At 42.5% G+C, this 72,089-nt stretch overlaps 2 protein-coding genes across 5 annotated transcripts; both read right to left on the bottom strand.

Moving 5' to 3' along the window:
* Nucleotides 1–7,223: 7,223 nt before the first annotated feature.
* On the bottom strand, nucleotides 7,224–26,421 carry AMBN (ameloblastin). The gene is made up of 9 exons (XM_078384082.1): nucleotides 26,368–26,421; nucleotides 22,014–22,064; nucleotides 19,565–19,612; nucleotides 17,620–17,739; nucleotides 15,926–16,168; nucleotides 13,066–13,251; nucleotides 12,323–12,367; nucleotides 9,886–9,930; nucleotides 7,224–8,185 (listed from the first exon to the last, which is right to left on the bottom strand). The coding sequence occupies exons 1-9, from the start codon at nucleotides 26,419–26,421 to the stop codon at nucleotides 7,715–7,717; spliced, it is 1,263 nt and encodes a 420-aa protein (XP_078240208.1). The 3' UTR covers nucleotides 7,224–7,714.
* Nucleotides 26,422–53,307: 26,886 nt separating this feature from the next.
* AMTN (amelotin) lies at nucleotides 53,308–68,389 on the bottom strand. Of its 4 annotated transcripts, none has more exons than XM_072991972.2 (11): nucleotides 68,255–68,389; nucleotides 67,728–67,796; nucleotides 64,350–64,394; nucleotides 63,699–63,755; nucleotides 63,052–63,132; nucleotides 61,707–61,775; nucleotides 61,023–61,082; nucleotides 59,753–59,833; nucleotides 57,772–57,807; nucleotides 56,993–57,019; nucleotides 53,308–55,369 (listed from the first exon to the last, which is right to left on the bottom strand). In XM_072991972.2, the coding sequence occupies exons 2-11, from the start codon at nucleotides 67,779–67,781 to the stop codon at nucleotides 54,911–54,913; spliced, it is 969 nt and encodes a 322-aa protein (XP_072848073.2). In that variant the 5' UTR covers nucleotides 67,782–67,796; nucleotides 68,255–68,389; the 3' UTR covers nucleotides 53,308–54,910. The 4 variants fall into 4 exon arrangements, with proteins under 4 accessions (XP_072848073.2, XP_072848071.2, XP_072848072.2 ...); XM_072991970.2 differs by having other exon boundaries at nucleotides 61,707–61,778; XM_072991971.2 differs by having other exon boundaries at nucleotides 63,052–63,135.
* Between the last annotated feature and the right edge of the window lie 3,700 nt (nucleotides 68,390–72,089).

Consider the following 72,089-nt stretch of genomic DNA (forward strand, 5'->3'; position numbering starts at 1 on the left):
TCTCAGACAGCCTTTATTCTCCTTGAGGCTGATATAGGCAGAGCCAGGGCTCATACTTTTCCTCAGTCATGCCTTCAAATTAACCTTTCTGAAAACTGTATGAGGCTCTTTTTTTGTCCATTATGCTAGACAGGACTATTATAGGTAACTCAGGTGAAGCATCTTTTTAAAATGTTCATTTCAACAGGAGGGTTAAACACATGGTGAGATTTTGCTTACCGAAAGAGGTGGCTGTAGAAATCCTTCACTTTTGTTGTTTCATGACAGGGTCACTCCCTTGTGAGGGTACCAGTTATCTGGAATATATGGGAGCCATTTCACCACATCTGAGATTTTGTTGGTAAGTTGTGCCAAAGCTTTATATGAAATTTTAATTCCATTTATGGCCATTTTAATGTATTCTTGGTAGATTTTTTAAAAATCAGATGGGCTCTTTTTCAAGGACAGGAATTCTGAATATTCATGTCCTTATGCTTTCAATCTTCCTCAGTATATGTTAGACTTTTTAGTTGCTTTAATAGGAAAATAGCTTTTCCTCAAGCTCTTGCCCTACTATCTTTTTCTCAGCACATCCTGAATGTTATCTAATGGTGTGTGATTGGTGGAGAGAAGAATGTTAGGTACCCTCTGCTCTTAAATAGGTAACAGACAGCTAATATGCTAGTGTGGTTACAGTGGGACCACAAGAAACCAGATTCAAGCCCTCACTCATCCACAAAACTCACTGAGGGTGTGACTACACTGTTGAAATGAATCAGGATATGACTTGGGGGTTTTGGACATTAATTAAAGTCATGTGCTTTTCATGTTGGTGTTGCTGTCCTCATGTGCCAACTCTTAGGCCATTTGAAAGGTGTGTGGTATATCGGTCCAAGGGACTACATGGATTTAAAATTTGTAACATTTATAAGCAAAACAGCACATTAGCAATCTGGGTCCCAGTTTTTCCAGTCTCTCTTTATGTCCCAAAGCCATGTTGTTCTTTTGTTGTGTTGTGTTTTGTATTTGTATAGAGAATTGTTTACCACTGGTCTAGTGGCTTTTCTATTTTAAGAAAAATAATTTTGTTTTGTATTTCAAGGTGATCTAGCACTAGATTGCTGTTACAAATTGTTTTTATTTTAAAACTTAAAAGTCCAAAATGATCCCCTCCTGTATGTAATAAAGGACTTGTGATTTAATTGTTGACTACTTACTATTCTTTCCTCTTCTCCTAAGTCCTTAACCTGCAATGTACTATCCTGACACAAGGGGGTGCCATCCTCTGACATACTGGCTTCTCCATGCCTGAAGAACTGTGGTGAGGAGGACACTTAAATTTCCCCCCACCACGGCTGAAGGTGGCAATCTTAAGCAGTGCTACCTTGTTTCCCCAAAAATAAGACCTAACCTGAAAATAAGCCCTAGTATGATTGTTCAGGATACTCGTAATATAAGCCCTACCCCCAAAATAAGCCCCAAATTAAGTGAAAACGCACCCTCCACCATTGTGCAGCAACCAGAAGAAGATCACATGACTATATTGGAATAAATGTAGATGGTTGTACATGAAAAAAAATAAAACATCCCGGGAAAATAAGCCCTTATTTGTTTTTTTTGGAGCAAAAAATAATATAAGACCCTGTCTTATTCTCAGGGAAACGGTATATCTGCATCTGCATCTGTTGCTGCTTTCCAGATAGTAGGGCAGCAAAGGAGAGGGAGGCTGAGACAAAGCACTGTGATGACGAAGCTGGAGGATTTCAATGACATTTCACTTTTCCTCTGCAACTTACATTTGAACCCATAAGCAAGTTCAAACATGTTTATTAGTAATCCGGCCTTTCTCACCAGATTCCTCATGAACATGTTCAAAACCACCCATGAGCTCAAACATAGGTTGCAGGGAAAAAAATGACATGTCATAAAAATCCTCCCCCTAATGATGACTAATTAATTTTATTCCCTTTTCTCTGCATACAGGTACATTCTGTATTACCTGATTCCTTAGCCTCCTTCCAATTATGGATGTTATGAAAATCTCTTCAACTGTATTTACAGTAGAGAACTGCCCATAGGATCGACCCTACTGTGTTGCAGGGGGTGGGGCAAGAGATTCTTATGTTGGAGTAGAGATAGGTATGATCCTCAAGGAGTACAACTTGTTATTATATAACCTTGGAAGGGATTCATGGGAATACCTTGCTTTGTGAACGTGTGAACTTGGTGAACTGGATCGCACCTTCTACAAATTGAATGCTAATAATGATGATGCACTTTTTCTAAAGACTCATTTTAATTACATTTCATTGTCCGTGCGCATTGGGAATAACACTTTTTCCTGTTTCTTTCTGGTTTACCACATGTCACCTTTTCCCTTAATGCTGGTTTTGTGGTACTGGGAATTTTGCCTATTTATATGATATATATTTCTATATTTACCCAGAAAAGGGATTCATTTTCTACTATAGCACTATTTCACATGAATTGGAAAAAATTCTTCTCTTCAGCAGTGACTCTTTTTTTATTTAATTTTTATTATATAACAAACAATCAAACAACAATCAAAGGGAAACAAACACACGGGGGGAGAAGAAAGAAAAGAAACACAACAGTACAAAGGCGCGGGGAAGTGTTTACAGTAATACAATATCTAATATAATCTTGGTTCCACGGCTGTGTTACTATACTAAAATCCCTAACATTTATTTATTTATTTATTTATTTATTTATTTATTTATTTATTTATTTATTTATTTATTTATTTATTTATTTATTTATTTATTTATTTATTTATTTAATATCCCCCCTATCTAGTCAATTAAGACAGGAGATGTTCCAATGATTATTGACTTCAGCTCTGCTCTCAGATACAGATAGCAGTGGACACAGGTAACATCAAGGGAATGTATGACGGTATCAAGCAGGCTTTAGGTCCAATACAGAAGAAATCTGCTCCCTTGAAGTCTACTACAGGTGTGATCATCCAGGACCGAGCACAGCAGATGGAACGCTGGGTGCAGCACTACTCTGAGCTATATTCTAAAGAAAATGTAGTAACGGAAGAGGCACTAAATAACATTGAGTGCCTGCCTCTCTTGGAAGAGCTGGACAGTGAACCAACTTTAGCAGAAATAAAAGCGGCCTTGGATTCCCTTGCCTCTGGCAAGGCACCTGGAAAGGACAACATCCCCGTTGAAGTTTTGAAGTGCTGTAAAGAGATCATCACCACTGAGCTGTATGAACTCTTTTGTCTTTGCTGGAGAGAAGGAGGAGTACCACAGGACATGAAGGACGCAAACATCATCACATTGTATAAGAACAAAGGCGACAGGGGTGACTGCAATAACTACCGTGGTATCTCTCTTCTCAGCGTTGTAGGGAAGCTGCTGGCCCGTGTTGTGCTGAAGAGACTTCAGGTGCTTGCAGACAGAGTGTATCCAGAATCACAGTGTGGTTTTCGAGCTAATAGATCCACCACCGACATGATATTTTCCCTCAGACAGTTGCAGGAGAAATGCAGGGAACAACAACAGCCACTCTTTGTGGCCTTCATAGATCTCACAAAGGCCTTTGACTTGGTTAGCAGGGATGGACTTTTTAAAATACTTCCCAAGATCAGATGTCCACCTCAACTCCTTAATATCATCAGGTCCTTTCATGAGGAAATGAAGGGCACTGTAGTTTTTGATGGCTCAACATCAGACCCCTTTGACATCTGAAGCGGAGTAAAACAAGGCTGTGTCCTTGCGCCGACCCTGTTTGGGATCTTCTTTGCTGTCATGCTGAAGCAGGCCTTTGGAACTGCAACAGAAGGTGTCTATCTGTGGACTAGATCAGATGGAAAGCTCTTTAATCTCACTAGATTGAGAGCGAAGACCAAAGTCCAACTGAAATGCATGCGGGACTTCCTCTTTGCTGATGATGCAGCCATTGTTGCCCACTCTGCTGAAGACCTCCAACAACTCATAAATCATTTTAGCAAGACTTTGGACTAACTATCAGCCTGAAGAAAGCACAAGTCATGTGCCAGGGCGTGGACTCACCTCCCTCTATTACTATCTCCATGCAAGAACTGGAGGTTGTTCATGAATTTGTGTACCTTGGCTCAACAATCTCTGACACTCTCTCCCCAGATGTCGAGCTGGATAAACGCATTGGGAAAGCAGCTACCATGTTCTCTAGACTCACAAAGAGAGTATGGCTTAATAAGAAGTTGACGGCATACACCAAAATACAGGCCTATAGAGCCTGTGTCCTGAGCACACTCCTATACTGCAGCGAGTCCTGGACCCTTTGTGCACGGCAGGAGAGGAAGCTGAACACCTTCCATATGCGTTGTCTCCGACGCATTCTTGGTATCACCTGGCAGGACAAAGTTCCAAATAGAGTAGTCCTAGAACGAGCTGGAATTTTCAGCATGTATACAATATTGAAACAGCGCCGTCTACGTTGGCTTGGGCATGTTGTGAGAATGGCTGATGGTCGGATTCCAAAAGATCTCCTGTATGGAGAATTAGTGAACGGAAGCCGCCCCCGAGGGAGACCACAACTGCGTTACAAGGACATCTGCAAGCGGGATCTGAAGGCCTTAGGAATGGACCTCAACAGATGGGAAACCTTGGCGTCTGAGCGTTCAGCCTGGAGGCAGGTGGTGCATCATGGCCTCTCCCAATTTGAAGAGACACTTGTACAGCAGACCGAGGCAAAGAGGCAGTCCTGAAACAAGCAAAACCAGGGAGCTGGACAGGGGACAGATTGGATTTGTCTCCAATGTGGAAGGGATTGTCACTCTCGAATTGGCCTTCTCAGCCACACAAGACACTGTTCCAAGACCTCCATACAGAGCACGATACCATAGTCTCTCGAGACTGAAGGATGCCTACATTCAATATTTATTTATTTATTTATTTATTTATTTATTTATTTATTTATTTATTTATTTATTTATTTTATTTATTTATTTATTTATTTATTTATTTATTTACTTACTTACTTACTTACTTATTTATTTATTTATTTAATATCCCCCCTATCTAGTCAATTAAGACCACTCTAGGCGGCTTATATAACATATGCTATATTCTCTATTCATGTTTGTTTCTGGGCCCAATCATAAAACATTTTCCAGCTTTCTTTAACATATATTCTTGGGTTTTCACATAAAGCTATCAATTTCTGCAATATCCAATAATTTTTTTATATTGCTCCTCCATCTTCAGATTTTCCTCATTTTTCCATTTTTATTTTTATTTTTTATTTTTTTGGGCCCAGCAGTGACTTGAAAGGCTTAGCTAAATGGAGATAAAAAATGCAAATGGATATATTTTCCAGGGGCCTGGAAGCAGCTTTTCCCAGACACCAAATAATTATTACATTTCTATGCTTGCTGCCTTTCTCTTGGCAAAGGGACCCAGTGATTCTATACACCCTGTAACAAAAAAAAAAACCCTTAAAAAATGTTGCATCTATATTACAAAAGGAATGTTATCTCTCACTACCTTACTATGGTCACTTAATAGTTACACCCAGTTATTGTAAAAATGAACAAGTTGACTGACTTTTTTTTTTCTTTGCCACTGATTATCTGGAAACAACCATTGAGGCAGGAACTTTGCCAGAGGTGTTCATAGATTGTAAAGAGATGTAAACTCAAGAAATTGTGATTCACTCCCTCTGAAGAAGTTTAATCGTCACTTTCCTCAGACACTGCATTCCAGCAACTCTTCAGCTCTGGAAATCCTACTCTTTTTTTTCCCTTTCATTTCAGCAGCCCAGCAGAAAGCATGATATGCGACCAGCACCCTGGAATGCACATTCCTGATTAAGCTCTTCCTGAGATTTGGGTTCTGGGACCAGCTCCCACCTTGCCAACATATTTCACCATTCAGTGGCCTTAAAATAGTATAACACTGCTGGCCATTGGCTTGTTTCTTGAGACCATACTGATACTTTTTTCTTCGACATGTGCTGGCAAGGTGCTGATTCTGGATTTCCATTGCCTGCTTAGGCAAAGCAGTATTTGTTCTCCACATTCTAAATACACTTATTTTATTTTATTTGCTTGGAATAGGTACTTCCTCTTCTCACACCAGAAGGCATGCAGAATAACTGTAGGTATTATGAATAGCAGGTGTGAGACGTGTGTCGTCCACAAATCACATTCCTCTATTCCAGTGCATAAAGATCATATGAACAAGGCCATGGGACCAAACGTGTTCAGTGCAAAGGTATGAATCAAGATTCATTTCAGGAATTACACTCACATTACTGTGCCCACAAAGCCAATTTAGAGTGAGGGTATGATGCAGTAGTCTCACACTTTGGGCTTGTGATGATACCACGGAGTCAAAGCTTACTTGCCACAAAATACATTTATTTTGAGTACGGAAGGTGCTTCTTTCCTTCTGAGTGGGCAAAAAATGTTCAGTCTTCCTTGCACAGCATGAAAGAACACCACATAAGAGGGTGATTTTCATATGGGACAAATATTTCATGAAAGGTTTCTGCCCCATTTTGGTACAAACTAGTATAAGCCAGCTTTTAATACACCTGTTTTTGTCTAAAACACATAGTTTTGTATCACATCAGCATTGGGTGTGCAGCTGGTTTGTCTTCTTCAAACTAGATGAAAAAAGGGCTTTCAGGACTTAAAGGATCAGTAACAAATGTTTTGACAGAATGTTGTGGATTGTGGATAAGACTTCTGTGATGACAGTGATAACAAACTCAGAGAACAATTTCTCCCATCCAGTTCTGTTTGACTCCTTTACCAGCTCCTGCAACTGCTAGGAAAAGGGCTGCAGATGTAAATCTCTACCCACTCTTCAGTTTTGGTGAGAACACACCCACCCACCCAATACACTATTTGCAGTAGGATGGAAGCTCTGAACCTTACTGTCCTAAAACTCTTCCACACTTTGACTATGCAATGCTAATAATGACTCAAGGTTGGGACTGGTTTTATTGCTATAAAATGATGAGAAAGAGGGGCTCTGGAGAACAAGAAACAGAAAAGATGCCTTCTTCCTTGTCTTCCCTCCTGAAACATCCTTCTGTTCTGCAGTAAGAATTTTTATATTTTATTTCATGGCATGCTCCACCCCCCTCTGTGAATTTAACTATTAGAATTATGAGTTTGAAAGCCTTCATTTGTAAAAACAGCTTTCCCATAGCTTTATCTCAGTTAATCGAAACTTTTAAAAAGCAGTGCACAAGAAACAATGTGTTGGTTAAATAGAAGTTTATTACATGCTGCCTAAATAAATCAATGCAATACGCTGAATCATCTAATGACAGACACACAACTGACCTTAAACTTCAGATTAGTGTAACCGCTTATACATCATGAGTGCATTTTTTGTTTCTAAAGTCAAAGGTTTCATAAATAGAAATCATTACTTAAACCACCCGTCAGGCAAGAGCCTAAAGCATCTGAAAGCTAAAGCAGCATAAACAAAAGAACAGAGAATCTCAGCCAACGGTTAGCAGTAGAGCCGAGTTTTACTTTGAGCCAGGAATTATTTGGCACCTCCAATGCCTTCCCAGATATGAAATGTAAAACGTGAAACAAAAGTTAGGCCAGCACTGCCACAAGCTGCATACATTAATTAGCACAATTAATGCTTTGGTGTTCACTGCAAAGAAAATTAATAGTCCTCCTAAGACAATGCATGAAGCAGAGGAAACCCTGAGGAGTACCTATGTGGCATGCCGTGTGTTCTTTGAAGAACACTCAGGGCTCTTGGAAATGCCACATGTCCTGGCCTATCGGGGACAGACCTGCCCCATTTCCCACATCAGTTGGGAACATCGTGTCAGGGAACGTGGTAGGGTCCAAAGGCATGGTTGTGCCAGCAGCATCCACAACTGGGAGCCCTTCTGGTGCTAGTGGCCCCCCTGTAGCTTGGGGTTCCCCTAATGGTCCTTTGCTCTGGCCAGCTGGATGCAGGAGATAGCTGTTGGCATTTGGTGAGGCACCAATAGCTGGATTGCCCTCTAGGGGGTTGATAGGGTTCCCCTTGCCTGCAGGATTGGCCCCAACATTAGCTCCGCCTTTTACATCAGGCTGTTCAGTGATGCCGAGTTGATCATCTTCAACCGTGTAATCGCCTGGCTGGTTCAGCGCCATGTGTCGTAACCTAGCATCTGTGGCAAAGAGATCAGGGCCCGGGGCCTGGTAGGCTGGGGGACCAAATCCACCACCCTGGGGAGGAAAAACACGTATTAACTGCAATGGCTTTACATTCCCCACATGCCCAAAGCTCATATGTTTTGCAATGAATATATTGCCAAAGTTAGAACCTCTGGGTCAGTTTGTAAAACTGGGTTCTCAGATGTTGAAGGACTACAGCTGCCAGAAACCGTAGGCAGGACTTCTGGGAGCGGAAGAACTAATCATGGGAGCCCCTGTTCTACATAACTCTAATTATTGTTAACGTTGTACTTACTACTGATACAGTATCACTGTCCTGGTGGCCAGGAGGGGACAGGAATACTTGCTTCATATGTTGCTGTTTTTGGAATGAGACGGGTGCCTTTGCTGCCTCCCTTTTCTCTGTAAAATAGCTTCCCCAAAGGGCCATCCTTCAGATAAACTGAACAAGGAAAGCCCATCATGTCCACCCAACACAGACAAATGGGATGATGGGAGTTGTCCTCTGATATTCTGGAGGATGCTGGCTTGGGGGGAAAATGATTTAACACCATGTAGCCATGTTAACAAAACCAAAGGCTTTCATGGCCAGGATCGGATGATTGTTGTGGGCTTTCTGGGCTGTTTGACCATGTTCTTAAGGTTTTTCTTCCTAACGTTTTGCCAGTCTCTGTGGCCGACATCTTCAGAGGACAGGAGTCAGGACTCTGTTCTGACAGAGCACAGACAGAGTTCTGACTCCTGTCCTCTGAAGATGCCGGCCACAGAGACTGGTGAAATGTTAGGAAGAAAAACCTTAAGAACACGGCCAAACAGCCTGGAAAACCCACATCACTGTATATATTTCCTTGATTCTGCTGCACATCATCATCATCTGTTACTAATAGGAGTTGTGATCTCAATGTTAGAACATCAAGGCCAAGACACATTTATTCCTGATGTTATGGAAGGAAATGGGAAAATTAACAAGAGAGACCTTCTACTCTTTTTGGCATGTGCTGATATGTGTTCTGCTCTTTGATGCAAGAAAAGCAGAAAATCAATTTCCTTCACTTAGTTGGCACTCCTGTATCCATTTACCTGGCTATAAGTCATGCCCAGTTCTTTCAACCTTTCCTCAGAGGGCTTGGTTTCTATTCCCACGACCATCCTTGCTGCCCTCCTCTGAACTTGTTCCAGTCTGTTGTCATCCTTATTAAAGTGCAGTGTCCAGAACTGGACACAGTACTAAAGATGAGGCCTAACCAGTGCCAAATAGAGGGGAACTAGTACTTTACAGAATAGGGGCACTATACTTCTGTTAATGCAACCTAAAATAGAATTTGCTATTTTTTGCAGCCACATTACACTGTTGGCTCATATTCAGCTTGTGGCCTACAAAAATTCCAAGATCCTTCTCGCTTATGGCATTACTGAGCCAAGTGTCCCCCATCTTCTAACTGTGCACTGGATTATTTTTCCTGTAGGTGTAGAACTTTGCACTCATCCTTATTAAATGTCATTCTGTTGTTTTCAGCCTAGTGCTTGAGCCTATCAAGTTCTTTTTGAACGTTGTTCCTGTCTTCCAGGGTATTAGCTATCCCACCCAATTTTGTGTCATTATCTCCAATTTATACCAGAGCACTGGTATTTTTGGCAAGGTGAGATGTAACATCAGAGGGGCTACAATTCTCCCACCCCTGATTTATAGCACAATGAGTTTTGGGGGAATGGAATTTCATAGTTCAAGGAATGTCATGTTCACCACCCACCTGCATTTCTTCTGAGCTTACTATTCCTAATCTGCCAGGAGCAGCCTAAGAACAACAGAAACAAACCATGTGTCATTAATGTATCATTCCAGACCAATACATTCCCAGTTGAATCCCTTCATTTTAGAGTGTCACAGACCCATTTTTTCATTGACTGTAGCAAAGTCACACACATAGCCATCGTTGTTCACGATGTGCCGATCACGGAAGTAGCCCAGCCAACACTTTGCCACTTCCCTGCATGGCCAACCACTCAGCAGCTAAGTGGGGAGACTCATCATCCCACACCCAGAGTGGTCAGCCATGCAGGGAAGCAACGGCTGAGCTACTTGCACAGTTGGCACATCGCTAATGACAGCCACGTGCACTGCGCAGCATGAGGTGGGTGGGCTGGCTGGTTCTGGGGGGAGGTTTCAGGTGGACCAGGCTCCTGCAGTGCTAATATTTGTATTCATTTCCATGGGAGACAAATGTGAACATTCCATGTCTATCTCAGATTAAAACAATCCAGGGTAGATCAATTGGCCCTGTGGAATTGGAGTTACCTGCCTCCATTGGCTTCTGGCTGCAAAAGTTGTCCATTGTCTGCCATCTTATGTCTCAGATGGATGATTTTTATGGGGGCGTAGGGTTTGTTTGTTTTCTTTTAATATGTTTTATATATTTTATATGGTTTTAATAATATTTTGTAAGCCGCCCAGAGTAGTGGTCAGTTCACTAAATGGGCGGGGGAATAAATCTAAATAAATAAATAATAATATAGGCTTCCCTGCTTTCTAAAACATTGCTGTATTGTGGAGAGAAATCATGTACTCTGGTGAGTTCTGCTTTCCTCCATTGCAAATGTTAGCCCTTTTAAAATTAAAAATCTGAAAACCATAGTATACAAGGGTAGATTCAATGATCACGCTAGTGCTTTTTCTCTGACATTTGAGTCGCTGCATTCATTTTAATGTAGACAGATAAATAGAGGCAAACTCTATATGGAAAAATTATTTCCTGCATTCTGTCACATTTTTGCATCCTAGTATAACTTAAAAGAGAAAGGGATTATACAAAATAAATGTTGGAATACCAATAACTCAAAATCATATCAGGTTGAAGTTTTAGAAAAGTCAGCTCATGAATTAGCAAAAGTCATCTAGGACAGAGAGCTACTTAACAGTCCTGGGTGGACACATAAGTTGTGTGTATGAGATGCAAAACTTTGTGAGCCCCGTGGTAAAGTGGTTAAAGTGCAGTACCACGGCCAAGCCTCCACTCAGGACTTGAGTTTGATCCTGGTGGGTAGAGACAGCTGATCAAGTCTGACTCAACCTTCCATCCTTTCCAGGTCAGTAAAATGAGTACCCAGCTTGCTGGAGGGACAAGGTGTTGTGTCTTGCAGTATATTCTTTCTGGCCTCTTAGCTATAACTTCTCTCATTCAGTTCTGTCATGGCATGTCCCTCATTTGGAATCAGTCATTCAGAAAGCTTTTGCGGGCAAAGAATGTGTAAACCAGCTGTAACTCTTTAACTAGGGGATAGGTGGTGCATGCCTTTAAGTCATATATCCAATATTTAAGGAGTGATTTTACCAGTGCCCACTCAAATTTCCATGGCCAAACAAGGGTTAATCCCTCAAGTCCCAGTCTCTGGGATAATTTTATGCTGGAGAAGTTATAGATGTGAAATCTCAAGATGTTTGCTTACTCAGTTTTCCAGATGTGTTCCTTTAATTGAGTAGTTGACATGCAAACTTAACTCAGTGGCTCCCACCAAGTTTCATGAACCAAATTGTGATCAGAAAAATGATGCAGGGAAGAGGAGAAGGAAGCACTGGGATTGGCAAGAGTAGAAAGGGATGCTATCCTTTATTGTGGGGTGTCCCCCTTCACGGGTGGCCCACTTGGTCCATAACTATGGATGAAAGTTAAGTGTTTCACTTGAGGACAGTTTTGTCGCAGAAATAAAGTTTATCTCTCAGACCAAGTACTGGGTAACCCTGCTCTCTCTCTCTCTCTCTCTCTCTCTCTCTCTCTCTCTCTGTGAGTGTGGGTGAGGGTGTGTGAGTGTAAGAGAAAGGCTTAGGCCCTGGGGCCAAATCTGGCCCTTTGGGGGCTCAGACAAACTCTCTGGAGTTCACCAAAGGGCCACAACCTCTTGATTCAATGGGACTACTTGGTAGTTTCCCAGCTTTTCTCTGTGGCTTTTTCTCATGTTCAAAAAGGTCCCTCTTTAAGGCTGAGTTACCAGCAGTAAAAACCTTAAACTGAAATGTGCTGGCATTTTAGGTACCCTTGGCCATTGCCTTGCCCACCACCAGAATATGGCACCCAAGAAATTCTCTGGGAGTTCCTTGTCTTACTGTAGACCGATCACCCAGGGATACACTGCTTTTCCACTCAACATTGCAATAAGGATTTCAGTAGTTGTAAATGAACAGAAGATACTTACTCCTTGGTTTGCTACATAGGGCATGTAATACAAGTTCGGATAAATCTAGACAAAGGAAACAAATAATTAACAAAAGAGGTTGGTTATAAAAAGCAATAGTTGTTTTTTGTGTGAGGTAAAGCAGTAAACAATTAAAAAGGGGGAAAGGATACTGACTTTTTAGACCAGACCAGTGGCTTGCCTGAGTCCACAAATTGCTCCCAATGGTAGTCATAGCAAACTGTTCAAAGCCAGGATAGGGCAACTTGTGACCCTCTAGATATGGTTGGACCTTTAACTTTCTTCAGCCGTAGCCAGCAGAGGTGAGGGAGAATGAGAGGTGATGTCCAAATAATATTAGTCCCTTTTCCCTCTCTCCCAGAGAGTGTGGCCCTCAGGCTTCCAACAAATCGGAAAAATGTTCCTTGACCATGGCGAGATTCCTCCCTCTTGCTGTAGGACACCCACCAGTGAATACTAACAATAGCAATAATTAAGAAATAGAGTTTCTCTTTACTGTTGCTGAGTACTCTACTGGGATACCAAGCAAGCATATGTGCATGTGTGCATTCATCTAATAGATAAAAGGAAGCCATCTGACTGCTATGTTTGTCCTTGTGTCATTTCAGTTCATTGAGGACGACAGAGAAAGAACTAGTACAGCGTTCTTGCATATTTCCTTGACTCATGTCCAGTTGACGAGTCAGTGTGGCAAAAGGGAAATCGATACTGGCAGTAGGACTCCATTTTGAGAATCAACTTACAGATTGCTGTGGTGGTGGTTGTGCTTGGTCTTGCTGGTTTCCATGCAAACCTAGGTAGATCTGGGAAAATGTGAAAAAAATCAAAATTGTGGATGGATTCCTAATTGGCGCTCCTATCATAAACAGAACATTAAAGGTCCAGGGACTTACATGAGTTATGAAAGCCCAGGCAAATGCTGTGTTGGGCTGCATTGCTAATAGAAAGCCAAGTTTAAGAGATATTGATTTTCACAACAGCAAATAAGTCCATTGCTTCCTAAGATTAGATTTGAAATTTAGTCTTTAGAGCACGTAGTCCATATTCTAACATTGTAGCTCCATAATAATGTTTTTATCCTCCTTTGGGAAATGATAAGGCCATAAACCTAAACTAGATTCTCTTAAACATGTGTGTGTGAGAAATTCACGTCTGAAGTGTTTTTAAGGTTTTACTTAAGCCATTCCTCCCAGAATGAATGCAGAAACAAATACAATTTCTTCTCCTACATCTGTATATTTCTGGGTTTGCAATGTATGACACAAAATAATTTACATATATTTGGATAATATATAAAAACAATGGCTGAAACTGTGTCATGTATCTACGTGAGCATAACTCAACCTTACAACCCACAGTAGCTACAATAGCACCAAGATGGGAATGCTATCCTCTAAGCACTTCCACCAGTGCATTGTCCAATTGGTCATGACGGAGAACATACAACTGATGGGGCAATTGAATTGTGCATGTAATACCCAACAAAGCTGTGCCTGTGTAATTATGTTATGCAGAGATGAACTGGATTCCAGCCACTTTGTACATTTCCTAGATGCGCACAAAGAAGTTTCAGGCTTGGAAAACCTGGATTAGAAACCTGGATAGATTTTTTTTAAGAAACCTGGACAGATTTTTTAATGATTTTTTTTTTCTAAAGGGAACCAATATGAGATGACGTTGAATTCAGAGAAGACAAAGACAGGACAAGAGATGAAAAGTGAGCAGCAGAAGAAAAAAAAAGGTCTAAAGAAATGGTCTACAAACCATCTGCCCTTCACAGTTGGAGATGGGCTGACATTTTCAGATGATTTCTCTACATCTTTACAAGAACTGGTTAGGTTATCCTAGGCTGGAAATCAGCCCAACATGCTTGCTGTGAACAGCTCAAGTTTCAAAAATTACATTGAAGAGATGAGCAGAAACAAACCTGTGGAGAGGGGTTCAAAATGAATGCCTCTTGGAAGCAATAAAAGGTCAGGCTTTTTGATGTTGGTCTTATTTAATTTGCGGTATTAATCAAATACTAGCAGGGATGTTGGTGCCAACCTGGGTCATCCTCATGTTGCCTCCATGGGTGGGCCCCCCAGCAGTGGAACCCTAGTTGGCATTGCCTTGGTAGTGACAGTTAGGTGCAGCAGTAGCACCTGAAAACTAGACCTTCTTTTTGCCTGTGCTGCTACTGGCACCGGCTATTTTAATCCATCCACAATGTTTCTGGAGCCCTGGCACTGTGTTGTTCTGCATGCCAGTATGCCTGTGTCCAAAGAGCATTATAGAGGAACTTGAACCATATGCACCAGCTGCAACCACTCAGGCTACAATGCTGATAGGAGCCACCGCTTGAGTTCCTCCCGAGGCCTCAAGCCCACAAGCACCTACCCCAGCAGTGTTGACCCTGATGCACTAAATACTGCAAGCAACCATGTCTGAGAATGTTCAGATGGACTCATCTGCCTAGAACAAAGCACACGTCAGTGTTTTCACCCAACTGTTTTTTTAAGTTGAAACTATAATTTCCAGCTAGGGCAGAAGCATGTCAAGAGAAGTTCCAGGAATCTCAAGGAGAAACATAGCATAACTGGGGTATACACAGGCCATGCTTAATCCACTTTTCCCTAGCCCAATGTACAATGATCTTTGTATGAGGCTAATGTCTTGCCTCTGTTCTCCATTGATTTGCTTTCTTGTTAAAAGGGTAATAACAGGTGCCTTCTAACATGATATACACACAGAAAAGGAAAGGTATTTTAAATCATTGGTGTCTGTTTGGGGTAACTGATCATGTTTTGGGTATTTATATCCAACTTGACCAAAGTCCATAGTACTGCCTGCCAGTGTTGCACATCCTCATATTCCTTTCTGCAACTGATGTTCTATGACTAGGTTTCCTGACCACCACATACCATCTAGGGCACTCCTGATTGGATCTGATATTGGAAGGAAAACAATGCTTGGCGAATACCAGGACTGTCCAAGGAAGAATGCTTCCTGAAACTCTGGAAAAATACTGCCAGTCAAAGTTGACAAGTCAAAGTTAGAAGGATCAGTACCAGGTACAGTGGTGCCTCACTTGATGATGTTAATCCATTCCAGCGAAATCGCTGTAGAGCAAAATCGTCATCAAGCGGGGGGGGAAAAACCCATTGAAACGCATTAAAAACCGGTTAATGCGTTCCAATGGGCTAAATACCTAATCATCCAACAAAGATCCTTCATAAGGCGACCATTTTCTGGTGCCTGTCTTGCGAAAATTAAGTCCTGAAAATAGCAGGGAGCCATTTTGCACAGCGGGTGGCCATTTTGAGAGCTGCCAATCAGCTGTTTTCAGATCATTGTAATGTGAAGAATCGGTTCCCGAAGCAGGGGACCGATTGTCGTAAAGCAATTTTTGCCCATTGAAACATTGTTTTGCGATCGCAAAAGCGGATTCGTCGTTTAATGAGGTAATTGTTAAGCGAGGCACCACTGTATTATAAAGATAGTTTCCTGTGCTTCAGGCTTTGGGTCCTGAGTTTCCAGATTCAAGAATCAAACTTGAAGGCCTCCCACCTCTACGAGTGGGCTTGGAAATGTATACTGTATACGGTCTGTGTAGAAACTGACCTGTTGAGTTTGTCGGTCCAAGGGTGGCCGCTTCTTCTGTGGAACGACAGGCTGATTCCCTTCTGGTAATGGCGTCTGCTGAAATGGTGGCTGCATCTCATACTGTTGGAGTTGGGCTTGCATGGTAGGAGTGAGATCAGTGAATTGGTAGTGAGGTTGCTCTGGTATTCCAGGCCGTTGAAGCAGAGTGGGTGTTTGCTGAGATGGCAGTGGAGGTGGATGCACTGGCATAGTGTATTCATACTGCAGGGCCAAGAGAAGACAAATAGCGAGGAGGGGGGGAAATGAAGGGCTTCGGGGCACACTGGAAAGTGGTACATTCATTTAAAACACACACACACACACACACATTGCATCTGATGAATTAGGTTCTTACCTACACAGTCTCAAGCTATAATTTGTTTGCTCATTCATTTCATAGCTGCCGTGCAATTTCAGTTTGGAGACAAGTGTAATTTAGGAAAAAATAAGTAATGACTAACATCTACTGTTCATTTATTTATTTGATTTATATGCTGCTTTTCTCCCAGAAAGTCTGAAATAAACGAGACATCTACTTGTGCTGCCTTCAGTGGGATTTACCTATGACTCATACTTTCACAGTCGTGACATTTGTCTGTTTGTAGCGCCTGACTAATCCTAGCCGTCTCCTGAATTATGTTCTCAAAAGCCATTTAAATCACAAAGGAATATACAACAGTCTGCAAGAGGTCACCTCCATAAAAAGGGCTAAGCTGCGGAGGACCAATGAAGGAAACCAACTGCCTGGAAACAATGGCCGGGATCCAATAGGATGCTACTGGAGCAAAACAACAACAACAACAAAACAAAAAAGAAAAAAAGCACCTCAACTAGCACAGGTTGCATGAACCAGTCCACAAACCTGCCCAGTTTGTGATTTTTTTTGTAGTTTGCAGTCCAATTCATGACCATCTCTATTAGCAGCTAGAAGCTCTGGCTTTAATCAGATCACAATTTGATTCTGCTACGTCTGAATAAACTTCAGCTTTAGAAAAAAAAGTTTCATGTCTTTGGAATTAGCACAATTGCACAAACTGCAATTGTTCCTTTCCTAATGTGCATGTAGCAGCTTTCACTTAACTTCTTTCATAGACTAAATAATGCATAGTTCCGAGTCTTACTAGATCTTCACTGCAGCTTTTTCACACCTAGTTACAACACTTTCCCCGAAACAGGTCCCCCTCTATATGTTTTGAGCATAGATCTGTGGCCATTAAACATGGATCAGTTCCAAGCCCGCCCACCCCTCAGATGCTGGAAAACACAGATTACAGTGAATGCTAAACATAGTGTGATCTTTGTCTCCCTCTAGTGGCCAGTTCTGGAAAGACAATCTTTAGAAAAATATATATTTCTAGGATTTTTCCTTTAACATTTTTAATATTTTCAGATTGTCGATAAATGAATCAGCAGATATTGTTGTGGACTTGATTGAACCTTGCTCTACAAAAGTTCCCTACAGTTGATCTGGAGACTAGTAACACACACCAAGATTTCAGTGAATAATTTCATATTTAGTGAACACAGGAATATTCACAAATACTTCCAAAGACACACAAAAATCAACTGAACAACTAATACTATTTCTGGAAAGGCTTGTCTTAATAATCCTAAATTAAGACATCATCCTAAACTGTACAGCATCTAGAAGAATAATGGCTTGGAACACTTACTCGTTGAGTTTCATGGTCTTGAGGTCTTTGCCTCAACCAGTAGAATGAAGAATGTGGTGGCAGGTGATTGTGCATCCATGGTGGAAAAAATAAATCACCATAGCTGTAAGGCATGGCATACTAAAGAAATGGTGAAAGTAGATACATTTACTCTGAGGTTGTAATTCCGATGTTAAGGTTCTCAAAGGCTCAATTTAGAATTCAAATTAAAATTCAAATCAAGACTTAGCAGACAAAATTAGCTCAGAAATAATACATATTTTCAATAAGGTTTTAAAATAATCCTGTTTATATTTATTTTAGATTTCCAATTATTTTCTGCTTAGTAATATATGCATAAATGTAGTTAAAGAGAAGGAGACAGAAGAGTAATACATCAATATTTATGACTTATTCTTCCTGCTGGCATCAAGGTGGGTTACAAACGAGGAAACAAACAAAATCAACATACACTACATTAATATATAAAACATGAAACTAGTGCAATAGACACAGTACGCAGGATTAAAGCCAGCATTGAATTAAGATCTCTCATTTCCTTTGTGAATATAAATACATTTGTGTGCATTTTTAAATAATATGGATGCAATCCAATGAGTATTAACTTAATGACAAGAACTACCGTCCTAAGCACAGTTGCTTTAAGTTAAGCCCCGTGGAATCCTTCATTAAAGGATTTTGACTCTTAAATAAACAGTGGCTAAAATCCTGTTGCTTAGCATAGTAAGTTACACTATAGTAGTCCCACTGAATCAGTAAACTCTTCCATAACTTCCATTGATTCAATGGACTTACTCTGGTTGCAACTTAAGTTGCAATTAGGGTAAGTCCATTGAATCAATGGACTGTTGGAGAAGTTGACTTATGAAATCCTCATTTAGTTGATGGGCTTACTCTAATGCAACTCATTATGCAAAGCAACAGGATTTCAGCCATTGACTGAAGGTTGGGTTCCACTTCCAAGGAACCAGTAGAACAAAATAGGCAAAACAGCCTGGAACTGTTTCCTGACTTACTTGGGAGTAAATTGAATGATACCTGTAATAGTGCAGCCCAATCTTTCACATGTTTACTAAGACTCACTAACCCAATGAATTTTAAATATATGGGGATGAGACTACAGTCTTTTCACTTTGGTCTCTGGCTGCAATAAATCTTCTGTTTGATTATGACTTTAGTCATGGGCAATTTAAGACAGATTAGGGCCCATACATGCAAGCTAGGGATAGTGAAATTGTGCCCCTCTTAGAAGTTTTTGGATATGAGCTTTGATTCTCCTTGAGCATTGACAGTGCTTGCTGGGACTGTTGGGAATTGAAGTCCAACATCACGTAGAGAGCTGTGTGCCCTTGGTTTAAGCCAAAAGGTAAAGTATAGACGTACCTTTCTTATTTTGCAATGAGCCTCATGGCACAGTGGTTAAACTGCAGTACTGCAGCCAAAACTCTGCTCGCAACCTGAGTTCAATCTCAGGGAGCCAGGTTGAGGTTCACTCAGCCTTCCGTCCTTCCAAGTTCAGTAAATTTAGTACACAGCTTGGGGGGGGGGCATGGCTGCAATGCGTAGTCTGCATAATTACATTGTAAACTTTTCAGACAATGCTTTAAGCACTGTATAAGGAGCACACTTTGCTGCTTCTGATTTACCCTGAAAATATTTGTCATGCATTGAACCATGTATGGATTAATATGATGGTGATCCTTACTCCAAAATTTTGGTGGAGCACCCCCCCCTTGCCCATATCTCTGTGCTGAACTTTATTATTTATAAACCTACTCCTACTCCTCTCCTTAGTATTTTATTAATTGCTATGCATCTTTCCTGAAGAATAAGAGTGTGGAATAGCAGTGTAAATGTAATCTTGAGAATACATTCATTTACAAATATGCTTTTAACTATTTTTATTATTATTTTTAAAAAAGAGGCTACTAGGAGTTTATTTTACCTGTGAGAGAGCATTAGGTCCATTGCGTCCACCCATTTGTCTCATTGTCTGAAAAACATTTTTTTAAATATTGTCAGTGTTTACATAAGTTCTCCTTATATCCATCTAAGGTCCATTTTTGATGCTGTTTTAGCACCACAAAACTGGAGCTTATTTATATTGCCTTATTTTAAAACCAGAACTGTCATCTAGACCCGTGGAACCCTTCTCCACTAGCCATGCTGCCTGTGGTTTTGGGGAGTTGTAAGCCAAGAACACCTGGGTTACCTGAGGTTGGGAACCACTGCTCTAGACCAAAGGTGAGAATACTTCCAAACATGTGCAGAGTGCACCATTCTCTTGCATGTTGGATAAGGTGGCAAACTACCTGGATCAAAAGAATGGGGGGGAATTCTGCTGTCCAGAAGGTTGTATGTGACTGGACAGTTTATTCTGGAAGACCCAAAAACAGTCTATGAAAACAAGTGCCTGACAGTTCATTTCCAGAAATTAGTATGTGGGGATGAGTAAGAACTTTTTAAAAAGCAGTTTAGAAAATCTGTGAGAATTCCTGGAAGATCCCAGTATTCACAGTTCCTCCCAGATGCATATGTAGAACTGGATGCAAATTGAGAACAAAAACTATTCATTTTTTAGCAGTAATTAAGTACCAAATATATGTGAAAATGATTTGAAAACGGGCTTTACCGATGAATATTTCTACTTCTGAATTGCACATGAAGAACAGATCCCAGGAGGAACAGTCAATTTGCTGTGTAGCACCCTCATTCTTATATGGCAATGAGGTAATTCTTAAAAGCATAATTTGTAGATCATCTAACTCAGGAGAAAACCACATCAAAGATAGTGCTGGGTAGTGAAATGGTAATAAAACCCTACATGCTGTAGAATGGTTTAGTTTCTAATCATCCCAGAAAATGTATTGGAGATAGCTGATAAAGATAAGAATTAAAAGTAAAAAATCTTGAAGCCCCATTTGAAACATCGTTCCCTCTTTCAAAAATTGCCTTGACTGAAGTTTTGCATCATGCTACATCAATAACATCAAATCATCAACATATGACTCAAACGAACACAGATAACTTGGCCGCTGGTAATTTAACTTGTCTCTGATATAATCCCATGCCATGTAACCCTTCAGAATGGCACACCCTAAGCAAATTTTGGCTTGGATCAGAATTAGCACAGGAGCCTGAAATTGGAAGGATTCCCCCCCCCTCAGATATAGGACTTTTACTGATCTGATAGAAATAGTGCACAAGCCCATAGCTTATACACATTAAGTGCAATAGCAAATTATATTAGCAAGTACAAAATCAAGGTGGCCGTGAGGCACTAATAAGTTTGCGAATCAGCTTGGTTTGCTTCATTATTAGCCATAAGCAAGTTGTAAGTCAGATTTCTCAAACCCATAAGACTGCCTCAAACACATCTCTTGAACATAAATGCGATTTCAGCTGTAATGACAAGTTGCCTCTAATGGCGGCATCAGTGACGGTTGGTTTTGGTAATTTTCTGCATGTTCAACTACCAATTTCTTGGTGCTGGTGGCAGCACCAGTAGGGGTGGAAAGAAAGAAAAAGGGCCAAGAAATCCCAGACAGGTGGGTAATTCCCCTGAATATTTTATTTCACAACTCTAATGTTTCTTGCTTCCAAGAAATGTATTTGCCCCATTGTGGGTTTCTTCTTATACTGGCACTGGCTGAAGTTCTGTCAGATTGCAGAGACTTCTCTGTGAGATACTGCTAACACTCAGAGAACTACAGTTCTCAGGAGTCCAGATGGTGATGTGCCAGATGTTTTGTAGGAAACTTAAAAGCAGAGAAAGCACTTAGTCCAAATTTTGCAATCCAAAATTTGAAAATAATAACAGCAATAGTAGTAGTAATGGTGGTGGTAGGAATATTTGTGTGTCATCAAGTCAATTCTGACTTATAGTGACCCTTTGCAGGATTTTCTAGAAAATGCTCAGAAATAGTTTACCATTCCCTCTTTTGGGGGTGCCCTGGGACTATGCAGCTTGACCATGATGGACTTTTCTCCATTGAGGGCCAGTGAGAAAATCTAACTCACAACACCAGGCTACATAGCCAGATAACTAAAGCACCGAGCTATCCAGACACTTATCATTCTAATCATTTACAATATCCAAATTATTTATAATTTTTCTAACATGCAAATTTTATTTACTTTTTCAAAATTATTTCCTTGCTTTGCCCCATCCATTTCACCTTTCCTCTTTTAGTCATGTTTTTAGATTGCTGTGCAATTTATGCATTAAGATTATTCACGGGTTCATCAGAGTTCTTTGACAGAGACATCTTTTTTTCAGATTTCAACACTGTTTTCCTCACTAAAGTTATGGGTAGATTAACCAAACCAAAAACTTTGTTGCCAGACAGTATATACATACAGTAGGTATATATATATAAATACAAAATATATACCTCAAGGCTTATGCTACCTAATCCAGGTATCCCAGCATGTTGAGGAAGTATCTGTGAATAAACAAAATATTTATTGATATTTCTCCTTTCTTAGCATTCACATGTGGGAAGATGTTAATCCCTTCTATTTGTAAAGCAATTTATAGGAAAAGCAAGTTCAATACTAGTGACTGAACATATTACATGGAAGCAGTATTGTATCAAGGTTTCAGTAACTAAAATTCCATTGCTAATCCCAGGTGGAGTAGACTACTGAATCAGTGGAACTTGAATATGTGTTGATTTAAGAGGTTTCCACTGATTCAGTGGCTCAATTCAATGGTGGAAGAGGGCTGGCAATTGGATCTAATCTATGCTTTTAATTATTTTAATGACATGTTAATGGCTGGAGTTAGGGACGTGGTGGCACTGTGGGCTAAACCACAGAAGCCTGTGCTGCAGGGTCGGAAGACCAAGCAGTCGTAAAATCGAATCCACGCAACGGAGTGAGCGCCCGTCGCTTGTCCCAGCTCCCGCCAACCTAGCGGTTTGAAAGCATGTAAATGCAAGTAGATAAATAGGGACCACCTCGGTGGGAAGGTAACAGCGTTCCGTGTCTAAGTCGCACTGGCCATGTGACCATGGAAGATTGTCTTTGGACAAAACGCTGGCTCTATGGCTTGGAAACAGGGATGAGCACCGCCCCCTAGAGTCGAACACGACTGGACAAAAATTGTCAAGGGGAACCTTTTCCTTTACCTAATGGCTTGAGTTACTAGTAACATCTCATATTCTTGGAATCTGGTACTTCACTGAGGCAATGGGGGCTGGTTTTCTCTTTGGAGCTATGTTTATTAATTCTCATTCTTATATTTTAAAAGCAATGCATTGGTTAACATAACCAATTAGAACGATCATATTCATCAAAAGTAATTAACATCATCTAATTCACTTCTGAATTTATGTTAACATGTTAGCTATATCACTAATATTTCAACCTCTGTGATATCTTCATGAAAGTAACGAGATTTCTATTAGACATCACTAGCTTTTTCTTTTGATTTCAGTGCAACTAAGTCATTGCTGGCGAGATAGTTCGGTGAGTTCGGTTTCTGGCTGTGGAGCCACAGGTTGGGAGTTCAATGCCCTGCTGTGCTTCCTGGTAGAAGAGCCAGCCTGTGTGGCCTTGGGGCAAGCTGCACTGTCCTAGGGTGCCCCTAGAAGAAGGGAATGGTAAACCACTGCTGAATATTCTCAACCTGAAAAACCCTGAAAAGGGTTGCTGTAAATCTGAATTGGCTTGACAACACACAGCAACAACAACATCAACAACAAGAAGTCTTGAGACCAAAGTTTTTAGTGTAATTATATGAATTACCATATAATTTCAAAGAACAACTTTAAATCTCAGGTTCTCTAACCTTCTTGTATGATTCTTAATTAATGAAAATAAATGATGAAAAACAACAAATTGTGGGAAATGGTATTGGATGGGACCCTCTGTAAATGTATCATTATGAAATTTCTAGTAAAATGCCTGACATTTCAAATTCTTGGCATGTTTTGGCCTCTCAAAACCATTGTCTGTTATCTTCTTAAAATCACAGAGGATGGGTGACATGCCAGATGACTGGAGAAGGGCTAATGTTGCCCCTATCTTCAAAAAAAAAAAAAAAAAAGCAAAAACAAGGAACTATAGACCCATCAGCCTGACATCAAGCCCAGAGAAAATTCTAGAACAGATTATAAAGTGGTCACTCTGCAAGCACCTTGAAAACAATGCAGTAATAATCAGAAGCCAATGTGGATTTGTCAAAAACATATCCTCCCAGATGAATATCTCATTTTTTTTTTTGCTTGGGTAACCTCTCTGCAAAATGGTGGCAATCCTGTAGAATTACTGTGTCTTGACTTCAGCAAAGCTTTTGACAAAATTTCCCATGATATTCTGATTAGCTAACTAGCTGTTGGTTGGATAGAACAGTTATCAGGCGGATACAGATAGTAGGTTGCAAAATCATCCTCAGAGAGTGCTTATAAATGGCTCTTTCTCAAACTGGAAGAAGGGGTACTGCAAGGCCCAGTCCTGGCCTAGTGCTCTTCAACATTTTTGTTAATGACTTGGATAACAGGGTGCAGGGAATCCTTATCAGAATCCTTATCAGAATTGCAGATGACACAAAATTGAGTGCAACAGCTAATACCCTATGAAAAAGATCTTAATCAGCTTGAGCATTGCACTGAAAATTTAAGAAGAGTAAGTGCCAAGTTCCACACCCAGAAAAACGAATCCGAATGCACAGTTACAAGATGAAGGATACTTGGCTCATTACTACTACATGCGAGAAGGACCTTGTAATTATTTCAGATCATGAACTGAATATGAACCAACAAAGTGATGCAGCTACAAAATAGGCAAAGATATTTTAGGCTGTATTTACAGAATAGTCTCCAAGTCCTATGGAGTAGTAGTTCCCTTCTACTGAGCACTGGTTGGGCCTGATCTTGAGTAATGTGTTCAGTTCTAGATATTACAGTTTAAGAAGGCTGCTGACAAACTGAAACAAGTTCAGGGGAGGGCAACAAGGAAGATCAGGGGACTGGAAATTAAGCCCTTTGAGGAAAGACTGAAAGAACTGGGCATATTTAGCCTTGAGAAAAACAAACTGAGGGAAGATACGATAGAACTCTTCAAAGGTTGTCATGCAGAGGAGGGAAAGGATCTGCTCTTAATCATCCTAGAATACATGACATGTAATAATGGCCTCAAGTTACAGGAAGCCAAATTTCAGTTGAACATCAGGAAAAACTTCCTAACAGAGCAGTATAGCAGTGGAATCAATTATCTCAGGAGGTGGTGAGTACTCCAATGCTGGAGACATTCAAGAGAAAATTAGATAACCTGTCAGATATCCTTTGATTTGCATTCCTGAATTGAGTGGGGGGGGGGGTTGGACTTGATTACTTTATAGGCCCCTTCGAATTTCATTATTCTGTTATTCTTTAAATAAAATCAAGATCTTCTTGTGGGTATATGCCATTTAATGCAAATATTACATCTTCTAAAAGGTGATTTACCTGAAGTTAAAGGAGCCAGCATGGACATTATCTACTGTGCACTGAGTCATACAGTGCAGTAGAGAGTAGATAATTTGAGGCAGTTCTCCTCCAAAATGTACTTCATTTGCATTACACTTCTGGGCTTAACAAACAGAATTTTGTCCCCTGATTTCTGTACCTGATTTGCACATGAACCATGCATTAGATGTGAATTCCACTGGTGCTCAGTCATTGCAAAAACTTGGTAAATACTGGGATCAGAAGGGAAGGGAAAATTGCTCTAAACAGAGGATATAATTGGGAAGAGGAGCTGGTGATCACAGTCTCTTAACCATGGTAAAGAGATCAACTGTATGTCTGTCTTCATGAGTAATAATAAATAATAATAATTGCATGCCTCAAGTCAATTCTGATGTATGGTGACCTTTTTTCAGGGTTTTCCAGATAGAGAATACACAGAAGTAAAGATGGGCATGAACCTCCAATTTGGCGGTTCGTAATGGTTTGTTCTTTGGATGCACAGGTGTTCCAAGCCAGCTTCCCTTCCCCACCTCCCCTGGCAGGCGCCCACTCAGAGGAGGAGGCAGGGCAAGGAACCCTGGGACGCTGCCTCCGAATGGCTGCCTGCCAGAGGAGGTGGGAGAGGGAAGCTGACATGCACATGAAACACTTGTGCATCTGAAGAACACACCATTACAAACCACCAACCTGGTGGTTCGTGCCCGTCTCTACTCAGAAGTGGTTTAACATTTCCATCTTCTGGGGTCACCCTGGGACTGTGTAGCTTGCCCAAGGCTACTCAGGCTGGCTCTTTTCTCATCTGGTGCAGTGGGGAATCAAACTCCCAACCTCTGATGACTAAACCACTGAGCTATCCAACCAATTGTTCCATGAGTACCAACAGTTAGTTCCCATTGCATGCTATAAAAACAGTTTTGAGTTTCATGCGATTTACCCTTCCCTTAATAATGAGAAAGAACCAGAAAGCCATTTATTCAGCAGATATGAGAATTGCCTCCCAATACGGCACAAAGGAACTTTCTGAATTAAAATATCACATGTTGATATATATATATATACTGGAAATACATATATAAAATTGGGATACATGGTGGTACTAGGGCCTAGGAGTTCAGAGGGGTGCACCTGGGTCCTAGTGTGTACACAGCCTGAAACCAACATGTTGCCCAGCTCAATCTAGTATATCTCTTTGCATAGAAACAGGTTTCCATTGAATGTCTCTCTGATTAAAGATATCTGCAAATCTCTAACTACATAGATCATTAGCAATACAGAGGAAAATTGTATTGATTACCGGCAGAGCAGAACATATTCCTAATAGGCTTGAGACAAGTATCCATTGTTTCATTTCTGTGAGGCTATGATCCTCACAAATTTCAGAGGATGATGAAGTTCTGGAAAACAAAATATAGTATGTAGTCAATACAAACATCACAGTGACAAATGCTGTGGTTTCCCCAGTTCTTAAGTTAATTTACTATAGACCTATCATTTGAAAAACATCATTATTTATCTTTTAGCAGAGGTTTGGTGAAATTGGTTGTAAGTGCCTTTCCACTGAGATGCAGTCAGTTACTTAATCATTTTTAAATGCTACTATAGATCCAGAGCTATGAAGGTCACAGATGTAGTAATTAAAACCATGATGTTGATTACAGACTATTTTATACTTAAATTTTTCTAACTGCAATTACACTTCCATTACATCTGAAAGGGAACCTGTCCTGAGGATAAATGTTGCCTTCATTAAATAACACTTAATATGTGTACACCTGCAAAGTATAGTCCTTAAAGTGTAGAACTAGAACTCAGGAGATATGGTTCAAATGGTTCTATGGTTCTATACCCAGATATGATTCTATACCCGGACCCAAAGTCCGGGTATAGAAGGAGGGTGTAGTCATACCACCCTGCAGGGGGTCAAAGTGCTGGCACTTTTTCTACAGTCAGAAGCCTTCCAGTTGACGATGTCAGGCTACTCCCTCCGTCCGCTCCTCTCTGGTAGCCACTGTCTCAAGTCCCTTTACACTCTCCTCTCCTTCAAAACTGTCCTCGCCTCATGTCTCAAATAGACAGATATAAAGATATTTTCTCCCTTCATTTCAGATCATTCCCCCCCCCTTTGGTTAGGGAAGAAATGTTGTCCCACCTTGCACTGTCTGTTCAAGGCAGCGGTTGCTGGCTTACTCTGTCCTTACTTCCCTGATGGCGTGATTAGGATGGCTTGGATGCTGCTTGGCTTTCTACACACCAATCTTGGTCACCTTGCCTGCACAAGATGTCACCAAAAAAAAACCCCAGAAAAGGAGACTTCCTGTAGCTCATTCCTCAGCTCGGGCTTTATGGAAAACTTTGCTTCCTTTCTTCTCCCCCACCTAACTTTGTTTGTGTGTTTGAACTATCCCATTGCTAAGCCCAGGAGGAGATGGTGGAGGCGAGAGAGAAATGTGGTAGACAACAGGCATCTGGATGGCAGCTTCCCCCTTCCATACCCATGCTTTTCCACCTTCCCTCCCCCTAGGTAAAGGTAAAGGTTCCCCTTGACAATTTTTGTCCAGTCGTGTTCAACTCTAGGGGGCGGTGCTCATCCCCGTTTCCAAGCCATAGAGCCAGTGTTTTGTCCAAAGACAATCTTCCGTGGTCACATGGCCAGTGCGACTTAGACACGGAACGCTGTTACCTTCCCACCAAGGTGGTCCCTATTGATCTACTTGCATTTGCATGCTTTCGAACCGCTAGATTGGCGGGAGCTGGGACAAGCGACGGGAGCTCACTCCATCGCGTGGATTCGATCTTACGACTGCTTGGTCTTCTGACCCTGCAGCACAGGCTTCTGCAGTTTAGCCCACAGCGCCACCACGTCCCTTTCCCTCCCCCTAGTTGCTGCTAAATCATAATTTGGAGCATGTGAACAAATTTGGAGCATGTGAACAAATTTACAAATTTGGAGCATGTGAACTGTATGTGCGCTCAGGCAGCAAAATGTGTGTGTGTGTGTGTGTGTGTGTGTGTGTGTGTGTGTGTGTGTGTGTGTGTGTGTGTGTGAGTGAGTGAGTGAGAGAGAGAGAGAGAGAGAGAGAGAGAGAGAGAGACTATTGGATAAAACAGGTTAAAAACAAATTTTAAACAGATTAAAAATAATTGTCTCCTTAAAATCCTTTCCTCAGTAGGAGTTGATATATTAAAAGCTTGTTTGAAAAGGAAGGTCTGCCTACTGGCAGAAGGACCAGAGGATGGGTCAGCCTGGAAGCAGCCACCAAAAAGGCCTCTCCTGTTCTCTCAGCAAACAACTCTGTGAGAGTGGAAAAATGGAAAGAAGAGGGTTCCCTAAAGCTCTTAAAGCCCACAGAGGCTCATACTGAGAAAAACAGTCCCTCAAACAGCTTGTGCAGGGAATAAATTAAACAATGAAAGAGCAAAACTTTGGGCATGACCTTTTCCAGCAAGCCACCGTGGTGACATGAAGATGAGACAGGAGGGGAGAATTTGTGGGCGCCACTCAACAGAATGAGCAGAGAGTCCTGAGATGCAGTTGTGGGAGTGGAAGAGGATTAAATTCAGTTCAAGACTCCCAATAACATTTTGTGCCCCCTGAGACATATTGCAATGCAAAGTGCACCTTGCCTTGGAAATTTAAATAACTGCAAGGTTGGTAGTGCATTTTGGAGCAATACAACCGGGCCAAAGGCCTGTGTACAATTTAAAGGACAGATGCCAAAAATGTGTACAGTTGAAACATACGCACAGGCACACTTTAGTCAAAAGGGACATTGTGAAAATAAATGCATAGTTGAAGAGAAAAGTGTATACATTGCCATGGGGGGAATTAAATAGCAATTTCTTACAACCCAATATATAGCAAGGGTTGGGATGAGAATACAGGTGGAGTTCAAAGCAAATAAATACATTTTAAAAACTTGAAGCACTGTTTTCATTTGCGACAGCTACACATTAGCCATGGTCAGTGAGAAGGTTTCCTTTTGGGGAATTGCCCATTTCAGGAAATGGTGGTGGTAGAGGAGGTGGTGGAATGGCTCAGCCAGCACTATCTACCCAGCAGTGAGTTGCTCATTGGCATAACAGCTAGCTTTCAGCTCCTATCAGCTACCTCGAGCATCTGCTCCCTTCCCCTCTTGATTGTCTTGCAGTTTTACAGTACAGCGAGCAAACCGCCGCCACCCCTGACTCTTGCTAGCCTTTTAATATTTGGGGCTTAAGTCAATTGGATCTATAAAATATGCCTGAAACCCATGTTATCCCATGTTATCTTCAATGGTACAATGATTTCTCCAACTATCATACTCAGATAGTATAATGTACATCCTATAGCAAACTTGTTTCCTCTCAAGATGCTATCACAGTATTAGTTCATCTCATCCAATACTGTCAGATTAATTCATCTAATCTGCCCAGTACTGACTGGGACCTGCTCTTCATTGTTGCAGGTAAGTTCCAGATGTACCTGAAGATGCTGGGAATTTAATCTGGAACATTTTGAACACAAAACGTGACCCTTATTCACTGAACTCCTTGGGTAGTAGCTGTTTAAATAGTAGCTTCTGTCCCCAGTCTAGAGTCTTAATACAAAAAGTAAATCAAGGTCTTCCCTGAGCAGTAAAAAAAGAGTGTTAAAAAAGAGTGTTAATAACAAATCCAACCCAAGCAAGCTTCCCAGTACAAGTCGACTCTATTCCAAAAGCCACAGAACTTCCAGATAAGGTACACCCATCCTGTAAATCATCTACAGTGGGGTAGATGTAAATTTGGAGGTTATGTTTGGTGCAAAGCATCTGAAAAATATTCAAGGAAAGTGGGGGAGGGGTGTATCTTTATAATGAGGAACATTTCTGAGGGATACATTCCCAGAGGGAATGGAAAGTCAAGTGGGTCTGTTCACATACTGTACCACCCCGCAAAAGAAGAAGAAGGAGAAGAAGAAAGCCTCTTAAAAACCGATGTCAGTTTAAAAATCAGCTCAATTCTTGTGACAAATATTATGCTATTTTTCTCCAGATAGTTTTCTCCACCCATCACCTGAGGTAGGTGAAATTCAACAGGTGCCAATCCACCTCCCACCCACCCACCCCAACTTCTGCAATAATGCAAAGGGTGAAGCTGCCTTACACAGGTTCCTTTCTTCCTCAAAAGAAGACCTAAAGAGACAGAGGCCTGTTGCAGATGGAAGATGGCCACTTTCATCCACATATATCCATTACAACAAGTTTGAAACAAAGAGTTACCTTTTACACTTTCTTGATTTTTGCCCCCCAAAACCCTGCCGAGGCAACTCAAGAAGTCTTCCCAAGGTAAAGGTTTCACAGCAGTGGTTTGAGAACCTCCCACCCTCTGTCTAGAATATAAACCTTATTAAAATAGCTGACTAACCAATCAATACAAAGCAAGAAGGCAGGGAAATTATAGACGTCTTACTTGATCCCACCCACCCTTTCTTTGCACGCAAAACTCAGTGTTGTAATAGCTCATTATTTATAATTACATTGTCAAGTCTGTACTTATAGGAACCACTTTCAACCCATAGAAAATTAACACAAAAACAGGAACTGCCACAAAACCACATGGGAATATTCTATTTGTGAAGCCAGACATCAAGAAGATTCACCTTTGTGAACCAGAGGTGACCACTCTGGTGTCTGGCTTCACAAACAGACCATTTCTAGAAAGAGAAGAAACAGAAACTCAACAGGTATGATAGGTAAAAGCAAAACAGAAATAAAAAGTCCATATGAGCTTTCATGGACAAGTCCACTTAATCGGACATACCCCTTCTACAACTTCAACAGGTATGATTTCTCAACTCACGGTATTGCTGGGAATGCTGCCTTGATGACATAAACTCATGTTCTGGAGGAAAGAAAATATGAAAACATCTCTAACTCATTCAGTGTGGAACACTTCTTTCTAAAACACATGTGTTGCCAGGTCTACCTAAACCAGTTTGACTTTCTTCTCCCTCTTATGGTTAGTTCAAACCTACATGGACCACACTTGATCTCACATTCCTGAATTAGTCCGGCTTGCCTCACTGGGTTGGTGTCCCTCCCCCACCAAGATTGGGACCAATGGCAATCATGTGGAGGTACCAGTTGTAGGAAAAGTCTGCTTCTGGGGTAATGTTTTGAAGTGCAGATGCTCAGTATATCAGTCCTGATAGCTGGACTGCAAAGAACAACCCAACAAATATAACATCAGAAAGAGCTAGCAATGGCCAACAAGGAGTGGAATGACCAAATAGTGGCTGGTCACATATGTGGCAACTAACCCAACCTTTGTTCATCTCCATACTGGTGTTTCTGGATCTCTGAAACACTGCATTCCCACGAATGGGGAAATGCAAATAGCTATTATTTGGGCTGGGAGATTGCACAATGCCATCCGAATTATTTGTGGCATAATTCTTTGCTTATCTCATATAGAATACAAGAGAAGCAGGAGATCACTATTATGAACTTTGTTTTGGCACCAATAAAGAGAGAAACTGGCAGGAGAGAAAACAACAGACTTTACCAACCTAAAAATGAATTCCTGATCTAACCACAAGAATTTGAAGGACTGTATCACCATGATGTGCCTTCTTGGCTTTTAAGATCTTCTGGAGAGGTCCTTCTCTTGGTTCTACCACCTTCTCAAGTTCACTTGGTGAGGACCTGAGAGACAGCCTTCTCAGTGGCTGCTCCCAGGCTCTGGAATGCGCTTCCTAGAGAAAGTTGGACCCCCTCCTTCTTGTCCTTCAGCTGTCAGGCAAAGACCCTCCTCTTCAGGCAGGCCTTTAAGCAGCATCTCAGGAATGCTGGTTTTTGATTTGCAAAGTTTTAAATGTTTTTATACAGGATTGTTTTAATCTTAATGTATGTTTAATTGTTTTCTACGTGTAATATTTATACAGCATTTTAAAACTATTTTATCTGTTGTAAGCTGCCTTGGGCCCCATATGAGGACAAAGATGGCATATAAACAAACTAACTAACTAAACAAATGCAAGCATGAGCCTGCATGCATATGCACACAGTCTTGCCAGGCAACGTAGCGTATTTCCCTGAAAATAAGACAGGGTCTTATATTAATTTTTGCTCCAAAAAAAAAAACACAACTCATTGGAACTTATTTTCAGTGCATGTTTTATTTCTTTCATGTACAACAATCTACATTTATTCCAATACAGCCATGGCCTCTTCTGGTTGCTTCACAATGGTGCAGGGAGGGGTATCACTCAACTAGGGCTTATTTTGGGGGGGTAGGGCTTATATTACGAGCATCCTGAAAAATCATACTAGGGCTTATTTTCGGGTTAGATCTTATTTTGGGGAAAATAAAAAGAGGCAGAACCGAGCAACATACTACACTGACACAAGTCCCTCCCTTTCTATGACAGCTGGGGAAAAAGAGAGCAACTACTGTATTGCAAGGTGGTAGGTTGAAGCCTCAATGAGAGACCCTGCCTAGCACTGCAGTGACTGGAGCATATAGGATAGGTTTTGGATCTCACTGGGTGATGAAGTTGTCAGTCTTCTCCTCCGGTGATGGCTTAGCATCTTTCTAAAGTTATTGATTCTTTTGATTCCATTTTCCTAGTTTTTAATCACATTGCTTCTTATCTATTTTAAGATCTTTAACTGGGTTCTGCTCTGTCCCATGATTGCCTCTGTGCTCCACCCTGTGGTCACATTAGAAACACACAAACAGCCCATGTGTGTTTACACATTTGCTAAAGACATGTAAACCCCACATTAAAACCATCCAAAGCACCCACAAAATAAGGTGCAACAGTTTCTATAGTAAGTAATAATTACTGCAGAGTTTCCAGGCATACGGTAATCAGAAGTGGTTTACCATTCCTTTCTTCTGGGGGCGCCTTGGGACTGTGCAGCTTGCCCAAAGCCACACAGACTGGCTCTTTTCCTATAAAGATATGTGGGGAATTAAACTTGTAATCCCCAGCTCCTCACCTAGGTGCTCCATCTTACTGAGATATCCAGACAGCCAAAAATACACATAGCCCTCCATATAAAAACACACATAGCCTCCATATTCCCCCGAACGCTACCAGGATTAAAACTAGTACTTTTCATTGTTCTCAGTGTCAAAGCAGGGTTAATTCATAGCCATTTTTAGAAACTCATGTTGAAAGCTAAGATTCATGGAAGGTAATAGGGAATTTGAAGCCCTCTGTATATTCAGAATGGATTGGGTATGAGCAAATGACTAAATAACTTATTCTCAAGAACCAGTAGCAATTCATACTGATAGAGGGCTAGTAAATGTCTGAGAAATATAATTGGAAAATATGTAGCTCATTCGTTCTGAATGCCTGGCTCCACATATTTCATTTATAGCTAGATTTTCATTTTAAACACACCCTTGTGTCTAAATGAAATCACAGCAATACGGCTTATGCGTCTTTCTGTGGCACTATTTTTTTATTAAGGCCAGCTTTTTCCTTCAACCTGAAGGAGAGGAAATCTCTACCAGTCAGGTGGTTGACTTCCACTATGAGGTGATTTGCTTTGCTTTCATATATGAAATAAAGGGCAGAAGGTGAAATTACTTTGTGATATTGCCATATTCCTGGGGTTGGACAATGTGTTTCAAGTGCCTAAACAATGTGATAATTGAAATCTAGGGAAGGCCAATAGAAATTGTATTATTTAAGTGATTTAAGTGTTGGAGATTCGTTCGAACAGGACAAAAATCTGATGTTTCTCTTCCTTTATCTATACCCTCTCCTGCTTTTGTTGTGGTGCTGAGCCTCTATGTAGTGAACAAAACACAATTAAAAGGATTTAGCATGCAGGCTTAAGTAAAAGGTTAGTCTTGAACTAAATCAGATCTAATCTTTTCTGCCAACAAGGTGCCTGTTTAGATATGCTAGAACAGTGATTCCCAAACTTTTTTGAGCCACAATCCCCTTTTAATAATAGCCATGCAACCTGTAAACCACCTGCCACATTTACATAAGAAACCATTTTTAATGGAGTAAAAAAACTCAATAAAAATAGATGTTTCAGAATATAATTCTAATATAATAGTTCATGAAATGGTTCTACTTACATCTGGGCTACTTGCAGCTGGGCGTTTGTTAAGCCCACTTGCCCACTGCTCCCAACAATCCCTTAACAGGCTCTGGGAGGTGGAGGTAAGGAGGGTGGGTTAAAACCGAGTTTACTGGTGGACAGTGAGTTTTCCTTCAGGGATAGAACCATTGCCCTTTTCTTTCCTCCCTTTAAATGGTGGCTCTGCTGTTGCCCAGTCCTCAGCCATCCTCCCTAAGATGGTAATGGTGGTGTGCAGGAGCGAATTTGCTTCAGCAGTGCTGGTGGCCTTTTCCTGCCCCATTTTCACTTCTCCCCATTCCCCCTCCAGCCTACCATTGCCTCCTCAATAGTCAACTCCTGCTGCAGCCAGCCTGGTTCACAGGGGCTGGAGCTGGCTCTCACCACCTGCTCTATCCCTGTCCTGGTCACCTGTCCAAACCAGCCACTCAGCCACCAAGGTCAAAGAGAAGGAGCCGCCACCACCACCAGAGAAGAAGAACATACAGCCAGGGCCCTGCAGGAGCACCAGAGTAGGAAGCATAGAGAGCTTGCCTGGAGGGAGTACAAGCAGAGGAGGGGCTGGGGTGCATGCAGAAGGTGGGGTGCAAGTCAAGGGTGATGTGTCTCCCTCCTCCAAAAACCATGTCCGCTCCTGCATCATGAGGGCCACCGTTTGCACAGACTGTCGATATCAACTCTGGCATCAAAAGGTCCACCTTTAGGACAGACTCCCCATGTCAGCTCCTGCATCATAAGAGGCACTTTTTGGACAGACTCCCCATGTCAGCTCCTGCATCATAATGGCCACCTTTAGGACAGACTCCCCATGTCAGCTCCTCCATCATAATGGCCACCTTTAGGACAGACTCCCCATGTCAGCTCCTCCACCATAATGGCCACCTTTAGGACAGACTGCCCACGACAACTCCTCCATCATAAGGGCCACCTTTAGGACAGACTCCCTATGTCAGCTCCTCTATCATAAAAGCCACCTTTAGGACAGACTCCCTATGTCAGCTCCTCCATCATAAGGGCCACCTTTAGGACACACTCCCCATGTCAGCTCCTGCATCATAAGAGGCACTTTTTGGACAGACTCCCCATGTCAGCTCCTCCATCATAATGGCCACCTTTAGGACAGACTGCCCACGTCAACTCCTCCATCATAAGGGCCACCTTTAGGACAGACTACCTATGTCAGCTCCTCTATCATAAGGGCCACCTTTTGGACAGACTCCCTATGTCAGCTCCTCCATCATAAGAGCCACCTTTAGGACACACTCCCCATGTCAGCTCCTCCATCATAAGGGCCAACTTTTGGACAGACTCCCGATGTCAGCTCCTGCATCATAAGGGCCACCTTTAGGACAGACTCCCCATGTCAGTTCCTCAGTCATAAGAACACCTTTTGGACAGACTGCCCATATCAGCTCCTGCATCATAAAAGCCACCCGTTGGACACACTCCCCATGTCAGCTCCTGCATCATAAGGGCCACCTTTGGGACAGACTCCCCATGTCAGCTCCTCCATCATAAGGGCCACCTTTTGGACAGACTGCCCAAGTCAGCTCCTCCATCATAAGGGCCACCTTTAGGACACACTCCCCATGTCAGCTCCTGCATCATAAGAGCCACCTTTTTGACAGACTCCCCATGTCAGCTCCTGAATCATAATGGCCACCTTTAGGACAGACACCCCATGTCAGCTCCTCCATCATAATGGCCACCTTTAGGACAGACTGCCCACGTCAACTCCTCCATCATAAGGGCCACCTTTAGGACAGACTCCCCATGTCAGCTTCTCCATCATAAGGGCCACCTTTAGGACAGACTGCCCACGTCAACTCCTCCATCATAAGGGCCACCTTTAGGACACACTCCCCATGTCAGCTCCTCCATCATAAGGGCCACCTTTAGGACACACTCCCCATGTCAGCTCCTCCATCATAATGGCCGCCTTTAGGACAGACTGCCCACGTCAACTCCTCCATCATAAGGGCCACCTTTAGGACAGACTCCCCATGCATCATAAGGGCCACCTTTAGGACAGACTCCCCATGTCAGTTCCTCCATCATAAGGGCCACCTTTAGGACAGACTCCCCATGTCAGCTCCTCCATCATAAGGGCCACCTGTAGGACAGACTCCCCACGTCAGCTCCTGCATCATAAGAGCCACCCGTTGGACACACTCCTCATGTCAGCTCCTTCATCATAAGGGCCACCTTTTGGACAGACTGCCCAAGTCAGCTCTTCCATCATAAGGGCCACCTTTAGGACAGACTCCCCATGTCAGTTCCTCCATCATAAGGGCCACCTTTAGGACAGACTCCCCATGTCAGCTCCTCCATCATAAGGGCCACTTTTGGACAGACTCCCCATGTCAGCTCCTGCATCATAAGAGCCACCCGTTGGACACACTCCTCATGTCAGCTCCTCCATCATAAGGGCCACCTTTTGGACAGATTGCCCAAGTCAGCTCCTTCATCATAAGGGCCACCTTTTGGACAGACTGCCCAAGTCAGCTCTTCCATCATAAGGGCCACCTTTAGGACACACTCCCCATGTCAGCTCCTGCATCATAAGGGCCACCTTTTCGACAGACTCCCCATGTCACCTCCTGCATCATAAGAGCCACTCTTTGGACAGACTCCCCATGTCAGCTCCTCCATCATAAGGGCCACTTTTAGGACAGACTCCCCATGTCAGCTCCTGCATCATAAGGGCCACCTTTTGGACAGACTGCCCAAGTCAGCTCCTCCATCATAAGGGCCACCTTTAGGACACACTCCCCATGTCAGCTCCTGCATCATAAGAGCCACCTTTTTGACAGACTCCCCATGTCAGCTCCTGAATCATAATGGCCACCTTTAGGACAGACACCCCATGTCAGCTCCTCCATCATAATGGCCACCTTTAGGACAGACTGCCCACGTCAACTCCTCCATCATAAGGGCCACCTTTAGGACAGACTCCCCATGTCAGCTCCTCCATCATAATGGCCACCTTTAGGACAGACTGCCCACGTCAACTCCTCCATCATAAGGGCCACCTTTAGGACAGACTACCTATGTCAGCTCCTCCATCATAAGGGCCACCTTTAGGACACACTCCCCATGTCAGCTCCTCCATCATAAGGGCCACCTTTAGGACACACTCCCCATGTCAGCTCCTCCATCATAAGGGCCACCTTTTGGACAGATTGCCCAAGTCAGCTCCTTCATCATAAGGGCCACCTTTTGGACAGATTCCCCACATCACCTCCTCCGTCTTAAGGGCCACCTTTTGGACAGACTCCCCATGTCAGCTCCTGCTTCATAAGGGCCACTTTTTGGACAGATTCACCACATCACCTCCTCCATCATAAGGGCCACCTTTTGGACAGACTCCCTATGTCAGCTCCTCTATCATAATGGCCACCTTTAGGACAGACTCCCTATGTCAGCTCCTGCATCATAAGGGCCACCTGTAGGACAGACTCCCCATGTCAGCTCCTGCTTCATAAGGGCCACCTTTTGGACACACTCCCCATGTCAGCTCCTCCATCATAAGGGCCACCTTTAGGACAGACTACCTATGTCAGCTCCTCCATCATAAGGGCCACCTTTAGGACAGGCTCCCCATGTCAGCTTCCCCACCATAAGGGCCACCTTTAGGACAGACTCCCCATGTCAGCTCCTGCATTATAAGCGCCGCCTTTAGGACAGACTCCCCATGTCAGCTCCTCCATCATAAGGACCACCTTTAGGACAGACTCCCCATGTCAGCTCCTGCACCATAAGGGCCACCATTAGGACAGACTCCCCATGTCAGCTCCTCCATCATAAGGGCCACCTTTAGGACAAACTCCCCATGTCAGCTCCTCCACCATAAGGGCCACCTTTAGGACAGACTCCCCATGTCAGCTCCTGCATCATAAGGGCCGCCTTTAGGACAGACTCCCCATGTGAGCTTCTCCATTATAAGGGCCACCTTTAGGACAGACTGCCCACGTCAGCTCCTCCATCATAAGAGCCACCTTTAGGAGAGACTCCCCATGACACCTCCTCCATCATAAGGGCCACCTTTAGGACAGACTCCCCATGTCAGCTCCTGCATCATAAGAGCCACCCGTTGGACACACTCCCCATGTCAGCTCCTCCATCATAAGGGCCACCTTTTGGACAGATTGCCCAAGTCAGCTCCTTCATCATAAGGGCCACCTTTAGGACAGCCTCCCCATGTCAGCTCCTCCGTCATAAGGGCCACCTTTAGGACAGACTCCCCATGTCAGCTCCTGCTTCATAAGAGCCACCTTTTGGACAGATTCCCCACATCACCTCCTCCATCATAAGGGCCACCTTTTGGACAGACTCCCTATGTCAGCTCCTCTATCATAAGGGCCACCTTTTGGACAGACTCCCTCTGTCAGCTCCTCCATCATAATGGCCACCTTTAGGACAGACTCCCTATGTCAGCTCCTGCATCATAAGGGCCACCTGTAGGACAGACTCCCCATGTCAGCTCCTGCTTCATAAGGGCCACCTTTTGGACACACTCCCCATGTCAGCTCCTCCATCATAAGGGCCACCTTTAGGACAGACTACCTATGTCAGCTCCTCCATCATAAGGGCCACCTTTAGGACAGACTCCCCATGTCAGCTCCTGCATTATAAGCGCCGCCTTTAGGACAGACTCCCCATGTCAGCTCCTCCATCATAAGGACCACCTTTAGGACAGACTCCCCATGTCAGCTCCTGCACCATAAGGGCCACCATTAGGACAGACTCCCCATGTCAGCTCCTCCATCATAAGGGCCACCTTTAGGACAAACTCCCCATGTCAGTTCCTCCACCATAAGGGCCACCTTTTGGACAGACTCCCCATGTCAGCTCCTGCATCATAAGGGCCGCCTTTAGGACAGACTCCCCATGTCAGCTCCTCCACCATAAGGGCCACCTTTAGGACAGACTGCCCATGTCAGCTCCTGCATCATAAGAGTCACATTTTGGACAGACTGCCCATGTACCCATTTCTAGGCAAAAGAGCAAAGAACCCAACACTACTTTCTCTCAATGAACAATCTTTTCTGATGCCCTAGTGCCCTAGGCTGAGCAAAGCATAGTCAGATGCAGCCCCTGAGAAGGCTTTAATCCCCTTAGTCTGCAAGGTCTACCCTGCAACCCACAACATTTTCTACCTAAAAATATTTCTCATACTCATGGAGGGCTCCTGAAGTAGTGGTTGTTGTTGTTATTGTTGTAGTCTCAAAAAATTCCCAAATCTCCAAAATCAACGCTAATACAGTGGTGCCTCGTATAACGAGTGCCCCGTTTAACGACGAATTCGCATAGCGATGGCAATAATGCCATGGCTTTTGCGATCGTATAACGAAGGTGCCTATGGGGAAAAATCGCACCATTTTCCCCCAGCTGAGCGGCGGGAGCCTCCAAAGGAGCGCTCCCGCCACTCAGCTGGGGGAAAATGCCTGCGGTGGCCTTCGAAGGACCCTTCCGAAGGGTCCTTTTGAGGCCACCGTGGGGGGGAGGGTGGGGGGATCCGATGCCTGTCAGGCATCCTGGGCTTGGATCCCACCCGCCGCCGGTTACCCAGCCTTGGGTAACCGGCGGCGGCTGGGATACAAGCCCGGGATGCCTGAAAGGCATCCGGATCCCCCCGCTCTCCCACTCTCCCCCCGCGGCTTGGATCGGACCTGCGGGGGCTAGCCCTGCCATGGCTGGACTCCCAAGAGTCCAGCCATGCCTGGGGTAGCCCCCGCGGGTCGGATCCAAGCCGGATCCAAGCCGCGGGGGGAAGGTGGGGAGACCCTGATGCCTGTCAGGCATCCTGGGCTCAGCAGCGCAGGGCGGCAAGGACAGGGTGGAGGGGTCCCGAAGGTTTCCAGGCTTTTGCCTGGAAGCCTTCGGGATCCCTCCCCCACCCTGTCCCCTTAGCTGGCAGCCACCCCTCGCTGCTTTTCCCAGCCTGGATCGGGCTCCTGGGAGTCCGATCTCGGCTAGGAAAGGCAGCGCGGGGTGGCGGGGACAGGGAGGAGGGGTCCTGAAGCCTTCGGGATCCCCCTCCACCCTGTCCCCTTCGCTGGCAGCCATCCCTCGCTGCTTTTCCCAGCCTGGATCGGGCTCCTGGGAGTCCGATCTCGGCTAGGGAAGGCAGCGCGGGGCGGCGGGGACAGGGAGGAGAGGTCCTGAAGGCTTCCAGGCTTTTGCCTGGAAGCCTTCGGGATCCCCCACCCACCCTGTCCCTGCCAGTTTTTAGTCCATTGGAACGCATTAACCAGGTTTTAATGCGTTTCAATGGGCTTTTTAATTTCGCTTTACGATGTTTCCGTATAGCGATGTTAATCCTGGAACGGATTAACGTCGCTATACGGGGCACCACTGTATTACATCCCAGCTGGTCATGTTGGGTTTGTTTGTTTTTTTGTTTTGTTTTGTTTTGTTTTTGCAAATGTTTCCCATTTGCAGAATTGGTGTAGAAAATTTATCCTCTAAGCCCAGCTATGTTGTCCATTGTTGCCCTAGTTTTAATAAACAAACAAAAGTATCACACGGTTAAGACAGAAAGCCTTTGAATTCAAGAGAGCCCTGCTTCTTTCCTTCACGTTCTTCAGTTGCTTGTTGGTTGCTAAGTATGGATGCAGTAAAGAATGCAGCATACAGAAGCCTGTAATTTCAAGCAACTACAAGTGAAGAAATGGTTTTCACTCCATCTACAAATGTCTCAGTGTGAATTATTCAGACTTTAATTGCTGGTTAATGAGAAAGGGGTGGACTCTGGGGAACTTGTAGCTATTCTCCTCTGAGACTGTCAATACTTTTTCTGCATAACAAAAAGGGATTTTATCAGAAGTTGAAAACTCTGCAAAATATCTATGGTTGTAAAGTTGTAGAACTTTGATTCCACTGTAGCTCTGTCCTATAAATCCTAGGAACTGTAAAGGTAAAGGTTCCCCTTGACATTTAGTCAGTTGTGTCTGACTTTTGGGGGCGGTGCTCATCCCCGTTTCCAAGCCGTAGAGCCAGCGGTTTATCTGAAGACAGTTTCCGTTGTCACGTGGCCATCGCGGCTATACATGGAACTTTAGTTTGGAGGAAATTAGAAATCTATGCTATAATTTCTGGGCTAGGCCCCAATGGACTAATACCTCATCAAACTATAATCCCAGTATCCTGTAGGATAAAACTATGGGCATTTTAGTGGAATCAAACTGCTGTATCCATTCCTGAACTCTTTGTCAGTAGAAGTTACACGTAGTCATACAGTCTACATGCTGCCCACGGAATGACTTCTGCTGGAAAGAAGCCCATTCTTGTCAGCAATGCTAATAAAAGGGGTCGGAAATGGATCAAGACAGATTTTTGGCTCATTGGGTGGCTTCCTGCCTTCATAGTTGAATGTGGTGAAAGTGCTGAAAGCAAATCTTTCTAGACAGGTCAGCATGTCTGCTTATTTTGATCTCTCAGCAACTTTTGGAAGGCTATGTGATATATCCTCTGAAGTAGCGTCTCAATCTGAGTGATGAGGCAAGGTGTTCTGAAGCTTTTGCATTACATCGCTGGACAAACTGTAATTAGAATGGGGGCAGACCAAAGCCCAGGCTGAAATTGCAGGATGGTGCCTGGCTTACTGATCCAAACGAAGATGATCTAGGATGGTTAAAATACCAGTTTGTTTCCAAGAAGGCCAGGCAGGCTAGGATCTAGCTAGCCCAATGCATGGTTCTAAATGCCCTGTGGTATCCGTGGTTTGTCTAGCTTCATGTTTAGAATTCCTGGGGGAAGGAAGGGGAGTGGTGGGCCTGAACCCATGTTTAGTGCCAATCACTTTTTTAAAAAAGCGTTGAGTCAACTAGTTTGTGATGACTTCTCAGTCTCAACTTGACTGGTTACCAGCTACATTTGGGCAGAATGGGAAAAGGGACCATTGAAGTGACAGGGATGTCTAGGGCCAAGGTTATATTGTTATATGCTGCACATGTGGCTTTCTGTGAAGATTGAGTGTGATCCGTAATGGTAGCAACAGGTGCCACATGAACTTGCTTCCCCCTCTTTCAGGGCATATTTATTATTTATTTAAAATCTTTTTACCCCACCTTTCTCCTCTAAAGGGCCCCATGGCTTGTTCTAGATTCGTTCACTGTTCACACGGCCTTTGCCAGTAAGTAACTCCGCATTCATGTTTCCAGCTCTCAGGACTTCAGCTGAAGTCTTAGAGAGTTGCTACAGTTCCCTGGGTCTCCAGGCAGGGACACAAAGCTTAGGATGAGCAACGCTAGAAAATTTATTTTATTTATTTATTGAGATTCCACGGGGCCGAGACATTCTCCCCAATCTGCACTCTCTGGGGGCGGTCCTCCAGGAAGGAGCGGAGCCAGGCAAGTGCCAGGCCGCCGACTCCCAGCTCGGAGAGCCTCCCCAGGAGGATACCGTGGTCGACGGTATCAAAGGCAGCTGAGATGTCGAGGAGGACCAACAAGGACACATTGCCCCCATCGGCCTCCCTCAACAGGTCATCCAGCAGTGCGACCAGTGCCGTCTCTGTACCATAGCGTGGCCTGAAGCCCGACTGAAATGGGTCTAGAGCATTGGTTTCGTCTAAGAGCGCCTGAAACTGGTCTGCCACCACCCTCTCAACCACTTTGCTGAGGAAGGACACACTGGCGACGGGCCTATAATTGCCAATTTCATCCGCCGCCAGATTTGGTTTCTTCCTGATGGACCTAATGAGTGTCTCCTTGAGGGCAAAAGGGGACAATTCGATTTTATTAAATGTGGTGGCCTTAATACCTGGGTGCCCATATCTTCTTAACTGAGGCCAGGGCTCACTGGCTTAGCACAGATGTATTTGTACGTGCGTTGCACACAGAATATTTGTTCTGGAGGCCGTGTAGGGATTTTGCATTGCCTGAAATTTTTTTAGTTTTTACGGAAAGAGCCATGCTCTTCAACATGACAAGGAACCACCCTTTGGTTTTCCTTTTTGGTACTAAAATTTCAAGGAGTGGGAAAACGCTAGTTTGGCAAACATACTTTCCATTTCTAACCAAAAACTTCATTCTATTAGGAATTCATCATTGTAGTAATTAAAATCAGTAACAAGTGTAAACTCTGAGGATAACATTGGAGGGAAGGGACCATGTTTGCCTCTGGAGTTCCTTAGAAGATGGCTCATATGAAAGAATACAATCACAAAATCTGTAATGATAAATGCCTAAAAACTTATAAAACCTCTTCTTCAGCACTCAGTGTGGAACTGAGAATCTGTTTGATGGCAGCAAGGTCATTATTTGATCATTCCTGTATATCCATTAAAGGAGAAGAACTGAAAAACACATGGTTTGCATTCAAAAGATCACAGGTCCAATTCCTGAGAAGACATTCCCATCCAAAGCCCTGGATAAGTACTTCCAATCCATAGCAGACAATACCAAGCTAGACATCAATTCTGATGTGGCACAGGGCAATTCCATAATTCTGAGTTCCCCATGGCAGCCCAAGATGTTTTGCTTTTTGAAGGACAGTGCACATGAAACCCTCATCATAACCTCTAAAGTTGTCTGAGTTGCATATTGGCACCTGATGATGAAAGTTGGCCACAAATAAGGCTGTGCACCAGGTGTGGAAAAGGCATCGACTTCTGAAACAAATTGGCTTAGTTTGGATTGATTTCTAAGAGTTCTGAAGTAGAACAAATTATTTCCATTGGGAACAAACTGATTTTACAAATTAGTTTGTATCTGGATCACAAATTAAATTGGGTTGGCCACAAATCACTTCAACCTATCAGCTTTAAAAAAAAAAGCAGAATTCAAAGAGGCCTAGTATGCAACCCCCCTGAAACAAGCTAACTTGAAATTTGACAGGTTCATCTCCCTGTTTTATGCCTATCAGATTGCCAAATTTCATGTACATCAGTGCAAAAATTAAAAGGTTATAACCATTTGGGTAACGACTTTTCAGAACTGCAGATCAATTTAGATCTGGAGCAAAAACTGAATGGGATGGAGCATGCCATTGAAAAGTCATTACACAAATGGTTATATTGTAATCTTTTTGTTTTTGCATCATATTTGGATTACTTAGGACCAAATCAGGATGCATTCTGAAGATCAAAATTAGCTTATAAACCAAGATAGGGGTCCTAAACACACACATCTCTCCCTGGAAAAAAAAAGAACTTACAGTAATAATAGTTTGAATATTTATAAATACTGTATTTTCCCATTGCTACCAAATGAAGATGCTCTTGTATGTGGAGGCAAGGTCTATTCTTTCCTTGAGAGGCAAGTAGGCAGAAGGACCATTTCCCATTCACTGCAGGACAAGGGGTGGGGGGTTTTCTTGATTTTGAAATGGAAATACATCCTCCCTCAAAACTGAAACACTTGATTTGCATATTCTCCTCATAGATTTGCATTTCTGATACAGTATGTTAGCAGACTCCTAAGGAGGAGCAATTTATGTGGAAATAAAAATCACACAAGATTGTGAGGTTCTTTTGATCTCTCTAATCAATACTGATTAGCCAAAGGGAAAGTTTCAGCAAATATTCATTATAAAAGGCAAGATTTTGAAGACCGGAGGCTGCTATTAGCAATCTAGAGTATTAACAGTTACTCAGCCAGGTCATATCTTGGATGTATCCAGTTCATATAAATAACTTAAGGGACAGAGAGACCAGATGCAGGAAGTTCAGCAACTAGAAAGCAAATCTAAGATTACAAAGTACTCAGGCACAGTTCTATCCCAGTCCTAGGAACCATTTTAAAACCAGCCAGTTTGTAAATCATGATGCACCCCTAAAAGAAGAATATAGCCCTCCCCTTCCCACCAAAACTGGAAAGACTTTTTGGTCAATTTCAGTCCAGAATAAAAATGAGCAGTTGCTACCCATCGGGTGCTGTGGGGAGTCAGGTGAAGGAGGCAACTAGATACTTGATAGGAAATTAACAATTGTAACAGGGTAAGTCTTGAAAGATTGGGCTAAACAGCAAAAGAGCACGACAGGCCCAAGCAACATGATAACCTACAAAGTGTATTGTGCCATCTACAGGCATGTGGGGCGAGCCATCAGTAATGCTCTAAGGTTCTTGTTGCTGTTGGATATGCACAAACTGGGGGTTGCTACAGATCTTTTCAGGTTCTGTTCAGATCTTTTTCAATTTCCAGTGTTCACAATTCTCCATTCTGGGACTTCCACCTGGCAGACTCACACATACAGAAAACTTCATTTTACTCTTCTGGAGAAAGACCTAGCTTGAAGGCTTCGTGGCCTAGCTTCCTGCTAAGAAAGGGAAGCTGCCCCTGGGCTAGTTTGCAGTCCTTTTCAACAGAAAGGCAGGCTAGAGCTAGGAATTTAAGCTAGGCCTTTTGCCAGGTGAGTGAAATTTAGGCATCTCTAGGTGTGGATCTATCAGATGGAATTCCCTGAATGGAGAAGAGTGAAAGCTGGAGGAAAAAAATCTGAATGGCCCATCCTTACTTCAGTGTCCCAATCAATGGTCAGTATTGTTCCAGGAGTGTCTGAAAGCAGCATAGTTGACAGGGAAGTATCAGGAGATGAAGAGTCAAAACTTTATTGTTTATGTTCATCGGCCTTTACAGAGTTCAATGTCTGATATAAAAAAGAAAATCCAGGTTTTAAAAACACAAATTTTAGAACTACATGTTTTTAAATGTGCCCTTCTTTGAGCAGCTCCAGCTAAACTACTAACCATTACATTAGATGGCATTATGGCCCTAGAGAAAACCAGCCCTCAGCTTCTTGGCAGCGAACACATATAATGCTACAGTATATGTAATGAACGGCTGATTGCCAATAAGCAGTCTCAGGACTGTTTCCTTGAGTGTGGATTTAGAGAATGACTGGATAATAAGTGTCACATACAGCACTGATGGTACCTGTCTGTCATGGGTTTGGAGGGAAAGTTCCATCCTATGGGGAGTGGAAGGCGGGACATCAGGGGGGAGGAGCTGTACTGTATATATATTTGGAGCTGGTGTGGAGAGTTAAGAGTTGGAGTCTGTGTGTCAGACTGGGTACAACTGTTTGTCAGTTAGTACATACCTGATAGGTTCAGGTTTCTATCTAGGTAGCCAGAACTGATAGGTTCAGGGTCTGTGCGTTACCTTAAAGTGTTCTGTGGGAACCAAGCTGTTGTATGGGTGTGATTGGGACTATGCCACGTTACAGTATCCTATTTACCTGATCCTTTTGTTTACCCTGTTTGTTGTTTCAATAAACCTTGTTCTTTTATTTATTAAAATCCATTCCTGGTCTGTGTGACTCCTTATAGGGAATGGTTGGTGGCAGCATAATTACAGGGTGGGATACTCCAGTAGGTCTGGGGTTGCCACATTGATTGGTGTCCAGCGTGTGGGATACGACTGGTCCAGTTGTCCAGTGGCCCAGCAAAGCCTTGACAAGTGTGCCCAGAGCAAGGGGGGTCTAGTCAGGGAAAATCTGAGGGCGCGTAGGTAATCTTCTAGGCTTACCTCACGGGGAGGTAGGCTAGTGGAAGAACGTGCAAACTCAGATTGGGGGACTAGATTAGGGAGCTCTGAGGCAACCCGTTTGGCGGGAAAGGGCTGAGGCAAAGCTGCGTGAAGTAACAGTGATCTAGCCTGTCTGCTGAGAGGCCTAGCAGAGGGGGTGGATTCTGCCTGGCAACAGTTGCAAGTTGGTGCTGGAGGGACAGCAGCAGTCTATAGAAGGCTGTTTCTGAGGCAAAAGGAAAAAAGTCGTCGTTTTATTTTGAGGCGTGACTTTTGAAGGCAGCCTGTTCTGGGGGGATTATGCCCTTGACTAGAAGCCAAATGGCAGAAATGGGGGAAGTGAGAGAACCACAGGGAGACCAAGGTTCTGAGGAGGAATTTGGCTCAGTGCAGGATGAGAGCACAGGAGAACTGACCTCAGAACTCAGAAAAATGCTCCTAGCCCAACAGCATGAACTGAGGGTGAGGGAAATGGAGGAAAAGGAAAGGGAGAAGCAAAGACAATTTGAAATGGAAAGAGAGAGAGAGAGAATGGAAAAAGAAGAAAGATTAGAGAGAGAGAGAATGGAAAGAGAAGAAAGATTGGAGAGAGAGAGGAGGGCGTTTGAGTTAAGAAAATTGGAAATGATGAATCACAACAATAATAACAATAGAGATTCTGAGGTGGGCCAACTGTCTAAAACTGACCTGAAGAAATTCCCTGTGTACCACAAGGGAGATTGCCCTGAGGTGTTCTTTTCCCTCGTGGAAAGAGCGTTTGTGGACTTCTCAGTAAGGGAAACTGAGAAGATGACCATTATGCGATCTTTAATCAGTGGCAGCCTGGCAGAAGTCTATGCAGAGATGCCAGTGGAACTGCTGAAGGACTTCGCTGAGTTTAAAAAACTGGTGTTTGCCCGGCATGGGATAAATGCTGAACAGCTGAGGCAAAGATTCAGGTCACTCACAAAAAAAACCAGAGCAGACTTTTACCCAAGTGGGGGCCCAACTGGTGAGGTTGCTAGAGAAATGGCTGTCTCAGGAGGGGACAGAGACCTTCCAGCAGCTCAAAGACCTGATAGCGCTGGAACAGTTTTATTCAGTCCTGCATGGGGAACTAAAGTTCCATGTGAGGGAGAGGAAACCTAAATCGGTGACAGAAGCGGCAGAGATCGCAGATTTTATTTCCCAAATAAGGAAGCCCTTAGGTGCTGAGGGGAAATCTGTGGGTAAGCCCAAAGAAACCTACAGCAGGTACTCTCAGGGACCAGGGAAAAACCAGCAAGGGGGAGGGGCCCATGTTGAAGGGAAGCCCTCGGACATGAAACCACCAAGACATCAGATTTTGGAGGGAAAACCAAAACCAGATGAGAAAGACTCCAAGTACAGCAGAAAATGTTATTTCTGTCAAGGAAAGGGCCATCTAATCTCAGAGTGTGAGAAATTAAAGCAGCTAAAGGGAAATTTGCCTCATGATTTGAGTGGAACCAAGCCAAAAGCTGTGTTCTGTGTCCAGACAGAGCAAAGCTCCTTGCCATTGAGGGAGCCTGTTACCATGGCTACTCAATCTGGACCAGTTACATCTGCTGATCAGGCTGGGGAAAATGGTCCTCTTGTGGAGGTCAAGCGCTGCTTACTAGTGAGGACAGATTCGCAATTGTTTGAGACCGCAGGGGTGGACGTAGGAATACTTGACCATCAGTATAGGGGGCTAAGGGATACTTGTTCCCAGGTGACCCTGTGCCATCCAGACATTATTCCTAGGAAGTATATAATCCCAAATGAGAGCCTGAAGGTGGCAGGGATTGAGGGGCAGGTGATCTCACTGCCAGTAGCTGAGGTACCTGTGAGCTTTCAAGGCTGGAGGGGAGTTTGGCGGCTAGCGATTTCATCGACTCTGCCAGCAGCCGTGCTCGTGGGAAATGACCTGGCTGAACATGTGAAACGGGGGCTAGTGATTACACGCTCACAAGCTACCACGGGGACAGTTCAGGGGGGTACTGAAGAGCCCGAGGTTGAAGCAGATGAGGGTAGTCCCGAAGCTGTGGCCGAAACCTTAACCACGGACAGCAAATTTGGCCAAGAGCAAAAGGCAGACGCCACTCTCCGAAAGTGTTTTGAAAAGGTGACAGACACCCAGCTAACACCTGAAACCCCAGCGAGATTTCGCAAGAAAAAGGGAATTTTATATAGAGAGACCCTGATGAATATCTCAAAAGGGGGAGATGGGATCAGAAGTCAGCTAGTGGTACCTGAAAAGTATCGCCCCATGATCTTACAAAGGGGGCACTCTGACATGTTTGCTGCGCACTTAGGGGTGAACAAAACACAGCAGAGAATCACACAAAATTTTTACTGGCCTGAAATAGGGAAGCAGATCAAGGAGTTCTGTAGACAATGTGATGTGTGTCAGAGGCAGGGGAATAACCGTGACAGGACCAAAGCGAAGTTGTGCCCTGTGCCTGTGATTGACACCCCATTCAAATGTATAGGAGTGGATATTGTGGGACCTTTGCCCAAGGCCACAAAGAGGGGGAACCGGTTCATTCTCACCATTGTGGACCATGCCACGAGGTACCCCGAAGCCATTCCCTTGACTAACATCGAAACTAACACAGTGGCAGATGCCTTGGTGGGGTATATGTCCAGGATGGGATTTGCCTCAGAAATAATCACAGATTTGGGCACATCGTTTACATCAAAGCTCATGAAACGGTTATGGCAAATCTGTGGAATTAAACACAAGGAAACCACTGCCTATCACCCCGAAAGTAATGGGTTAACAGAGAAGTTCAATGGGACTCTGATGCGCATGATTAGGGCTTACTTGGCAGAGAATCCAAACAATTGGGACCAGAAGCTGCAATCCCTTTTGTTTGCGTATCGATCAGTGCCCCAAGCCAGTACCGGGTTCAGTCCGTTTGAACTTTTGTTTGGGAGAAAAGTAAAAGGTCCACTTGATTTAATCAAGCAGAATTGGGAGCAGATCACCCAGGATGACCCACAAGATGTTGTGACGTATATAGACACTTTAATGAATGACCTAAAGAGAAACCTAGAGCTAGCAGCAGAAAACCTGCAAGCTCAGAAGGTCAGGCAGAAAACCTGGTATGACCAGAAAGCCAGGGAGAGGCACTTTAACCCAGGGGAGGAAGTGCTTTGGCTTAGGCCCTGCAAAGAGAACAAACTGCAGCTCAAATGGGCAGGACCATACAGGGTCATTTCCAAGATGTCGGATCTGAACTACCTTATAGAACAGGAGGAACACCAAGCACGGAGGGTGGTACATGTGAATGCCCTGAAACCCTACTACAGAGGGGAACAGAGGGTTTTATTTGCCATAAAAGCAGCTGAGAGTGAGGAAGCTGAGTTACCTTTCTGGGAGGGTAGAGGGGAAGTGAAATACAACCCAGATGAGGTGAAGATCAGTCCTGCACTCACCCAAGACCAGCAGCAGGAACTAGAGGTGCTGCTCACTAAATATCATAAGGTTTTTTCAAATAAGCTGGAGATAGTGCTGCAGAGGTTAAGTGCAGCAGGGCTAACAGTAAAGGCAAGCAAGTGTCAGCTGGGTAGCCCAGAAATAAAATACTTAGGTCACATAGTAGGGGGAGGAGTGATCAAACCCCTAGAGGCCAAGATAGAAGCCGTTCGTGATTGGCCCAGACCCAACACCAAGAAAAAAGTCAAATCATTTCTTGGGTTGGTGGGCTACTACAGAAAGTTCATCCCGAGGTTTAGCGAGATGGCGACTCCGCTGACCGATCTGACGCGGAAGAAGACTGATGACCGCATCCCGTGGACCAGCGACTGTGAGGAGGCGTTCCAGAGGTTGAACGCTCATCCATTATCCAGTGCTGCGTGCTCCCGACTTCGACCGGGAGTTCATCATCTACACCGATGCGTCTAACAGCGGGGTAGGAGCAGTTCTTTGCCAGGAGGATGAAAATGGTGACCAGCATCCAGTGTCCTACCTGAGTAGGAAACTCCAGAAAGGTGAGAGACATTTGGCAACCGTGGAAAAGGAGTGCCTGGCCATAGTCTACGCGATTCAGAAGGCCAAACCTTACATCTGGGGAAGACATTTTGTTCTGTGCACTGACCACTCACCACTGCAGTGGTTAAAGACAATGAAAACCCATAATAGTAAACTTATGAGGTGGGCTTTAAACCTGCAAGACTATGACTTTGAAGTGAAGGTGGTCAGAGGGTCAATGAACTGTGTTGCTGACGCCTTGTCAAGAAGACCCGACGAGTGAAGACGGCGAAGAAACCATGGACTATGTATATTTTGGTGACCAAAAGTTAAATGTACCTGTTTATTGAACAGGTTTGGTTTGTATTAATAAAGGTAACTTAATGTATTGCAAATATTAATGTTTAAATGCATAAGTGAGATGTTTGACCTAGAGTGAGTAAGTATGGTATTGTGTTATAATGTAGCACTTTAGCTTTTCCCCCGCAAAACAACTTATAAAGAGGGGAGGTGTCACATACAGCACTGATGGTACCTGTCTGTCATGGGTTTGGAGGGAAAGTTCCATCCTATGGGGAGTGGAAGGCGGGACATCAGGGGGGAGGAGCTGTACTGTATATATATTTGGAGCTGGTGTGGAGAGTTAAGAGTTGGAGTCTGTGTGTCAGACTGGGTACAACTGTTTGTCAGTTAGTACATACCTGATAGGTTCAGGTTTCTATCTAGGTAGCCAGAACTGATAGGTTCAGGGTCTGTGCGTTACCTTAAAGTGTTCTGTGGGAACCAAGCTGTTGTATGGGTGTGATTGGGACTATGCCACGTTACAGTATCCTATTTACCTGATCCTTTTGTTTACCCTGTTTGTTGTTTCAATAAACCTTGTTCTTTTATTTATTAAAATCCATTCCTGGTCTGTGTGACTCCTTATAGGGAATGGTTGGTGGCAGCATAATTACAGGGTGGGATACTCCAGTAGGTCTGGGGTTGCCACAATAAGTAACAAAAAGATTTCTCTGGGGTCCTTACAGAGGGGGGAGAACAATAAATAGTGGATTCTATCTTCTATCTGGTTGCAGCCAAATATGCATTTGCATATTTGCATTATTAGAATTATTTTGCATCTCCCTTCAAGATATGCAGAGGGCATCTGCTGAAATCTAAGTTCAGTGAACGCTCTGAGAAGCTGTAGGAGGAGACGAAGAGAGTGAAGCAGATGTAAGGCCCATTTGTCCCAATGAGGAATGAAAACTGAAAAGAATAGAACAAAAGCACAACTATCTGGGTGCTAATTGGGAACAGTGGGCACCAGAGATTGGCTGGGAGGTTTACACTCCGTGTGTGTGCCAGCAGAGCCTGGCAAGGAGAGCACTTGGAAGCTCACCTGTCATCTGCTATTCTGGACTGCTAAAAACCCTTGCCTGTGCATATTCCCTGCTGCGAAGATGGCTGATCTATTTGGACCAAACAAACAGCTTGACCCCATGGACAATAGTTCTCACCTATGCTGTGAATAAGGACTGACATAAGATGACACAGTCTCTGCACTTAACTGCCTTACACATCACAAGACTATCCCCAGCCAGACCATTCCTGCCAGAGCTGAAAGGTCAGGAGCCCACTCGTGTTTCCCTCTAGCTCAGCTTTTAGCATCCCGGTGTGTGTATGAGTGTCTATATACCCATTTTTGCTCCTGGCTTGATCTGCCATCACTGGCTTTACCCAAAAGTGACTGCTGTGCCACCACCAAAGAGCAGTGGGCATGAGCAGACCATTTGCCAGTGAACGTATCAGACCTCCTACTAAGAATCTGACAAGTATTCAGAAAAATTCTCCTTCTCAGCAATTTTCCAGGTCTTGCCTTAACAAGACTCCCAACAAGATTTTCCTTTGCATCACTAAGGTTTCTTGGCTTTCCAGGTAAATGAGACCCAAGCATTGTTTTCCCCAATGTTTATTTCTTTTTTCTTTGTTGTCCTGCCCAGGCAGTCTGTACTGACATCATTTCTGTGCAGGAAAGGTGCTGTTCTGCATAAGAACTCCAGTAATCTTGTGCAGCTTGGCATTCTTTCCAGAAAAAAGGACCACAAAACTTCAGGTCCATTCTATAAGTTTTCCTGTGGAACAGAAGGAACAGGGGAAATATAGACAGAGTGTGGTTCTAAGCCTTTGAGGATTAAATTCACAACAATATTCTCCAAATTCACTGCAAAAGACTGCAGTATGGAGATTCTTACTATCTGCCCTTTGGGACAAGCCTTTATTTAGCAGGCATTGTCTTGACCAGATGGAATGTAGGCTGCCATGAAAAGCCAGCAGTGGCCCAGGGGGAAGTCCACGGAGGCCTGACGTCCCCTTCAGAATCAGAGGTTTTGAGAGACTGGTATTACAATTGAATCCAAATGAAAAGACATCTGGCAGAAGAAGGAAATCCTAGCTAGTTGGACGGTTAAGTCTTAGAACAATGTAGGTAAGGGAAGTCAGCAAATTGAAGACAGCTCCAGCTTGCCAACTTCAATAAAGGTTGGTTTTTCGCTTAAAATACAGCTTGCAGACCTCCAGTAGATGCAGAAGTTCTAATGGATCAATGTCCAATATCATGTTAAAAATGTAATGGTTAACAGTGTTTACTCTGCAGTGTTGCAGACACTTTTCTGATTAATTCTGAGAACAAAAAGAGCCTTGACAGGGGCTGGACTTGATCAGCCATACAGTAAGGTCCCTTGTAGCTCTGCAGTTCTAGGATTATACTGTAAATGTATGAATTTCTGCTATAAACTGTGAAACTGAGTTGCCAAATCGGCAGTGTCTCATTCTATGAGATTTCACACCCAAAACCGAGACTTAGAGATTGAACCCCAAACTTAGAGCCGTAACATGACACTTGGCAGTACTGCTCACATTGCTATTCAATGATTTGTTGATCCACAGATCTAAAGTCAGGTTTATTAGTCCATCCTCTGAAGAGTAACAGCACAGCGACTTCAAAGCAATAGTTTAAGTAAAGTTTATTAAGACAGAGCAAAAAAAGAAAGCATATTTACCACAGTAGAATATGTCAGAGTTTAGAGTAAGCAAACCTTACATTGCAGCAGACTATTAACAGTGACTTTTTTGAGCTGGGAGGAAATCCACCCAACATGGCTGACTTCCTTATATATTCTCTTCATTTGAATTTATCACCACATTTGTTTATTGCAAAATTCAGAATTTCAGTGCTTAAGCTCTCCTACTTGTGTTTATCCTCTCCTGGAAAATCACATTTGACAATGACCCTGATGTACAAATGATTTCTTTCTTCTAGTGACTTCTAGATATCCTTCACTGATGGCTAATAAGATCTTTCATTCTTGCTTTATGAGCTTCTGTTTAAACGACAGCATTTAATTCACCCATTTCCCCTCTCTGTTTGACTATACCGAGCTCTAAAATTGTTCAGCCAGGCCTTGGATTCAAATCCTTTTCTTGAGTTATTCCTAGATGTTTTTATTTCCTTGTTGACCAACTTGTACCTTTTTTTAAAAGCCTCTTTTGATTACATGCATAGCTGCACAGGTGTGTGTGTGTGTGTGTGTGTGTGTGTGTGTGTGTATACACACCTCCACAATGCATGGAAATCATGTGGCCCTCCAAGATGATGTTGGATTAGGACTTCTGTGATTCCTTGTCATTGGCTATGCTAGCTCAGGCTGAGGGGAGTTGCAGGCCAGTAGCATCTGGACAGTCAGATGTTCTCTACTTCTGTTTTAAATTGCACCCTATCCACAATCGATGTGACAGTGAAACAGATCTGCATCGGTGTGTTGTTTCGCCTTGATTTTTTTTAAAAAAGCAGACTCACTTTCAGTGCCGAGTTAGCTTATAATGTTTCTAATGCATAACCACATAGAATATGAAGTGGGGATTGGAGGTGCCTTTCCAAATCTCTTTGCAGTAAATACCAAAAAAATTATATAGGAGATTCCCATGAAATGTGAAGCAAGGAAGTGTCTTCTCATGAAAATCATACAGATATGTATGGATGATGCACAGCAGAAACCATTTCCTAGTTTTAGTTTTCTTCATACGCGTGTATATTTGTGTTTGATTTTTCAGCATAATTCAAATCCCAGATCATTAAGACCTAAACTATATGCTGCTACTAGCATTGTTACAAAGTTCCTGCTTAACTGCCAGAGATCACTGGGAACATGAAATTCCCAGATTGTGAGGCTAATAGTAAGTATTACAGAACAAAACTCAGGCCACTCCTAACTCAAATTAACCCAATGTTACTATCACACACATTAGCATGAGGATGTGACAGTCAGCATACAGAATACATGCTACTGCATACTGGTGCTTTAGGGTGCTTTCCAGGGCTTGCTCTCTGTGGTAGTTATTGGCATATGATTGTCTCCTCTCAAAAATGCTTGAAAAAGATTTTGGTGTTTCTGATTATCACTCTTATTGAGTCTGACAAGGGTTGTGGGTGGTTCCCGAAGTTCGCTGGGCTCCATATTGATGCCACCAGTGGGTTCTACAAACACAGCATTGGTCACAGCACTTGGCTGTCTGAAGCCAGAGGGAGTTGGGTAGAGCCCACCTACTGGTTCATTCAGGCTATCACTGGTTGCTGGGGAGGCCTTCTGGATACCTGCTGCTGTGCCCTCTGGCAATGGTAGGTTGCCCTGATTTGTTCCAGTCTGACCAGCTGGAAGAAATCCCTCTTGACCTTCAGAGTGTGTTCCAGCTTGGCCCGCAGGCAGCAAACCACCTTGTGTTCCAGGGAGAAGAACCCCAGCAAAAAGTTGGGAAGGAGGCTGTGAAAGTTGAGAGAAAAGGCACAGAAGAGTTATCAGGAGGTTCTGTGATTTGAGAGAGCCACTTTGGCTATTTTAGAGCAGTGTAGCCTGTGGAATATAAGCAATATAAGCAACCCTGAGGATTCAAAATATGATCTCCCCAGCACCCATGGAGTGACACAGCCCTATACAGTGGTGCCCCACTTGACGATGATAATCCATTCCAGGAAAATCACTGTTAAGCTAAATTGTTGTCAAGCGGGGAAAAAACCCATTGGAATGCATTGAAAACCAGTTAAAGCATTCCAATGGGGAAAATACCTGCTCGTGCAGCAAAGATCCTCCATAGGGTGGCCATTTTGTGATCCCTGTCTTGCGGAAATAGCTCCGGAAAACGGCGGGAGCCATTTTACGAACCGCTGATCAGCTGTTTTAATCGTCGTCTTGCGAACAATTGGTTCGCGAAACAGGGACCTAATTATCGTAAAGTGAAAAAAACCCATAGGAACCATCATTTTGCAATATCTATAGCGATCGCAAAAAACTCAACGTCAAACCATGTCGTCGTCAAGTGGGGTTGTCGTCAAGTGGGGCACCATATAAACAAATTACACATGAGTGGTTCCAACATGGCCATACAAATATTCCCTCTACTGACCATTTAAAAATGGTGAGGCCATGTTGGAACACTCCTGAGTAATTTTTTTAATGGTCACTAGAGGGTTAGTCTCTCTCTCTCTCTCTCTCTCTCTCTTGCTCTCTCACTCTCTCACTCTCGCTCACTCGCTCACTCTCCCCCCTCCAAATGTTTGGAGGGTGAATGGAGTTTAGGAGAGAGAGCATATGGAGTGTGCCTCCTGTTTTCAGGTTCTCTGCACTCCATGAAGAGGAATATATGCCTTGCTCTTTCTCTGTTGTAAGACTGGAAATCCTCACTGATGTCTGAAATGCTCTCTGCCAATCCAGGTTTCAAAAGTTATGGACCACACATTTGGATATCTTCCTTCATAGTCATGAAGCGATTGCCTCATTTTCATTTGAGGTTTAAGTGGAGGGTCTCCCAATCTTCTAGCCAACATTTCTATTCGCGCCTTCACTTGCTTGAAACTCATCTTGCCGCTGTTACAGTGGCCTTGGATGCCTTACTGCTCTCTCAAACAGAGGAGGCCATGGACCAGGCATGGACAATACTTGGCCAGTAGTCCCCAGCACTCAGCCCTGTCAGCGCTTCCAGACACCTCCCCACCAAAACCAGTCAGGTGTTGATTTTCTTTTAGAAAAGGACTCAGAAAGTCTCATGCCTCCTAGGTGGAATGGGGAATACAGTCTGCCATGTTTAGAGGAGGGCCCCACATTCCCTCCACCCCAAAGATAAAAAGAGACACCTTTTTTTTTAATTATTAGAGGCTTTTTAGAAGGTTATTCAGGACTAAAAGGTATCATTCTGTACGAAACAAAATGAAGCAAGGTTGCATGAGGCGGGTATGAGCCTTCATTGTCTGGACTATAGGTTTAGCATGCCACACCATATCTGAAATAAATAAAATAAAATAAATATGGATGGGATGGAAATATATTAGCATTGATTCTGAACAATCACATTATACAATGAAGGTTGAAAGGAAAGAATGACATTTTTACCATTTCTTCAGAACTGAGCACTTGGCCCTAGAGCCCGGCAAGGGAGAAAGCAGGGATGTGGAAAGGAAGGAGAAATAATTAATAAAAGAATGTGAACATTAAAAAAAATAATTCTAAAAAGGTGTACAAAGCACCTGCATTAAATAGCATTATTGATATTAGAGGTGTCATGAGGTTAAAAACAATAATGATGACGCCAACATTAATACCATCAACATTACTCAATGATCCATAGAGTCCCATCCAGCTCTGCATTTCTAGGATTAAGTCATTTTTATCATTATCATTATTAGTATTAATGTCATGAGACTAGCGGTGATAATGCCTGCTATTTCAGTGCTGATTGCTTTTCCGTTCAGACATTTCACCTATTCACCTTAGAGATGCTTGCAAAGCTCTCTAAGGTTTATTTTCATTTTGTAGTTTAGGGATTGAGACAGAGATGGTGTATTAATTAGGGGTAGTTAAATACGTTTATGGCAGAGACAATAGGCTTCCTGGTTGACATCTTGGCTCCTGAATAATCAGCACAGGAGTATCCTATACGTTAGCTTTAACTGTGAGAAAGACACATTGCCATACATATGTGAGGGTGAAGAAGTTAACCTATATATTCCATCCCCCCCCCAGGCATTTCTTGGAAAAGTTACTTTTTTAGAATAGCATTGCCACACAGCACGGCCATAAGCAGTGGGCTGTGTGAGTGGAGTATACAACCTCAGTTTAACAAAACTAAGCACTTTGTTAGACAAACATTTCTATGGTCTCTCTTTCCTTACCTGAGGCCCCATTTGTGTAAACAGAACTGGAAGCATCTGCAAGGAAAGTAATAAGAGTTGTGTGTAGCTCATTGAAGTAAATGTTTCTCTCTTTTTTTGGATAAGACTGATGGGAAAATTGGCTTTGTATTACTTTGTATTGTGTATAGTGGCCTCCTTTTGCCAGCCAATGCTCATAAGGCTGGGAACTGGCTCCCAGAACGTGCATGATTCCTGCTCCAGTGCAAGTGTGCTGAGTCCCAATCCGGATGAGTTGCAGCATGTGCCAGTGGGGAAGGTTTAAATCTCCCCCACCCTCATCTGTGGATTATCTTAATTTTCACCTTTCCTCCCCACCCTCCTGCATAAGTTAAAAAAAAAAAAATAGAAACTCCTTCTGTGGTGCCAAGGCAGCTCCCCCCCCCTTTTTTTTTCAATGGCTTCATGGGGAAATCAATTTTCTTTAAAATATAAAAGTTAAATGGGAGGGGTGGTTTAAATGTTTCCCCAACATATGCATGTACATTGATCTTGATCTGAATATGCATCTGACATTCTGCAAGCTTATGTCGGAATAGATGAGGTGAGATTCCTTGAACAAGATAATATGTATTTAATGCACTGTGTACTTTGCTCTCAGCCTGTAATTTAGCCTGAGGGAGCAGTAGCTGAAACAATGACATCTTGCTTGCCTGCTTGCCCCACCCCTCATGCACTTCCCCACATCTCTGTGATTTGCCTCTAATGTTATATTTTAGGGTGTACACAACTCTCCTCCTACAAGAAAAGGAAGTACCCCTTATAAATGTCACATATAGGGGTGGCATTTCATAAATGAACAATTAAGCACATGAACGTTGACTCGAGAAGAAACCAGGATGTTAATAATCATTACTACTAACAAGCTGAGATTAATTTATAACAACCCTTTCCAGGGGTTATAGAACAAACAGAACTGGTTTGCCAGTTCCTTCTTCTGTAAGTGCCTCAGGAATGTGCATCTTGCCCAAGGCTACATGTTCTTTGTTTTTAATATCCAGAACAGGCATATGTCTGGATTATTGTAGATCTACAGCCTCTTTCTTCTATTTTTGATGTTGGAATATAGAGACCAATCACTGCCGTTGCCAGGTGAGCACTCTCCCATTCCCTGAGAGACTTGGGAGGTCAAAGGGGTGGGCCATTGTGATGTCACAGAAGCAGGACAGGGGTGGGACAATCAGGCTTTGTGCCATAGCTGTATAACAGGAAAACATATGAGCAATACTTGTCTTTCACTCCTCACTAGACATGTAAAATTTCTGAAAATTTCCAATTTTTTCCAGAAAAAAAAATACAATTTTTGTTCTGGAAAAAAATGGAAATTTTTGGAAAATTTACATCTCTATTCCTCACTTTGCTCAAAATAGCAGAAAGGATGAAAGGTGACATGTTACAAGCTCAAACAATGGGAAGGGAGGGGAGGGGTTCCAAGGCTTCAAAATAATGATCCCCAAACTTGGGTCCTCATATGTTCTTGGACTATAAGTCCGAGAAATCCTGGACAATGCAGCTAGTAGTAAAGGCTTCTGGGAGTTGTAGTCCAAGAACATCTGGGAACCCAACGATAAAAAGAGAGACACTTTTTAGTTATTAGAGGCTGCTAGAAGGTTTTTCAAGAATAAAATATATGATTCTGTAAGAAAAAAAATTGGAAACCACTGCTTTAAAGCTACCTCACACAGAAAAACCTAGCAAAGCCCCTTTCCAGAGGTCCTTGGCCTGAAACGTGTCTCTTTTACCTGCAGACTTCAGTTCCCTGAGGCTCCATGTGGTATTCAGAGAACACACACCAACAAGGATTTCCTCAGCAAAATAACATTTTGAAGTTTCTTCCTTCAAAGGACAATGTTTTCTTTCTCTCTAGCCTCAGGGAGGAAAAAGCCAACATATTTTATGGCCCATGAAAGTGCATCTGAGGGACTCTTGGATTCCAGCCATAGAAATGTTCAGAAATACTTACTGGTGGAGCTGGTACAGTCAGTCCACCACCTGGTAGAGGCAGGGTTTCTGTTCCAGAGAGTGCTGCTAGCAGAGCAACAAGCTGTGTGCAAACCAGGAGAGAGTATGAAATTATTCAGAACAAATACAGGACACACTGGGGAAGAAACCTGGTCTAAAGCCAACTGCAAGTCCATATAGTTGGGAAGATGGAAAGATTCTTGCTAGATTTTCTGCTTTGGTACCAGAATAACCCGGCCACTCTGGAAGCAGGTGTCCTTGGCTGCAAACTGTCTGGCAATGGCCTGGTGCTTGACAATCTTACAGTATCTTTAAAGATGGCATCTTATATACCAGTGAAATTCTTGGAATTGTTCACTCCCAAAGGCAGCACAAAACTTGCTGATTTTTAAGAAAGGTATAAACCCATTAAAGGTTTAAGATGGGTAAATGTCCAATTTGCTTTGCTTTATTTTGCACACACATATATACAAATCATGCTCACAAATGCAAAGGAATGGTGTGAGAGCATAATAACATCTTGGGCAGTCGTCATGAGAAAACTGAAATCTGGTATTATTCCTCCTTCTTGCCTGCAAGGGAAAGACAAGCAAGGATTTACATCCCTAGTTTAAGGTGTGTAGGAGGGGCTATATGAGACACCCTGTGATGTCATCCAAGAGAAAAGTATAGTGACGGGACTGAAGGGAAGTGTTTCCATGGAACAGTCATTGTTGCCCCAAGCATCCACCACTTGAAGCACATATGCTATGAAAAGGTGACCAGAGTTTCCCTAAAGGGACCGTGATGGATGAGGAACAGGAACCAGAAAAGGGGGATATGTGGTTCATAGGCTATAATAGCTTAACTTCTAAAAAAGAAATAAAACTGCTATAGCAAAAGCACAAATAACAGTCTTCTTTGCTGTTGTGGTAATCATCATGATCATCATTTTTAGGTATTCATGCTATGTTTTATTACTATACCATGATCTCTGACTTGTGATAGAAACAAATTGTGACACTCGTCCATCAGCCATTTCTCTATTTTTAGAAACTACCCAGGGAGATTAAACTATTGTGGAATAAGAATAAAATAGATACTAACAATTTTAAGTCAGAAGAGGAATGTATGTATCGTAGTTAATGCGAACCAAAACAAAATAAGATAATAATTATTTCGTTAATTTCTTTTTTGCTGAGCAAATACTTTGCAGAAAAAAACAAATATATAAAATATTAAAATATACTGTATACAGTGCTAAGCTTTTTAAAAATTAAAAAATAACTTACAGAATTAATATCTAATGGGAACATCTGTGGCAGTGGTAATACGTTATAGCCAGCAACATTCTGCAATACAAAGAATGGATGTTGTTTTTGTTTTTTTTTAGACAATTACTGTAACAGTCTTAGCACAGTCCTATACATACCTTCCCTGTTGTTAAGGCTCCTTTTGGTCAGAATTTCCAATAGCATGAAGTAGCTTAAAAAGCAAGACACTTGAGTATATCGGCAAATTGAACACGTCCTTTGCTCCTCAGTGGAACAGCAAGGGAAGTGAAATTTCATTTAAGACTCTGGTAGACTATCACTAAGGTGCTGCACCACTTAAAAGGGAGGGAAATAATATTTTCTTTGGTTTCTCTTAAAAGACCAGTTGACAGTCTGTGGATCCAGTTGTGAGAAGTTTCTTGACCAGTCCTTTAAGAGAAACTGAAGAAAATACTGTTCTTTTTTTTTCTTTTAAGTGATGCAGTGTTTCAGCAATAGTCTACCACAGTCTAAAGCCACTACACAAGATCAGAAGGAACTGGACTAAATAGGATAGCTTGAACTTCATTATGTCATTTGGATCCCAAGATTGTATTAATAGACATATCACATCTCCGACCCCAAGCGACCCTGTTTAGCCCATACCAGGCTGCTTCAAAACACCTAGTGGAGGTGAGCCCTTATTAGCAGATTTGGACTTACCTGTTCCAGTGGTATCTGTGCAGGTAAAACTGGAAAATTTGGAAAATTAGGCCATGCAAATGGAACAACCTGCTGAAATAGATGAACAATCACTATACTCTTCAAAATTATCATCTGAAAATCTAATTATACAAAATTACAGCGCAATGCTATACATGTCTATTAAGAAAAATATCCTATTAAGTTCAACAGGGTTGATTGCTGTTCAAAGGATTACTGCCTGAAGTATCATTACATACAGAATAGCCTACAACTCATCAAAATCTCAATGACTATAATAGCAAAATAAATTTTATCTTCCGTATTGTTTCTTGAAATCAGAGCCATATCAAGAGGAAAAATTCTGACTAGCGTCTAAAACCCCATTCCTGAAAATGTCATTCTTGAAATCATGTATTTGAATAAAGGCATCTAGCACTGGAGAAAAACATACACAAGCACAAAACCACTACTGGAATAACACGGATACACACATATATCCTAAGACTGCGAAACAGACAAGGATTCTCAGGGTCTTTTACTCCTAGTTCTAGTTTTGCAAATAGATTGACCGGGCACATCACTCCTGCTATTGTTGCTATCAGCAGGGCTGGCCCAAACAAAGTGAGGTGACTGCTGTGTACTGCAGATCTTGGATATGTCACAAAAGGGCAGCAAATTACTAATAATTATGAGCACTCTAGCCTGACTCTGTACCTTGACTTGAGGACTACAGGACTTCACTGCTCTGTCTTAGGCAGGAAAAAGTTTAGGGACAGGCCTGGGCCATGGCTGTGTGACATATGGCCACAGACTCAGAAGAATCGCCACCACCCTTGTATCCAGCTCCTACATGAACAATATGGCGGGACAGAGCTGGAATGCTTACTTCGACAAACATAATCTTAATGTTTTAAAATCTTTCCCATTTCCTCAGTCAATTATTATGCACAAATAACAGCAGCCATAAGGAAAGAATTATTTTCACAGACTGCACGCGGTTCCGTTTTCTTGAACTGGACAGGAGATGCAAAGGGAGTGAATCAACAATAGTAGGATTTTCATTTGTAAGGCATTCCTCTAGAATTTCAGGCATGCTATCAGAGTTCCAGCTGCAGCTTCTCTTGTTCTCTACAGCAGACCAGAGGGATTCCATGGGATTCTCAACTCCTAGCTTTCAGCCCACCTACAGTGCCCCATTTAATGGGTTTAGACAACGAACCTTTATTGTGTCATTATCCCATGAGTCAGACTTGCCAGTAATTTGAAGGCTGGCAGCTGGCAGCAAAGACTAATTTCTAGAATAGGGACATGGACTACCATGCTGCATAGCAGTGATACATACAGTGAACTGATTTGTATTTACCTCATTTGGCACCTGGTTTGCTAATGGATGCTGATCTGGAATCAATTTTGCTGGAGGCAGTCCAGTCCCAGGATTTGATCTCTGCTACCATCAAGAAAGAAACACATAGTAGTAGTAGTAGTAGTAGTAGTAGTAGTAGTAGTAGTAGTAGTAGTAGTAGTAGTGGTGGTGGTGGTGGTGGTGGTGGTGGTGGTGGTGGAGGAGGAGGAGGAGGAGGAGGAGAAGAAGAAGAAGAAGAAGAAGAAGAAGAAGAAGAAGAAGAAGAAGAAGAAGAAGAAGAAGAAGAAGAAGAAGAAATAATATCTGGATAAGTGAAATTGCAATTCCAGGTGATGCCAGAGTTGAAGATAAAGAATTGGAGGTGGTACTCAATGGACAGTTCAATTCTGTCAAAGCCAGCATGTAGCTAGAGTTGGGATAAGTTAGTACTGCCACATAGCAACCCAGGTAGCCTGGCAAAAGTAACTTCTATAAACTTTGCATGCAAGAATAAAGGCATGAAAACATTGCCTTATTCTGCAGCAATTATTTATTGTCATTTTGTTTTACAATATTTGATTAGAGGTACAGCACAGTTAAAACTTGACTTCTCTCTATCATTCCATTCCAACATTGTGATTTTGTTTCTGAAATACTGTGTACAGTACCTGTGTTTGCTGTGGATTGTTCCCCTGGGCTCTGTACTTCTGCATCAGTCGTAATATCTGATAATTGAATCACAAATAGTTTAACTTTCATGCAATGCAACGTAATTTGAGTTTGTCAATCATAGGAGGACATAAACTCTGCATACAGTATGATGTGCACTTTTTTAAAAACAAAAGTTTCTTTTTAGCTGAGTTGTTTTATTATTCATTTATGTATTTCATTTTCAGGTGAAAATTATCTATAAGGCCTACAGTGAAATAATAGAACAAAAATAAATGTTTTGATTAAGGCTTTCAAGAAAGAGAAAAGTGGATTTGAAGCGAACACATAAAAACTATAAAATAATAACACATTTGTACCTATCTGCACTGTGATCCGGACTTCTGATTCCATAAAACATTTTAAAAAGAGGTTTATTTAGAATATTAACATACTGACAAAAAACACAATTTTAGGAAAAGATTATAAAAATGGACTTTGCAAGAATACCTACGGACTTGCTAGTTGAAGTAGAGGGGGAGCAAAATCTAGAAGCTGTTATTTTCCAAGTTATTTATCTGGCTAATTGAACTAAACAGTGTGGAGATTACACATGTGTATGGGGGGGCAGTCTAACAAAGCAAAGCATGCAGCTCCACAGAATTACTTACTTCTCTGCTGTTACTTGTAGCAAGGAGTCTACCAAACTGGTTGTACTTGTGAGGAAAAAAAGAAATTTTAGATACAAGAACAAGCAAGTGCAGAACCAAACTTCAGTTTGTTGGCTTTCAATGTATTTGTTTGTTTGTTTGTTTGTTTGTTTAACATCATTATAACCTTGTCAAGGTAAGATTCACTACATCTGCATTGCATTACATTAACACAAAGGGCAGACATGCGGAGGAGGAGAACTACAGAAACAAGACACTTTTTTTTTGTCCCATAAAATGAATTGATGCAGCAACAGAACTCTGCGACTTGCATCACAATCAGGGCTGGCCCTGCCATTAGGCAGACTGAGGCAATTCAGTCACTATATGCAATGGAGAGGGACACCATCTTATCCTTTGGTCTGTGGCAAGAACAGTAGATCATCTCTTTAATATTGTCTTGTCCTGTGGCCGGAGATCAAATAACCAAAACACACACACAAGCTCGTTTTGATGAACGATTTGGCTGCAGCTTTATTGGTCACAGCTGCCAATAGTCTATAGTGCTAGTATAGGGGACAGGTCCTCCTCAGCAACTCGTCCTGGTGTTTGATGCAAACTAGGGAGACATACACAGGGTTAACCACATGGATTTAAGCCACTGCATGGTCCTGCCTGTCACCCAAAGAGCAGGGGTATGCAATAGCCCCTGAGCTGGGCATACACGTGACTTCCCTGTCTCCACCATACAATAGGGTCAACTATGGAGGGTATCCTCTGCCCATGGTGCCTTAGCACCACCACCTAGATCTGTGACACTTCAGAGTTTTCAAGTAGAGAATACTCAGAAGTAGTTTATTGCTCCCTTCTTCCTTTATGAATGGTTTACTGCTCCTTTCTTCTGGAGCCATCTTGGGACTGTGCAGATTGCTCAAGGCCACAGAGGCTGGCTCTTCTCCCAGGAGGCACAGTGGGGAATCGAACTCTCAACCTCTGGCTCCACAGGCAGAAACCTAATTTATTGGGCTATCCAGCCACCTAATTTATCTGTACCTTAGGAAAACATGTTTAAAAAAAATCTCTGAAATGTGTGGTCAAAAACACATCTTACAATAGGATTGGTAATTTCTATAAGATTATTTGGAATGAAGCAACAATTTCTAAATCAAAAGAGTGAACCTACATTTCTTCACCAATATAATAATAAAAGGGCCCAACTCAGTCAATTCCTTTTATTTATGGCTAATTGACAGAAGAAAGTAGTGTGGGAGTATAGTTCTCTTCTTGGGGGGACTATAGATGCAGAAAAGAGGCCATTCACAGAACACTACTTACAGGGAATCCAGAGACAAGAAAAACATATTACTGTACAACAAATGGCAAAGCTATAAAGTTGAGCAACTTAGAGTACATTCCTAACATCAGACCAGTGATGAGGTGATCTGGTTGGCAGCTTTCTTATTTTCACATGTATTATTATTATTTTCTTCTCCACATCAATACCATTATTGCAACCACAGAAATCTCCACACTAAACATGGTCCTAAGCACCTCTGTTATTCTACATTCTTGGCTGAAAAAGCAACATATATATTTGCAAACTTCAGAAAGATTGTCCTTTCCAACCTGTTTTGGGGGGGTTGTTGGTTTTTTGTTTGTTTTGCACAGGGGAGTCCTATTTTGACATTCAGAAACCTAAAAGTAGACGAAAATGGTTTTGCCACAGGCCTGATCCAGGACAGCTTACTGTCTGATGTATATATGGTGATTTATAAATTTGACTTAAACAAAAGATCAAAGCAGAGAGCCACTGTGAGGAGATATTTTCATTCTCTCTCCTTCTCTCCTTCCTTCCCCTCACCTATATTTTATATCAACATGGCCCTTCAGCACAGCATGTACACAAAGGAGAGAAAAGGAAGTTCAGTGCAGGTAGTTAGGAAACTCTTTTGATTATGCCATTGTTAGAGTGTTTGTGCCCCGGCCACTACTTAAACGAACAACCCACCACATCCTTGGGGATGTTATTATTCCAAATCAACCTGTGTCTCAACTCTCAGAGACTGAAAGGGAATAAATCTGCCTGACTCAAAAGGAGTATCACAATGGTTAGGACAATTCTCGATGAGCTAAGGCCCTAGAAAGCCATATAGATGAAATCCAAGACACCCTAATTACTGAAAAATCTGTGGGGCAAAAGACATTTTATACCTGTCCTTCCAACAGAGGTACAAGTTACAATCCAGTTAGTTAAAATATTTCCAGCTGGAAAGCTGATATGTAGCACACAGCATGGTTAGCCAGAAAAAGTCTACTAGAAGAAGATAATGCAAGTCATAATCACTCCTGTCCATAATCAAGAGTACAGTTCTACCAAGAGCCAATTCATTGTTATTAATTTGATTGTACATTAACTGGAATGTAATAAAAATATGTAAAAAAAACTAGATAGAATGCTATTGACACAATATCTGCACAGATTGCTTTTTACAAATATATTTCGAGTGCTGGAGATCTTGTCTGATTGTGATTCTAGCATGGACCCCAGAAGACTAAACTTTCCTTTCCCTCTGGGTTCCTGATCCAGATTAATGCTCTGGTACTTCAAATGTGCTTTGTAAAAAGCCATTCATAAATTTATTAACCTTTCATATGGATACCCCACTGCGACCAGGTTGCTTAAAGTATGTCAACATTTCAGAAGTCGGAATTGATGTAACAGCACATGATTATTTATTAGAAAATTTAAATTGGACATATGTCTTATCCATGATGCCTCATTTAAGTAAAGCAATGTGAAATCAAGGGATAAGTAAACCACTCACTTATTTATGATGGTAGGAAAGGAAGAGAAGGATGGCAAAATAACATATGTTCTTTCAAAGGAGTAGCTGTGTTAGTTTGTCTTGGCAAATAAATGGGGAGGGGGCAAGGACAAATTATTGTGACAATTTAAAGGCAAACAGATTCATTTCAACATGAGCTGTTGTTGATCAAAACCCACTGATTCAGACACAATGCTGCTGGATTTTTTTTCCTTCTCCTCCCACACCACTTTATTTTGCTAATATAAAGCCGTTTCAAACCATCCAGAAAGCTGAAATTTGACATGTACCAATTACATTAGTGTGAACCTGGAGCATTTTCACATCTGTCGGCCCTCACAGCTTATTTACCTCAGAACAGGGGCTGTGCGTTTCAACCCAGGGAAAGTCAAACTGTTGCAAGTGGGGGAGTCCTGCTGCCTATAAAGGGTTTGGATTTCTGAGAGGCGCCCTTCCCGTTATCAGCTAGAAACACAGAGCTGTGCTATAGGATATACCCAATATACATTTCTTCAGCTTGCCAGGAGAGTGTCTTATAGAAACAAGTGAGTCAAGTAGATTAAAAATGACTTACAGGTAAGGAGAACGTCAGTCCCACAGAAAAAAGAAGCAGAATTACAATCTTCATATTTCAAATTGGTACCTGTGTGAAAGAAGCAGAAATCCATTTTCCCCCTCCACCTTTTGAAAATTATGATTCACAAAGCAAATGTCTGCCTTGGCATTACTAGGTACTCCTACCGCGCTCTCTTGTCTTGCAAACTCAGAAGAAATTATAGTTTGGTGCCTGTTGTTCTGTCAAGATTCTCCTCACGGCAGCTACAGCTTTTTGGGAGAGGCAACTGTCCCCCCAGCATGAATTTAAACTCTCTTCTGAGGGGGTCGTCATCAGACCAGAACCCGCAAGTACTCATTTGTGTTTCACGCAATACCCAACATCTCATTAGCAGGGAGTAGCCTTATGTCACAGAATGTCTGTGGTTGGTTGTTGGTTTTCTTACCACATAGAATGAGCTAAACAAAATCAGACCCTCTCTTCTCTGCACCAGATCAGACAGGATGCCATTCATACAATTAGCAACCCTCTGAATGGCTACTTACACGTAAAAAGTACACAGAAGCCGTTGGAACCCACATCTGGAGGAGAATAACAACAGAAAGGGATGGTACATAGCCATTTTCCTGAAACAAGGTATTAGCTCCCTCCGGTCTTGCAACTTTATAAAGAGCAAATGAACATCTTTGTCTGACTGTTGTGAAAAGCCCACAGAAGAACCTTATCTCAGTTGAAGACTGAGTTCATGTCTCAAAAATGCAGTCTCCTCCACATCCTGTCTTGGTTTGAGATCCTTGGTTTCAGGCACCCTCGTTTTCAGACCTGTTTATCTCACCTGACTCTGGTTCTACTGTCAAACATCTTAACTACATCCCTATAGAACATACCTACTGAGAAGGAGGCAGAGATAGGGAAAGTTACTTGGTTTGGACTACAGCTCCCAGAGTCCCACAGCCAGCATGGTGACTGAGGCAGCCTGTGAGTTGTATTTTAATATATATTGGAAATTAATATATATATCTGGAAATGGCTCGAATCCTACTGCCATTTAGGTAAGGATTCCTTAACTTGCTGAAACTAATGTGCATCCAGGTGCACGACATGACAAATAACCAAAATGCCCCAATGGACCTCAGCAATTAACTGCAATTAGCTATATGTTGTTGCATAAGCCTGATGCAAGCGTTGATAGGATCCTGGCCAATGAAAAACTCTGTATTTGATGTATTTATTTATTTATTTATTTGATTTGTATCCCGCTCATCTGGTCTATACGAGTAGTCTGAGTGGCTTCCAATATAATACAATCAATTAATAAAAACACAGTTACATAAAATTACATAATCTACAAATAAAAATGTGAAAACCAAGAAAATAAAATAAAGGTGAATAAAGGAGAAATAAGAAGAGAGAATCAAGTATTGACTGGAGGGAAGGCCTGAATAAACATCCATATTTTTAATTGGCTTTTAAAGATACCCAGCGTAGGGGCCGCGCGAATCTCCGGAGGAAGTTTATTCCAGAGGCGAGGAGCCACCGCTGAGAAGGCCCGATTTCATGTCTTTTCCTTCCAGGCCTCTCTCGGCGTCAGGCTCCTCAGCCTCTTTTAAAAGCTGTTGCATCTTTTTGTCTTGCTTTTCCTCTCAGCAAATTCAGAGATGAAGTTATCTAAAAATATTTGTTTCAGCACAAATAGTGATGACATGATTGTGGAACATAACTTTTCTTTCTTTTTTTAAAGTAAAGGCTAATCTGGAGAATGCTGTTTCTACTTCCCAGTTTGACACTGGCAGAGGTAAATAAAGGCAGAGGACTGTGGTAGCACTGGGAAAACTTCGAGCAGTTCTTTACTGTAAATTATTTTAAAACTATCATGTGCAGTAGTCCTAAGGTATCACATCTCTCTGCAGCAAAGTTTCCCAAAAAAATTTTTTTGGGGGGTGAAAAATCTTTTTGCCTCCACAGCCTTAACTACCAATTCCGAACCCACCCACCCCGGATTTTGAAATTTGTTCTTCAAAGTTTTTTTAAAGTAAGTAAAAAGTTTCTGATTTTTTTAAAAAAATCTTCATGATACAGAAAGGGTTTTTTCAGACAGAATTACACTAGACTCTCAAGGCATGCGAGACTACAAAAAGCCAGGGGGACAGTGGTTTAAGATTAAAAAGGATATTTTCTTTTTTACATCAGGATAGCTCTGTGAGTCAGACCACCTGGGTCAGGTGTTTGATTTCTCACTGTGCCTTCTAGGAGAAAAGCCAGTCTGTTTGGCTTTGGGCAAGTTGTACAGTTCCAGAAGAAGGCAGAGGCAGACCACTCCCGAGTACTCTCTACCTAGAGAAATTCTGGAAAAAATTGCCATAAGTTGGAATTCACTTTGAAGGCATTCAATCATTATTTATTATCATGATTTTTCTTTGAAATCTGACAGTTCACAAGTCAAGATCTGATATGAACACACAGGTTTATCCAGAAACACCAGCAGCATGTGATTAAACATGTGCAAGTGTCTGCCTCTAAAACAGGATGATTAATATGGTAACCAACCATTGTCTAAAATAGTGGAGTCTACAAGAGTTCCTCTAATAATGCACTCGCAACTGCTTCCTTCAAAAACATACAGTAAAACATGTATACATAAGCAAGTATAGTATTCTATTGCCTAAAAAATGGAGTGGAAGAGTAACTGAATAAGTATCTCCTCTTCTCTGGCAACTTCCCCGTGTTATATCAATTTTTGCACTGGTTGTAAGATCACTAACAATTTTGTGTATTTAGGGCACTGGCTAAGTAGCACAATGGATGAGATATTTGGCTGCAAACTCAGAAGTTGGGAGTTCAATTCCCCTCTATGTTTCCTAAGAGTGAAGCCAGCCTGTGTGGCTCTGGGCAACCTGCCCAGGCCCAGGATGCCCCCAGAAGAAGGGAATGGCAAGCCACTTCTGAGTACTGTCTACATGGAAAATCCTGAATAGGGTCACCATAAGTCAGAATTCACTTGGTGGCACATGATTATTAATTAATAGGACAACAGCCTTGTTATGAAAAATATCTATAGTAACAAGTCAGACATAGATCACATATTTTTTTCTAACTTTAGCACTGCATCACTTTGGTAATATGCAACTTAATTTTTTATTTTTCAAGAGAGAAATGCAGACATTCCAAAGGATGCCTGAAAATCAAAGAAATACTACACAACATTGAAAACCTGGTCTGTAAACATGCTGGCTAATGAAATGATTTAAAACCTTATGTGTAGTTTCCCCAAAGCAAATTTTAACCCCGTACATTATATTAGAGTGCTGATTTTCAAAGTGAACACGCACAGTGATACAAAAAACACGTGACTGTAAATAGATTCAAAATACATTGGAGCTGAACTTGATACAAATTAGTAGTGTAACCATGCCCTCATATTCCATTTCTTTAGTGTTGGGCCAAAAATCTTGTGTGTTACTAAACCAAGGATGGGCAGATAACATGTGGATTGCATGACGCTGCTTCCTGACTCTCTTTACACCCCTATTGCCATATTATGGTCCTGTAGTAATGGCAGCAGAGAACAGCTACCATTCCCTTTAAAAATAAAGGACAACAGATACCTATGCCCTGTTTTAAAGCAGAGTCACAACGTTAAAAGTTCCCAAAAGTACAATTCTGCTCTAAAACAACACACCCTGCCTATGCACTTTAGTTTCAGGGAAAAATGCTCTTCTTTTGTCAGTAACAACGGTAACAACGTGGTGCAAGATGGGCCTCCATTTGGAAAACTGCTTATCTGTGCCTGATATTGTTCTATCCGCACTATTAAAGAGCAGGCTGGGTAGGTGGGGCTCATCAGGAATGGAAGGCAGCCCATTTAGGAGAAGGAAAATGCCAATTTCAAAACTCCACTGCCTTGTGGCTATATCCACTGATGGAAAAGGCTTCAGGAGTTAATCTCAAGGCAAAATCCAGAGCCGGAGTCCCAAAGGCAGTTTGTGTCGTTCTGCCAACTCTTGCAACGTCGCTGGAACCAGTTGTATTGGCTCTTGCCTTTCCATTGGACCATTTCAGCAACGTGGAGAGGGGGGATCTGCTGCTTGGGTAACAGCCTATCCCCCATATTACTTTACCCAGGCTTCATGCTCTGGAGAGGACACTCCTCGATTCAGAGCATGTTATCATAGTCTCTCGAGATTGACGGATGCCTATGATGATTGTTCTATCTCTTCCGAAGCTCATTGTTTTTGATCAGCAAGATTTTTTTAAAAAACAAAATGCTTGTTAACAGATTGGCTTTTTCTCATCACTTCTTGCCCTCTGTAGAGGCTTAGTGGTTGCCTTTCCTGCCCTAATCTCTCTTTCTTGATAAATCTCTACTTAAAAGATTGGAAA

Source organism: Pogona vitticeps, chromosome 2, assembly GCF_051106095.1.
Source record: "Pogona vitticeps strain Pit_001003342236 chromosome 2, PviZW2.1, whole genome shotgun sequence".
NCBI lineage: Eukaryota > Metazoa > Chordata > Lepidosauria > Squamata > Agamidae > Pogona > Pogona vitticeps.

What these genes read in the sequence shown, in the direction of transcription:
- AMBN (XM_078384082.1), bottom strand. Translation starts at nt 26,421, where the DNA reads ATGAAACAATGGATACTTGTCTCAAGCCTATTAGGAATATGTTCTGCT. An exon ending in GACCTAATGCTCTCTCACAG is followed by an intron (nt 17,740 to 19,564) that starts GTAAAATAAACT and finishes CCATTTCTTTAG; the next exon opens with TATGCCATGCCTTACAGCTA. An exon ending in AACCACCACCACAGCAATCT is followed by an intron (nt 12,368 to 13,065) that starts GTAAGTTGATTC and finishes TCCTTTGTCTAG; the next exon opens with ATTTATCCGAACTTGTATTA.
- AMTN (XM_072991968.2), bottom strand. Translation starts at nt 67,781, where the DNA reads ATGAAGATTGTAATTCTGCTTCTTTTTTCTGTGGGACTGACGTTCTCC. An exon ending in ACAATCCACAGCAAACACAG is followed by an intron (nt 63,136 to 63,698) that starts GTACTGTACACA and finishes TCTTGATGGTAG; the next exon opens with CAGAGATCAAATCCTGGGAC. An exon ending in TTACACAAATGGGGCCTCAG is followed by an intron (nt 57,020 to 57,771) that starts GTAAGGAAAGAG and finishes GCCGGGCTCTAG; the next exon opens with GGCCAAGTGCTCAGTTCTGA.